This window comes from Oryx dammah, unplaced genomic scaffold (assembly GCF_014754425.2).
Source record: "Oryx dammah isolate SB20612 unplaced genomic scaffold, SCBI_Odam_1.1 HiC_scaffold_14, whole genome shotgun sequence".
Lineage (NCBI taxonomy): Eukaryota > Metazoa > Chordata > Mammalia > Artiodactyla > Bovidae > Oryx > Oryx dammah.
Genome location: NW_024070198.1, coordinates 10,191,408 through 10,263,496, shown reverse-complemented (window position 1 = coordinate 10,263,496; position 72,089 = coordinate 10,191,408). Strand labels below are relative to the sequence as shown.

Sequence of the window (72,089 nt, the reverse complement as noted above, 5' to 3'; positions counted from 1 at the left end):
CAGAGCTCAAGATGATTCTGTTGAGTCTGCCAAGTCCTGTTACCCAAATATACCCGTAAATGAGGTAAAACCTTCAAGGATGCTTTATAGACTGTCCTAGATCTGATTGCATGTGTGTTAATTCACTTCAGTCATGTCTGACTCTTTGCGACCCTGTGAACTGTAGCCTGCCAGGTTCCTTTGTCCATGGAATTCTCCAGGCAAGAATACTGGAGTAGGTTGTCATGCCCTCCTCCAGGGAATCTTCCCCCACACCTCCACGCTCAGATCTGATTACCACACAGTAAATATTTCTAAATATTTGCTGGGAACACCAAAGGATGAACAAAATACAATTCTCTGATGCTGGGAGGGATTGGGGGCAGGAGGAGAAGGGGACGACAGAGGATGAGATGGCTGGATGGCATCACTGACTTGATGGACGTGAGTCTGAGTGAACTCCAGGAGTTGGTGATGGACAGGGAGGCCTGGCGTGCTGCGATTCATGGGGTCGCAGAGTTGGACACGACTGAGCGACTGAACTGAACTGATGAGTAAAGGGGATTTCATAAAACTTTTATTCAAAATAGAAAACAATTAGTGTTATTACAAAGGAAGTTAATAACTTCTGTGCCTTAATCTCTCTTTCTATTTGTATATATTTGCATAACGCAGTTTCTTAAATTGTGGTCCAAGAGCCTTCAGCATTGTGACTATTTATCAAAGATGCTTGGTAATATGCCCCTTTCCAGGCATAGCCCTGTACTTACAGAATATCTCTGGGAGAAAGAGCGGGGGAATATGCATTTAAAGAATTTTCTCAGGTGATTCTATGCACATTAATGGTTAAGAACCTGTTCCATAGTGCATTATAATTGATTACACTTGCCCATGTATTTTCTTCTTGTTCTTCTCCATCATAAGAAGGGCAAGCCAGATGTGTCTTTCATTTTATAGGTGAGGAAACGGAAACTTGGAGATGTTAAATTCAAGATTGTAAGTTAGTTAGTGGTAGAACTAGAATCTGAACTTGGATTTATCTGATTTCAGATTGAGTCCTTGACCTACTACTCCAATCTGTGCTGTGCCTGTACCAGGAAAAATTAAAAAAAAAAAAAAAAAAAAAGAATTAAAACACAAAATGACCGCTTTGTTTCTGTAGGCATGTCTTTTACACAAGCAGGGCAGTTAGTACTAGGAGAAACACTGCCATCTTCTGGCCACCTGAAAGCAAAGTGTAACCTTGTTATTTTACTAATAATTTTCTCTTGCAGACCTTGATGCTCCTTTCAATGATGGATATGTTCTGAGCCATCCTCACTCACCATAGATGCATTTGAAGGACCAGTGGACCAGTCCTTCGATCTTTAATTTTGTAGTTGAGATTTTTTTCCTTTGTAGCTGAAGTTAGCTTACTTGTCTAGGAGGGCAGATACCACAAGATTATTAATGCCTTACACACAGTAGATCCAAGGTACATTGATGAAAATGTTTTCTGGGGCCAACATATCCTGAATCTCTAGACTCTTAGTCTTTGTTTTTAATTAAAAAATATTTTTTGTTATGGTTACACAACTTTCCTGATGAATCCAATATGAAATGAGAGAAGTGAAGGGAAAGAATACAGTAAAAGCGTGAGATGGAGGGAAAGAAGAAGGACGGGGAAGAGGGAGGGGCAAGAGAGAGGTGCTTTCAAGTTGTTGCTAGAGAAGAAGGGGAAGAGGAGAAAGCTGAGAAAATGAGGTGAGAGGAAGGAAAGGAAAGCCTCTCCCTTCTTGGTTCGGTGGCCACTGGCAGCGCCCAGCCTCTGTGTTTCTGGGTTTGTGTCTCCAACAGGAGCTGATGGTTGATGACTGCAGATGTCTCACATGATGGTTAATGTTACCACTAGATTAGTCCCCTCTCATTAAAAAAAAAAAAAAAAGATTACTGTTGGTGTCTGAAAGCTAACCCCTCTTTTCAAGCATTTTTTAAACACTATTTTATTCATTTATTTGACTGTGCCAGGTCTTGAGTTATGGCATGTGGGATCTTCAATTTTCATTGCAGCATGCAAACTCTTAATTGTGGCATGTGGGATCTAATTCCCTGACCAGGGGTTGAACCTGGGGCTCCCTGCATTGGGAGCACAGACTCTCAACCACTGGACCACCAGGAAAGTCCCCTTCAAACATGCTCACGGAAGATAAGATAGAGCTTCTCTCTGCTCTCCTTAGTCTCTCACACATGTCCCACTCTTTAGCTTGATCCTGTCTTTATCAGCGCAAGCATTACCAGACAGATGCTTGCAATGGTGGCTAGAAATTAAATGTAGGACTTTTAAGCAAAACTTGCAAGTCTCCTGACATTCACTGGGTTTCATAGTAGACTGATCTCTTCTACTTAAAAAACTTTATATTACTCTCCCCACAGTAATATAAAGCTGCCAGCAATTTAACAGTTGGCTTACAAAATTCCTGAGTATTGAACAATTAATGCTTGTGAGCTGGTCCAAGCAGTCTTCATGGTATCACTGAGCCATGCCTTTGGACTGCCTGTCTAATGTATTGGGTTGGCCAGAAAGTTCATAGCATTTTATGGAAAACCCAAACGAGCTTTTTGGCCAAACTGATACTGTATTTTTCTATTGTCAGTTTGAGTTGGGTACCCAAAACATCCTAGAACTCCCACTGAGAACCCCCCTTTTACCCTCTTAGCAAGGGTCCTCCTCCCAACTACATCTTTGGCAATTCAGGGAAACCTGATCCTACCCCAGGCTCAAGATTGAGCCACATGGATTTAGCCAACCAGAACGTCTTGCCCCCTTACATAACTGTTGTCCTTCCTGGATGTTGTGATACACAGATAGGTCCAAGTAGCTTGTTGCTATCAGTCTGACAGGTAGATCTAAATGAGGATGGTAAATCCAAGAGAATCATGGGAAATCATGACTGGAGGCACTGGAATAGATTAGTGCTTAAACCCACCCTATCTCTGAACTGCTAGTAAAATATGCCAGTCAATTTACATTTTGCTTATGCATCTCAGTTGGATTTTTTTTTTTTATTACTATCTGCCAAGGTACAGAGTCAGGCACCATGGCATATACTTCATACATGTTTAATTTATTCATCATAAAACTCCAAAATACTGAAACAATTTTCCCACTTTATAGATGAGGAAACTAAGTCTCAAAGACATTAAAATAGGCATTTCTACCCTTATGGAGAAAATAAACATTTAATCCCAGATCTGTAGGTCTCTAGATGTATCACAATAATAAAACTCAGGTCCACTTGGGAAATCCTATAGTCCCTGTTCTTCTATTCTTATCAAAGGACTTTGTGTAACTGAAAACAACTTGAGTGTTAGTTGTAGCTTAAAAATGTAGAACAAAACATTGTTTCTGATCACCTAATGACAAAATTGGGGCCTTAGGGTTAATCTAGAATTGTAAGTACGCTTCTCTGGAGGGCCACCCCCTCCCAGTCTGAACAAATAGCAATGATCCACAATACACTTTAAAAGGAAAACAAAAAGGCACAGCCAGGCTAAAGAATAAAAACCATTCCTTGCTAGAAGAATGGAAAACAACTGCAAGATAATTAATGACCTGGACACAAGCCAAAGCCTTGTGAGATCAATGCCTGGAAAGAAAGTAGGGTTTGTTCATGGGTTTAGTCAACAATAAATATGCCCCACTTGAGGCCGAGGACGAGAGCCAGCTTCTCTTCTTAAAATCGGGGAATGAGGCAGAGCTTTCTGACTGGTGAAAGAAAGCTAAACAGAACTTCTGCCAAACATGGCCCGGGACTATGGCTTCTATGCAGTTGTGGAGTTTGAGAGCTAGGAGGTCCTAGGTACAATAGCCACACGACATGGAGCTGAGCCAAGCTGCCCCTAGATGCGTGACTGAGTACTGTTGTTCAATCGCTAAGCTGTGTCCAACTCTTTGTGACCCCATGGACTGCTGCACACCAGACTCCTCTGTCTGAAAATGTGACAGCTCTAATGTCACCAAGGACTGTGAGTTGCATAACACATCTATAAATCCAGTCTCAGAACTGAGGCCTCTGGAAGCCCTGGTAAAAGAAGCCACGAAACTACTGGACAGATGAGACTGCAGAGAAAAGGGTGGCGGGGGCGGGGTGGGCTGGGGCGGATCTATTACAGAGCTCAAAAATACAAGAAGAAAATCCTTCCAGAAGAGCCACACTTCAAAATCAGTATGAAATTGCTTCAGTGAAAGTTAACAAAGCAATTCTAAAAAGACTTTAAAATAACTATAAGATCCTCTTCTCTATGAGGAGATAGATGGTGGAATAAAATCTATTAAACTCTAATACATTGCCAATGAAAAACAAGCATAAATGAGATAAGTACAAGAGAAAATGTGAAAGAAGCACTTAGAAATGTTAAGAATGAAAAATGTAGAGAATAAAATATATACCTAAGTAGATAGAATACTCCAACCTGATTAGTAAGAAAAAAATAGTTAATTTTAAAGAGAATGATGAGGAATTTCCCCCAAATGCAACATTTAGAGACAAATATATTAAAAATAAAAAAGTAAAAATTAGATATGCAAAAAACTTCACCAGATAATACTAAGAGTTTCAAAAGAAACTCTTGTGAAAGAGAAAATAGCTGAGAATTTTCCAGACAGAACAAAAACTACAGCCCTATCTTTCTGATAAAAATTCTATGCTTATTACATAGGTTAAGTAAAAATAAATCTTCACTGAAGCTCATTATAGTGAAATAGCAGAATACCAAGGAAAAGGTAGGGGAAAGTTTAAAACTTATCAGAGTTAAAAAAAATAAATATTATCTTTGAAGGAATGATATTTAGACCAACAGTAGACATTCCTTCAGCAGTAATAAATGTAAGAAGACAATAGATTAACATTTTCAAAGAGATGAGGAAAAATTACAAGTATCCTAACATAAAATTCTGTACTCAGATAAAACACCTTTCAGGAGTAAGTGTGGAAAAAATTTTAAATTGTATTGATGCTATAACTTGTCTAGATAGCTGTGCAGAAACTGATTCGATAGCTAAAAATTTAGGATCAAATCAGAGTTAGGAGAGCTCCATGCATGCCAATGAGGAAGACCAAGCTGTTTGTGTCAGCAAGTCTCACTGTGTCATATATGACCTCCTTCTATAAGTGCCCTTTTCCTTCCAGCTCACAGGTGATACTCTTCCCCATGATGTCTACCACCAAGACCAGATCACGTTCACCCCAGTAAGGGTGATCTTGAACCAAGGCCCAGCTCAGACTCTGGAACATGGTTATAACTATTAGGAACAGTCACACTCAAGTGAAACTATGAGGGAAAGAGCCATGCCACCAAGTCCAAAGACCTTCTCAACTTCCCTCGTCCTCCCAAAGGAACCTGAAATTCTTGGATTGGAGCTCACCAGAGAGGGTAAAGGGTGTTCTATGACTCAAGTTCACCTTGCAAAGTACAAGGCATACCTCAGAGATATTGTGGACTCTGTTTTAGATTACTGCAATAAAGCAAATATTGCAAAAAAAAAAAAAGTGAGTCGCACAAATTATGGAGTCACCCAGTGCATGTAAAAGTTATGTTTATACTATACTTTAGTCTACTTAGTCTGCATTAGCATTATGTCTAAAAAATTTACAGACACTAATTTTAAAATGTTTTATTGCTAAAAAATGCTAACCATCATCTGAACTTTCAGCAAGTTTATATGTATATATATATATAGGCAGCAGATGGCTTAGATGGTAAAGAATCTGCTTGCGGTGCAGGAGTGGTAGTGGTTTAGTTGCTAAGTCATGTCTGACGTTTGCGAACCCATGAACTGTAGCCTGCTAGGCTCCTTTGTCCATGGCAAGAATGCTCAAGTGGGTTGCAATTTCCTTCTCCAGAGGATCTTCCCGACCCAGGAATCGAACCCAGGTCTCCTGCATTTCAGGCAGATTCTTTACTAACTGAGCTATCAGGGAAGACCTGCAATGCAGGAGACCCAAGTTCAATCCCTGAGTCAGGAAGATCCCCTGGAAAAGGGAATGGCAACATATTCTGTAGTATTCTTGCCTGGAAAATTCCATGGACAGAGAAGACTGGCAGGCTTTACAGTCCATGGGGTCGCAAAGAGTTGGATAGGACTGAGCAACTAACCCTTTCACTTTCACTCTTCACGACATCAGAGATCACTGATCACAGTTCAGTTCAGTTCAGTTCACACGCTCAGTCGTGTCCGACTCTTTGTGACCCCATGGACTGCAGCACACCAGGCCTCCCTGTCCATCACCAACTCCTGGAGTTTACTCAAACTCATGTCTATCGAGTTGGTGATGCCATCCAACCATCTCATCCTCTGTCGTCCCCTTCTTCTCTTGCCTTCAATCTTTCCCAGCATCAGGATCTTTTTAAATGAGTCAGTTCTTCGCATGAGGTGGCCTAAGAATTCGAGTTTCAGCTTCAGCATCAGTCCTTCCAATGAATATTCCGAACTGATTTCCTTTAGGATGGACTGGTTGGATCTCCTTGCAGTCCAAGGGACTCTCAAGAGTCTTCTCCAACACCACAGTTCAAAAGCATCAATTCTTTGGTGCTCAGCTTTCTTTATAGTCCAACTCTCACAACCATACATGACTACTGGAAAAACCATAGCTTTGACTAGACAGACCTTTGTTGGCAAAGTAATGTCTGCTTTTTTAATAAGCTGTCTAGGTTGGTCATAACTTTTCTTCCAAGGTGCAAGCGTTTTTTAATTTCATGCTGTCACCATCTGTAGTGATTCTGGAGCCCCAAAGAATAAAGTTGATCACTGTTTTCCCATCTATTTGTCATGAAGTGATGGGACCAGATGCCATGATCTTCGTTTTCTGAATGCTGAGTTTTAAGCCAAATTTTTCACTCTCCTCTTTCACTTTCATCAAGAGGCTCTTTGGTTCTTCTTCACTTCTTGCCATAAGGTGTCATCTGCATAACTGAGGTTATTGATATTCTCCTGGCAGTCTTGATTCCAGGTTGTGCTTCATCCAGTCCAGCCTTTCTCATGATGTACTCTGCATATAAGTTAAATAAACAGGGTGACAATATACAGCCTTGACGTACCCCTTTCCCTATTTGGAACCAGTCTGTTGCTCCATGTCCAGTTCTAACTGTTGCTTCCTGACCTGCACACAGACTTCTCAAGAGGCAGGTCAGGTGGTCTGGTATTCCCTTCTCTTTCAGAATTTTCCAGTTTATTGTGATCCACACAGTCAAAGGCTTTGGCATCGTCAATAAAGTAGAAATAGATGTTTTTCTGGAACTCTCTTGCTTTTTTCATGATCCAGCAGATGTTGGCAATTTGATCTCTGGTTCCTCTGCCTTTTCTAAAACCAGCTTGAACATCTGGAAGTTCACAGTTCATGTACTGAAGCCTGGTTTGGAGAATTTTGAGCATTACTTTGCTAGTGTGTGAGATGAGTGCAATTGTGTGGTAGTTTGAGCATTCTTTGGCATTGCCTTTCTTTGGGATTGGAATGAAAACTGTCCTTTTCCAGTTCTGTGGCCTCTGATGAGTCTTCCAAATTTGCTGGCATATTGAGTGCAGCACTTTCACTGTATCATCTTTCAGGATCTGAAATAGCTCCACTGGAATTCCATCACCTCCACTAGCTTTGTTTATTGTGATGCTTCCTAAAGCCCACTTGATTTTGCATTCCAGGATGTCTGGCTCTAGGTGAGTGATCACACCATCATGATTATCTGGGTTGTGAAGATCTTTTTTGTACAGCTCTTCTATGTATTCCTGCCACCTCTTCTTAATATCTTCTCCTTCTGTTAGGTCCATACCATTTCTGTCCTTTCTGTGCTCATCTTTGTATGAAAAGTTCCCTTGGTATCTCTCATTTTCTTGAAGAGATCTCTAGTCTTTCCCATTCTATTGCTTTCCTCTATTTCTTTGCATTTATCACCAAGGAAGGCTTTCTTATCTCTCCTTGCTATTCTTTGGAACTCTGCATTCAAATGGGAATATCTTTCCTTTTCTCCTTTGTCTTTGTCTTCTCTTTTTCTCATAGCTGTTTGTGAGGCCTCCTCTGACAACCATTTGCCTTTTTGCATTTCTTTTTCTTGGGGATGGTCTTGATCACTGCCTCCTATGCAATGTCACGAACCTCCATCCACAGCTCTTCAGGCACTCTGTCTATCAGATCCAATCCTTTGAATCTATTTCTCATTTCCACTGTATAGTCGTAATGGATTTGATTTAGATCATACCTGAATGGTCTAGCAGTTTTCCCTGCTTTCTTTAATTTAAGTCTGAATTTGGCAATAAGGAGTTCACGATCTGAGCCACAATCAGCTCCTGGTCTTGTTTTTGCTGACTGTATACAGCTTCTCCATCTTTGGCTGCAAACAGTATAATCAATCTGATTTTGGTATTGACCGTCTGGTGATGTCCATGTGTAGAGTCTTCTCTTGTGTTGTTGGAAGAGGGTGCTTGCTATGACCAGTGTGTTCTCTTGGCAAAACGCTATTAGTCTTTGCCCTGCTTCATTCCGTACTCCAAGGCCACAAATTTGCCTGTTACTTCAGGTATCTCTTGACTTCCTACTGTTGCATTCCAGTCCCCTATAATGAAAAGGACATCTTTTTTGGGTGTTAGTTCTAGAAGGTCTTGTAAGTCTTCATAGAACGATTCAACTTCAACTTCTTCAGCATTGCTGGTCAGGGCATAGTCTTGGATTACTGTGATATTGAATGGTTTGCCTTGTAAATGAACAGAGATCATTCTGTCATTTTTGTGATTGCATCCAAGTACTGCATTTTGGACTCTTTTGTTGACTATGATGGCTACTCCATTTCTCCCAAGGGATTCTTGCCCACGGTAGTAGATATAATGGTCCTCTGAGTTAAATTCACCCATTCCAGTCCATTTTAGTTAGCTGCTTCCTAGAATATCGACTTTCACTCTTGCCATCTCCCATTTGACCACTTCCAATTTGCCTTGATTCACGGATCTAACATTCCAGGTTCCTATGTAGTATTGCTCTTTACAGCATCAGACTTTACTTGCATCACCAGTCACATCCACAACTCCATATTTTTGCTTTGGCTCCATCTCTTCATTCTTTCTGTGGTTAGTTCTCCGCTGATCTCTAGTAGCATATTGGGCACCTACTGACCTGGGGAGTTCATCTTTCAGTGTCCTATCTTTTTGCCTTTTCATACTGTTCGTGGGGTTCTCAAGGCAAGAATGCTGAAGTGGTTTGCCATTCCTTTCTCCAGTGGACCACGTTTTGTCAGAACTCTCCACCATGACCAGTCCATCTTGGATGGCCCCACATGACATCGTTCATAGTTTCATTGCGTTAGACAGGCTGTGGTCCCTGTGATCAGATTGGTTAGTTTTCTTGGATTGTGGTTTTCAGTCTGTTTGCCCTCTGGTGGAGAAGGTCAAATGGCTTATGGGAGCTTCCTGATGGGAGAGACTGACTGAGGGGGAAAGGGTCTGGCTCCAATGGGTGGGGCCATGCTCAGTAAATCTTTAATCCAATTTTTTTGTTGATGGGCCGGGCTGTGTTCCCTCCCTGTTATTTGACCTGAGGCCAAACTATGGTGGAGGTAATGAAGATAATGGTGACCTCCTTCAAAAGGTCCCATGCACACACTGCTACCCTCAGTGCTGCCCACTCTGCAGTAGGCCACTGCTGACCCACGCTTCTGCCAGAGACACATGGGCACTCATGGGCAAGTCTGGGTCAGTCTCTCGTGGGGTCACTACTCCTTTCTCCTGGGTCCTGATGCGCACAAGGTTCTCTTTGTGCGCTCCCAGAGTCTGTTTCCCCAGCCCTGTGGAAGTTCTCTTGGCTCTATGGTGGGGTTAACGGCGACCTCCTCCAAGAGGGCATATGCCGTACCCAGGTCTGCTGCACCCAGAGCCCCTGCCCCTGCAGCAGGCCACTGCTGACCCGTACCCCCTCAGGAGACACCCCAAACAGTTCTGTCTCAGTCTCCGTGGGGTCTCTGGGTCCTAGTGCACACAAGGTTTGTTTGAGCCCTCTGAGCATCTCTAGTTGGCATGGGATTTGATTCTAATCACAGATCACCATAGTAAATATAATCATCATGAGAAAGTCCAAGATATTGATACTGCAAGAATTACCAAAATGAGCACAAAGCGAGCAAATGCTGTTAGAAAAATATGATGCCAATAGTCTTGCTCAATGCAGAGTTGCCACAAAACCTGTTGGGAAAAATCACAACATCTGTAAAATGCAATAAAGTGAAGCACAAGATACTGAGATGTGGCCACAGGACTTCTGCTTCTGGCCATGAAGATGAACTAGTTGCCCCACTGTTTTCTAGGACTAGAAAACCAGATAATAGAGAGTACAGACTGTCCCTTAGAGGATAGAAACTAATGAGGTGACCCCTATGATCACTCAGACCTTCTGCCCACAGGCTCTTTTCAGACCCTGGTACAGAAGGAACTCTAAGCAGAGAATAGTCTTCTTATCAAGTTGAAGGGCAGAGGGTAGTATTTAGGAGGCTGAGGCTGCCAGACTTTTCAGAACAGAGTACTGAAAAGAAGGAAGTTACACAGAAAAAGAGTTCCAGAAATGTGTGCAGAGATTCTTTGAAATCTTTGGCTGTTACTATGTGCAGAGATAAGACTCTGAGAGCCAGCAAAGATCAGCTATAGGTGCTGTAAGCAGAACAATTCCCAGCAGTGACATGGGGGTGGGAGATGTTGACACTCCAACCAACCAGAGTGAAGAGAACCCCTTGAAAAGATGGTGAAAGTATTGGACTTTAGTAGCAGGGCTAAACCAGCCATAGTTAAATTTGCAGACATGCCCTAATAAAGATAGCGACCTGAACTATCAATACCATAGCCACTAGCCACCAGCTCTTGAATCTTTGAAATGCAGCCAGTCTAAACTGAGATGTGCTTAAAACTGTAACTAAAATACAAACCAGATTTTGAAGGCTTTACTAGGAAAAAAAGAAAGAATGCAAATGATCTCATTAATAGTTTTTATATTGCTTACATGTTGAAATGATAACACTTGGGAAATAATGGGCTAAACAAAATGTATTATTAAAATTAAATTTTAAAAAAGAGAGATAGTCCAGTGGTCATTATGGAGCCAGAAATAAAAAGTATGCAGGAAGGAATATTTCAGAATCCCCATTTAGCTTTCTTACCAATAAAACCAATCCTCTGAACTACTTACTTTTTTCTTTTTCTTACATATTTCCAGTTATACATATTTTTAAGAAATTTTATTATTGAAATACAATTGTTTCACAGTGTTGTGTTAGTTTCTACTATATAACAAAGTAAATCAGTTATACATACACATATATCCCCTCCCTTGTGAGCCTCCTTCCCACCCATCTAGGTCATCTCTGAGCACTCAGCTGAGCTACCTGTGCTATAGAGCAGGTTGCCACTAGCTATCTATTTTACACACGGTACTGGAATATAGGATACTCCTCAGGTAGTGCTAGTGGTAAAGAACCTGCCTGTCAGTGCAAGAGACATAAGAGATGCAGCTTCGCTCCCTGGGTTGGGAAGATACCCTAGAGGAGGAAATGGCAACCCACTCCAGTATTCTTGCCTGAAGAATTCATGGACAGAGGAGCCTGAAAGGCCAGAGTCCACAGGGTTGTAAAGAGTCAGGTGAGACTGAAGGGACGCAGCAGGCACGCACCGTATACACATCAATGCTACTCTCCTGATTTGTCTCACCCTCCTTTCCCTGCCTATGTCTACGTGTCTGTTCTCTACTTCTGTATCTCTATTCCTGCTCTGCAAATGCATTCATCTGTACCATTTTTCTAGATTTCATCATGTGTCAGTGTACAACACTTCTAGTGCCTGATATATAATCCTGTCATGGTAAGTCCTCACATAATAAGTAATTATGTGTTGTTTAGGAGATATATTCTTAGAGTAGCAGCCTATGGAGGAAATGATTTAACCACTAAAAGCCTTTAAAAAAGAAATACCTCCTGAGAGATCAGAGAATGGATGAAAGATTAATGAACAGGTTACAGTTAGTAATAAATAGAAAAAAGGAAAATAAAAAGCAAGGTCCCACCAAAAAAGAGATAACCAGAAATACCAAAAACATGATTTTAATAAAATATTTTTACTTATATTTTCTATTTCCAAACATAAGGGAAAAACATCTTCCATGAATGGAACTCTTTAGGTAGTTCTGACCATCTGTTTCAGCTTATAACTGTCTTCTAGTTACAACTATATAAATATAAATAATATTTATTAACATTCACAGTTAACACAAACTTTCAGAAGTGTTTAAATGTAAAAGCAAGGAAGTGAGCGTGGGGAGAGGGGCTTGTCTAAGAAGCTACAGAAAACAACAGAAGCAATTCTTAACACCTAGTACGATTTCTGGAGAAGGCAATGGCACCCCACTCCAGTACTCTTGCCTGGAAAATCCCATGGACAGAGGACCCCTGTAGTCCATGGGATCGCTGAGTCGGACGACTGAGCAAATTCACTTTCACTTTTCACTTTCATTCCTTGGAGAAGGAAATGGCAACCCATTCCAGTGTTCTTGCCTGGAGAATCCCAGGGATGGGGCAGCCTGGGGGGCTGCAGTCCATGGGGTCACACAGAGTCGGACACGACTGAAGCGACTTAGCAGCAGCAGCAGCAGCAGTAGCAGCAGTATGATTTCACTTCTGCTGTGTATAAGCTGACTTTACACCAACAGAGAACACATGGCAAGTTACTGAGCACTTTGTGGCGGATGGAACAAAATAAGAATCTTATCAGCTTTGGTGACAGACATGGATTCATGATATGCCACAAACCTACCTTCCATAAGAGCAGCTGGTCTCTCCAAACCAAGCTAGATGTTTCTAAGGGCAGCCCCAGTTTTTCATGAATCATTAGAAAGTTCTTTTAAGTCCGGGGATACACAGTCTACCAAGATGCACATCAAGGCGAAAAGAGAGAGATGACAGTGATGTAGTAATTCTTTCCTGATCAAAGTGTTTGACACCTGAGAAAGAAGTGGGTTATTTGATCCAAAGTGACAAATATAAAATAGTCAAGCATTATAATTGAGTCTGCATTTTCTATGTGAATCCAAAATGGAAATATTTCACATGAAAGGCCAATAATCTGTGCAAAGATCTCTGAGGTAGAACCTTATTAAATTTTACATTCAGAGGATATGTGCAAGTTTTCCCTGAATATACTCCTCTCAAAGGTGTAAACAAAATTTATAAATATGGCAAAATCTCTAGAATTTTCAGTGGAGCTGGGGAGGTAATTTAGAGGCAGTTGATTGTCACACGGCAACAATGATCACATCTACTAATTCGTGGAATGGGGTCAACCTGTGGATAGGCATTTGTGTTCACATACATTAATTACATTCACACTGACAGAATCATATGTCACACACTTGAGCATGATCTCAATCTGAATACACGCTTTTTTACATGCTTTTTTATACACTTTTTAACATGCTTTTTTACACACTTAACAAGCAAGAAGATGAACATGGGTATTTACTCTCACCAGCATTCATATCCCCAACTAGACTTTAAAAATCCTTGAAGGCAGAATCATAAAATGCTCAAAGCTATTAGCCCTACAAATAGCTTTGAGCAAATATATTAGCTCTACAAATCTAATAAATGAAAAAAGAAAACACATCCAGTAAAAAGCCAAGCCAAGCAATACCTATAGCAACTCAGAACTTATTTGAACATATTTAGAATATTTAGTATATTCTCAGAACTGAGTTAATTGTTTTTCACTTTAAACCAAGTTTTCACTTTCATTTTGCAAGTTTGCATTTTCACGTTCATTAGTAATGTCCTTCATGACTATGTCACAAATCTTCTCTGCAAGAGCTTTTGGGAGATTTTTAGTCAATGTGCAATATGCATTTTTCTTCCCATGACTTTGATACCACTTGCGGAGCAGCTGGACCTTCTGTTCAGCTGTTTCATGGAGATTGTCATGCATGATATCATCTATTTTGGCTTCCTCCATACCATTCTTCCGAACAAATTCTTTAACTTCAGTTATTTTCATTTGTTCAGCAATACTAGGGATATATTTACCCAAGTCAACATCTAAAAAATAGAGAACAGTCTCTGAAAATTTGTTTTTCTAAACAAAATTCCCACTTTTGAAAAACCATAGTTATTTCTCTTCTTACTGTACTTAAGAATATGGGTAAGTCCTAGAGATCTAAAGAACCAACTGGGGAGAAATAAAAACAGAAACAATCTTGAGTTCTTATCCCAGCTCCTCCTATGTCCCCAGTAACTTGCTCTATACCCTGGGCAAGATACATAACATCTCTGAGTCTTCTTTTCTCATCTATATAATAAGAGGGCTGGAAAAGCTCATTTCTAACACCCTCATGGATCTGATGATCAATGATCCACAAGTCTAAAAGGCAGGCCAAGGGTTTATGACCCTTAAGTCAGTCATCTTATCACTGACTCACTGGAACTAGGATACACCAAGAGTAAGTACACAACTGAGCCTACAATTCAGATTACCTAGGAGTTTAGGCAGAGTTCTTCTATACTATACCCAACTGCTTGTGAAGGAAAACAAAGCTTTAAGAATATAGCATCTTATGTTACCTGACTTATTTTTAATAATGTGCATTAGTTATACATTTAAACACACTGCCTAATAAACCCTTGTTAGTGAGCAAGAAGAAACGCAGCCTCAAGGAATAGCAAGACCTCACAATGTGTCACTGAAATTCACAACATTATTTTAACTGCAAAATTAGCCTGTTACTCCCAAGGAAGCCATCTCTATCAAACAAAATGATAAAAATCTTACCTGTTAAATTCAGTTGCCTCACTTCCTGGGGAGAAAAAAACAAACAAACAAACAAAAAAACAACAACAGAGGGAAGGAGAGAGGAAAATAAAAATATATTTAGAATACTCTAAATGCAGTCTTCTAATTCTTCCTTAATACTCAAGGAAGTACACTTACTTGATGTATAAAATTAAACTAAATGACTAAGGAGGATTCTTTCACCATTCAAATTTTTATTCTAAAACATCCCAGCCTAACCAGAAACAAAGGGAATACTGGTTCATTTTTTAGAGAGGCAAGAAACCTAAGGGATTTGTGAAATGTGCTGAGATTATTCTTTGTACAGGCACATGAAAATAAACATAGTAAACATCATTCTAACATTTTCTTTACTGTAGCGATTTGAATTTTTGACACAAGAACATAGTTTAAGTTGAAATGATTTTGTACCATATTGATTTAAAGAACCCTAAATCCCACTGGCCCCAAATGAGAAAAATCAATATTCATCAGGTGAGCTGGTTACTTTCCCCAGTGTACCTTTGGCTGTTTTTTTTTTTTACTCCTTTGAGCACAGCTTGCAGGATCTCAGTTCCCTGACAGGGACTGAACCCAGGCTACGGCATTGAAAGCCACTAGGCCACCAGGGAACTCCTTTCTTTAGCGATGTGACGGGCTTTGATTCCATGTTAGAAAAAGATATGGTGACCGATAAGGTAACAAGTGACTGGAGAGAGCTCAGTTGTGCCCTTAGTGTGGGCTTTCAGAGTAATCTCTTTGCTTGGGCATGTTGAATCCATGCTCTGGTAAAGGATATCTCTCTCCATTTCTGTTCATGAATAATACCACCATGGAAACTTGGCCACATCCTTTTGTCAGCTCCCTTTGTGTAAGTGAGAACTTATTAATAAGAATTTATTTGTATGTTATTTGTATAGAAGTTTCTTATAAACTGGGCACCATATCTTAATTCATTTTTGATGCCCCTCTAATCCATGCACAGGCAAGCACCATAAAGGTTTGCTTTTTAAAAAGTAACAAGTAGGGGGACACATGTACACCCATGGCTGATTCAGGTCAATGTATGGCAAAAACCACCACAATACTGTAATTGGCCTCCAATTAAAATAAATTAATTAATTTTTAAAAGTAACAAGTAAAAAACTGAATGACTATTTTTTTAGGATAGCTGTGCACCTTTCAACACTTACATCATTTGAGGCTGCAGAGTTGCAATAACGATTCTTTTTATTTCTGCGTCGACTTGTCACCACTGAAAGATCCAAGAAATATCTATCAGACTCAGGTCTCAGCCTTGTAGGAAGCATGACAGAACAAAGTCTCATACTAAGAGAAGCATGAGAATAAAGGAGAAATTCATTCACTAAAATTTACAGCAACCAAGCACCAAAAGAGGCAGATTTGTCCTGATTTTGAAAATTCCATCCCATTGAGTCAAGTGGTACAGAGATATGCCACATCTTTCTTTAAAATTAAAAAAATTTTTTTTTTTCTATCTGGACCATTTTAAAAGTCTTTTATTGAGTTTGTTAAGGCTTCCCTGGTGGCTCAGATGGTAAAGAACCCGCCTGCATTGAGGGATACTGGGTTCGATCCCTGGGTCAGGAAGAGCCCCTGGAGAAGGGAATGGCAACCCACTCCAGTATTCTTGCCTGGAGAATTCCATGGACAGACGAGCCCGGTGAGCTACAGTCCATTAGGGTCAAACAGTTGGACACGACGGAGCAACCAATGCAAGCACTGAATTTGTTGCAGTATTGCTTCTGTTTAATGTTTGTTTGGTTTTCTGGCCATAAGGCATGTAGGATCTTAGCTCCCCAACCAGGGATTGAACCTACACCCCCAGCACCGGAAGGACCGTCAGGAATGTCCTACTATGCCACGTCTTAATGGAGCCATCCAGTTACCACACACTAGCCCGAAGCTGGCTTTTGACTTACTGGGTGGCCATAGCCACTCTGTCTCCCTGGCTTGAAGCAGGGCACAGGTTATAGCCACAGGTTATAAGCCATAGGTTATAGAAAGTTGACTTCAGTTTGCTTGTGAAGTGTCATTTAAAGCAGATTTAAAGTGTTTAAACATTGAGTTTATATTTTCAGCTAAACCTCTCAAGACAAGACAATTTTTTTATCTTCAACTGATCTGGAGAAACAGCGATTTGTTCCAACAGAAAGGAAAAATCGGATGTATCAGTGTTATCAAAAGTTGGCTCTGCCATGTGCTGTATGAATGATCTAATGGGAGTTTTCTAGAATAATTATTGTTGTTGCTTTAGTTGCTAAGTTGTGTCCGACTCTTTTGTGACCCCATGGACTGTAGCCCACCAGGCTCCTCTGTCTTTGGGGTTTCCCAGGCAAGAATACCGGAGCGGGTTGCCATTTCCTTCTCCAGGGAATCTCCCTGACCCAGGGATCAAACCCGTGTCTTCTGCATTGGCAAACAAATTCTTTACCACTGAGCCATCTGGGAAGCCCAGGGTAACTACGAGTATTCCAAATTTTGGTTTACCTGATGATTTTACTAAGTAACTCTTGCATAAAAGGTATGCCACAGTCTTTAAAGTAGATAAATAATCAAAAAACATGGGGTCTGGACAAGGGAGAAGAGGCACAGAGAGGGATGAATTTATCAAGTGTCTGCTGCAATCCCTTTGCTCTTGGAGTTCTCTTTATGCAGGGGATGATCTCAATGTAGAGTGAAGGACTACTTCCAATTCTTGGCCAACTTGGCTGCTGTGTAAATGAAAATACCCTTGCTCATGGGGAGGATGGGAATACCCAGTGCCCCAGAACAGTTGCTCAAAAACAGTAGCTGAAGGATAATATCATCTATTTTTATCAGCTCTCAGGGGTGCATTTATAAGTAGGAATTTAACTCTATGTAGAGTTGCTACCTGGTAGGAGCTTTCTTACAAGTAGAAGACAGAAGGGAATTCTTGTGAACAATGACTTCCCAAGTCACTTCAAACTGCCATTTGAATGAAGTAAGAGCTTACCTGTGTATATTATTAGAGCTATTGGGATGAGGATCAGGAGGGCCCATAAACTGTTTGTGTGAGATCTGGATCCTGTAGATAGGAACATTGTACATGGAATATGAAAGTACATTTCTTAAGATTATTAAAAAAAAAAAAGATGAAAACATAGAGTCAAAATGGATTGCTTTTTCTTCATATTTTACAGTGAGTTTGGGAGAAAGGAGAATATAATCATAAAAAGAAATAATAACCTTTGCATTTGGTGTTGCTAGTTGGTGTGCATTTCTCAATGATTCCATGTTCACACCTAGAAAAAAATACAGAAGGAATTCAAAAATTCTGATGGACTGATTCCTTGATCATTTTTAATAACATACTATAAAGCCAGGGACATTTTATCCATTTTTGCATCTCTGGCAAACACATTCCCTCAAATATTTCTAGATCAGCATTTTGTTGTTGTTGTACAGTCATTCAGCTGTGTCTGACTCTTTGCGACTCCATGCACTCCAGCACGCTAGGCTTCCCTGTCCTTCACCATCTCCCAATTGCTCAGACTCATGTCCATTGAGTCGGTGATGCCAACCAACCACCTAATCCTCTGTCATCCCTGTCTCCTCCTGCAGTCTTTCCCGGCATCAGGGTCTTTTGGAATGAGGTGGCACTTCACATCAGGTGGCCGAAGTACTGGAGCTTCAGCTTCAGCATCAGTCCTTCCAATGAATATTCAGGGCTGATTTCCTTTAGGATTGACTGGTTGGATCTCCTTGCTGTCTAAGGGGCTCTCAAGAGTCTTCTCCAATACCACAGTTCGAAAGCATCTATTTTTTGGCACTCAGCCTTCTTTATGGTCCAACTCTCACATCCATACATAAGTAATGGAAAAACCATAGCTTTGACTATATGGTCCTTTATCAGTAAAGTAATGTCTCTGTTTTTTAATACACTGTCTAGGTTTGTCATAGCTTTTTTCCCAAGGAGCAAGCGTCTTTTAATTTCATGGCTGCAGTCATCATCCACAGTGATTTTTGAAGTCCGAGAAAATAAAGTCTGTCACTGTTTCCATTTCCCCCCATCTATTTGCCATGAAGTGATAGGACCAGATTGGAGAAGGAAATGGCAACCCACTCCAGTATTCTTGCCTGGAGAATCCCATGGACAGAGAAGCCTGGTGGGCTGCCGTCCATAGGGTCGCTCAGACATGACTGAGCAACTAAACACACGTGCCTAATGGGATCGGATGACACGAGCTTAGTGTTTTTTTAGCATCTACTAGGTGCAAATTCATGACATAATTTGGGTGTTTGGATGAAAAATATCCTAAAGAATGACTATGGGTTAAAAATACCTTGAGGTTAAAAAAAAAAGGCATTAAAATATCAACATGTGAGAAAAAAGATGGAATAGACATAAAAATAAAGTTTAATTAGCTAATAAACTTAAAATCATAAATTGCCCAAAGCAATTTCGAAACAGTCATGGAGCAATTAAATGGTCAGACAATAGCCCACTGCCCAGGCTGCTGCTTATGGAGTCTACGTAGCTAGGCCCTAAAGGCCTCCTCTTTTATATCAAATAGTGATTAGGGCACTCAAGAAGTCCCTGTAGGATTTTCTTCAGACAGCCAAATACTGACAAATTGTCTGAATTATAACCTGGTTCTGCCCATTCCCTAACAAAGTGAGCTTGGACAAATTTTTACAGCACATACTACCCAATCTGATTGTCACAGAAATGATGTGGATAAGACAAGTGAGTATTATTTGCATCCACATTCAAAAAACTAAGACCATGGCATCCAGTCCCATCACTTCATGGCAAATAGATGGGGGAAAAAATGGAAAGCAACAGACTTTATTTCCTTGGGCCCCAAAATCACTGTGGATGGTGACTGCAGCCATGAAATTACAAGACACTTGCTCCTTGGAAGAAAAGCTATGACAAACCTAGACAATGTATTAAGAAGCAGAGACAATACTTTGCTGACAAAGGACCATATAGTCAAAGCTATGGTTTTTCCATTAGTTATGTATGGATGTGAGAGTTGGACCATAAAGAAGGATGAGTGCCGAAGAATTAATGCTTTTGAGCTCTGGTGCTGGATAAGCCTCTTGAGAGTCCCTTGGACAGCAAGGAGATCAAACCAGTCAATCCTAAAGGAAATCAACCCTGAATATTCATTGGAAGGACTGATACTGAAAATGAAGCTCCAATAGTTTGGCCACCTGATACAAACAGCCAACTCATTGGAAAGGACCCTGATGCTGGGAAAGAATGAGGGCAGGAGGAGAAAAGGGTGACAGAGGATGAGATGGTTAGAATGGACATGAGTTTGAACAAACTCTGGGAGATAGTAAAGGACAGGGAAGCCTGGCATGCTGCAGTCCATGGGGTCGCAAACAGTCGACACGACTTACCAAATGAACAACAACAAAATGAGTAAGGAAACCAAAGTGCAGAGAGCTTAAGTGATCTTTCAAAATCACCCGATTAATTGGAAGAAAAGGGAAACCTACAATCAGGTGTCCTATCTTCAGGTTAAAATCAAGCACTTTAGCATGAAAGACAGGTCCTTCATGATCTGACCTGGTTCCTTCTCAGTCTTTCCTAAACTCCAGCCAGGTCCTTTGTTCTCCAGAGCTTCCTTTTGCCTGTTGCAGTTGCTGTTCCCCTGCCTGAAATGTCCTTTCTATCTGTTTACACCTTTTTTCAAGACTCTAGCCATGTGTCATATCTTTACCCATCCCCCAGAGTTGAAAGGTTTTCCTATATAACTCAAAATCTGGAAGACAAGTCTTACCATATGGTCTGGACATAATAACCATCATCTTCCTTGATACTCTCTGCCTCTAGCCTTAGATCTTCAAGACCAGGCATGTGTCTGCATACATCAATGGCTTGAGCGGCCAGCACAGAATCAAGCACGCAGGAAGTGTTCAATAAATGTTTAGACACAGGATGTTTGGGTGAAAAAATGGTTGTTTAGTTTCTTGGAGTCAAAGCAAGATTAAAACCCAGATTCTTCACTCTCAGCCATTGTTGCTTCCCTTTCAGGAAATCATTTTCTCTCAAGATATATCTACTGTTTTAACCAGAGAAAGAGTAAAACTTACGTGGTGCAAGGGTTACAGTGTTCGCATGGAGAACTGTTACAAAAAAAGTTCGATTTGCATCTGCACTTGGTATTCCGGGTCCGAGTACAGTTTTGTTCCACTTCTAGCCCTAGAACACCAATTTGATGAATGAATAATGAAAAGGATGGGCAAGAGCAGCGTGGGTTTTTGAGATCCAGCGCTGACATCAGCAGTCAGACCATCAAACCTTTAGTAACATAACTAGCGTTTAAATGCCAAATAGATAACCCCAGGTTGAAAGAGCTGAAATCATCTAGCAATGTTTTAAGCAGAGAGACAATCCAGCAACCTAGACAATCCCACCTGTACTTAAAATGGCTCCCCTGTTCTTGTCTAGAGCCTGGCTACTCAAAGTGTGGCTTACAGATCAGCAACATCAGCCTCACCCAGGAGCTTGTTAGAAATGCAGAGTGTCAGGCCCTGCCCCAGACCTATTCAATCAGACCAATGCCAAAACCCTCACTTAGAGATTCTGATTTAATTGCTCTGAGATGGGACCTGAGTGAGAGAGTGAGTGAAAGTCACTCAGTGGTGTCCAACTCTTTGTGACCCCATGGACTATAGTCTGCCAGGCTCCTTTGTCCAAGGAATTCTCCAGGCAACAATACTGTAGTGGGTAACCATTCTTTTCTCCAGGGAATATTCTTGGCCCAGGGATCAAAGCGGAGTCTCCTGCATTGCAGGCAAATTCCTTACCATCTGAGCCACTAGGAAACCCTTGAAATTGGACCTAAATGTTGGCAATTTTCATAGCTTACTGTTTGATTCTACTATATAGTCAGGGTTGAGAAACATTGCTTTAGAGCCTGCACAGGGACAAGAAAAGCTTTCTGTCCAGAGAGTTCTTGATGTTCTTCTTAACAAAACTGGGAGTACTTCTGCTTTATTTTAATCTGAACCCTCAAGATAGACTGGAATATCCATGAAAATTCAGGTCTTCAACAGTAATTATCAGGACAAGCCAGATCCTCAGAGAAAGGAGGAGCAGTCCACCCACCTCTTGACTTTCTTTGTCCTTCTATCTGCAGGCTTCTGAGATCTTTTTGGCTAAGAACAAAAGCCATTTTACAAGCATAAATCAAGACAGGAAAAAAAGTCCCTTCAATTCTGGTTAGAGCTGATGGGTCCTGTTCACCATGCTTGCATTTAGTCATTCTCTTACATCTGGAAGAACTGCCTCGACTTGACCCATAAATGTCTAGACCAGTCATTCCCTCAGTACTGATCCTGCTTCATCCCCATCAGCCGCACCCTCTCCCTCCTGTATGCTGACGTAGCACCAGCGTAGGTCCCAGTTTCTGACTGTCTTATACATGGTGCTACATGCAATGCCATGATTTGTCCCTTTTGAATGTTTCTTTAAGGCACTTACCATGTTCTTCATCACAGACACTACACCTTATGCATTTGTCAGAATGATGGCTCTTGTCTGTGTACTCGTTCCCCTCTGAGCAGAGCACACATTCTGGCATATCTCCGTCGCGTTTGCAATCACCATTTTTACGTTTGCCTGCCCATGGGGAGAAAATGGAGCAAGTGTTTAAACACAGGTGGTCATGCAACAGCAAGTGAAATCTGCAGGGATGATAATAAAACACTGCTGAAACAGGAGTGGAAGGGCTAAGCTAATGAAATATAAATATAGTAGTGGAGAAGGCTGTTGAAAAATCATTATCAAGAGACAGAATTTCTCCCAAGACAAAAGCTAAAAGAGTTACTGAGAGCCAGAGATCAAATTGCCATCATCCGCTGGATCATGGAAAAAGCAAGAGAGTTCCAGAAAAACATCTATTTCTGCTTTATTGACTATGCCAAAGCCTTTGACTGTGTGGATCACAATAAACTATGGAAAATTCTGAAAGAGATGGGAATACCAGACCACCTGACCTGCCTCTTGAGAAACCTATATGCAGGTCAAGAAGCAACAGTTGGAACTGGACATGGAACAACAGACTGGTTCCAAATAGGAAAAGGAGTATGTCAAGGCTGTATATTGTCACTCTGCTAATTTAACTTCTATGCAGAGTACATCATGAGAAATGCTGGGCTGGAAGCAGCAAAGCTGGAATCAAGATTGCTGGGAGAAATATCAATAACCTCAGATATGCAGATGATACCACTCTTATGGCAGAAAGTGAAGAGGAACTAAAAAGCCTCTTGATGAAAGTGAAAGAGAAGAGCGAAAAAGTTGGCTTAAAGCTCAACATTCAGAAAAGGAAGATCATGGCATCTGGTCCCATCACTTCATGGCAAATAGATGGGGAAACAGTGGAGACAGTGTCAGACTTTATTTTTGGGGGCTCCAAAATCACTGCAGATGGTGACTGCAGCCATGAAATTAAGACGCTTACTCCTTGGAAAGAAAGTTATGACCAACCTAGATAGCATATTCAAAAGCAGAGACATTACTTTGCCAACAAAGGTCTGTCTAGTCAAGGCTATGGTTTTTCCTGTGGTCATGTATGGATGTGAGTGTTGGACTGTGAAGAAGGCTGAGCGCCGAAGAATTGCTGCTTTTGAACTGTGGTGTTGGAGAAGACTCTTGAGAGTCCCTTGGACTGCAAGGAGATCCAACCAGTCCATCCTAAAGATCAGTCCTGGGTGTTCACTGGAAGGACTGATGTTAAAGCTGAAACTCCAGTACTTTGGCCACCTCATGTGAAGAGTTGACTCATTGGAAAGACTCTGATGCTGGGAGGGATGGGGGGCAAGAGGAGAAGGGGACGACCGAGGATGAGATGGCTGGATGGCATCACCGACTCGATGGACGTGAGTTTGGGTAAACTCCGGGAGTTGGTGATGGACAGGGAGGCCTGGTGTGCTGAGATTCATGGGGTCACAAAGAGTCGGACATGACTGAGCAACTGAATTGAACTGAACTGAACTGATGCCTACTTCATTTTAAAAAAACATGGATTGATTGATTGACTGACTTTTGGCTGTGCTGGATCTTTGCTGCTGCACGCAGGCTTTCCCTGGCTGCAGCGAGGAGGTGCTGCTCTCGAGCTGTGGCAAGCAGGCCTCTCACGGCGGTGGCTTCTCCCATGGTGGTGCACAGGCTCTAGGGCAGTCAGGCTTCAGTAGTGGTGGCACAGGGCCTTAGCTGCCCAACAGCATGCGGAATCTTCCTGGACCAGGGATTGAACTCACGTTCCTTGCACTGGCAGGCAGATTTCTAACCACTGGCCCACCAGGGAAGTTCCTATGCCTACTTCTATAGGATGATTAGCAATAGGAACATATGAAAAAGAGGTCAGAATGACCAGAAGCACTGGAAGAGATGCCTTTACCAGCTTTGGGGGAGGAGGGAAGAAGGTTGCTAAGTATATATTCATATTAAGAGATGACTGCCACTAGCCACTGAGATGACCCAGTTCTTGCTCTGACTTCTCATTTCACTTTCCAAAGTCCACAAATCCTGGTAAGAATAGTATTGTTTAAGGAAAAGAACATGTGAAGTTCTAAAGACTCTGGCTACATTTTTAACAATAATATCAATAATATCTTTAACAAGCTGCTTAATCTCTCTGAGCCGAATTTCTTCATGCATGTGATGGAGATAATCACACTTCATTTGCACAGCTAAAAGAACTGCAAGGGGCCTGCCCAGTAAGTGCTCACAGTTTCCTTTTCACTCCTCTTTCTTTCTATTCCTTTGCCACTAAGTGACAGAGTATGTTATGATGTGTAGGCATGAACTTTATTACCAGGCTTGCTATCTTAATACACCAAATTGTAAATCATATTCATGTTTGCTTTCCTTTACTTTAAAGATAAAATGAATCATTGGATTGCTATTAGTAAGTATTATACAACAATGGCCTTCCCTGATAGCTTGGTTGGTAAAGAATCTGCCTGCAATGCAGGAGACCCTGGTTCAATTCCTGGGTTGGGAAGATTCCCTGGAGAACAGAAAGGCTATCCACTCCAGTATTCTGGCCTGGAGAATTCCATGGACTGTATAGTCCATGGGGTTGCAAAGAGTCGGACATGACTGAGAGACTTTCACTTTCTTTTCCATACAACACTGTCTTCTGGAAAATTCATTTCCTTAAGAAGTGTTTATTAATACCTATTGTGTACCAGGCACTTTCTAGGAGCTGGAGATACCCTTGGAAGACAAGTCATTGGTCTCCAAAGACTTCACATTTTCAAAGTAGAAGCAGGCCATGCACAAACAAACACAGGATGGCAAGTGGTGGTAATTGCTGTGGGGGAAGCTAAGTTACAGCAAAGGAACAGAGAAAGAAGAGAAAATATAAAGGGAACAGCAAGGGAACAGAGAAAGATGAAAGAGAAAATATAAAGGGAAGTTTAAGAGAAAAGCCTAAGTAGAGACTGAACTTGTTATAACTAAATAAAAAGAATAGGCAAAATCTAATCTGCCCTCCTCGTATGAACAGCAAACATAATTTATTCTGTTTTTCTCAGGTATATGACTTTCTTAATAATTTCATAACATTATTTTTTGTCTTTTCCTTAGTTTTTAAAAAAATTTATTATTGGAGTATAATTGCTTTACAATGTTGTGTTAGTTTCTTCTGTACAACAAAGCAATTCAGCTTTATGTATACATAAGAATCCGCCTGCCAGTGCAGGAGATGGAAGAGACACAGGTTCAATCCCTGGCTCAGGAAGATCCCCTGGAGGAAAAAACGGCAACCCACTCCAGTATTATTGCCTGGAGAATCCCATGGACATAAGAGCCTGGTGGGGTACTCCATGGGGTTGCAAAGAGTGGGACACCACTGAGCGACTTTCACTCACTCTCTCACTCAGGTCCCATCTCAGAGCAATTAAATCAGAATTTCTAAGTGAGGGTTTTGGCATTGGTCTGATTGAGTAGGTCTGGGGCAGGGCCTGACACTCTGCATTTCTAACAAACTCCTGGCTAATGCAGATTTTGCTGGCTTATAAACCATACTTGGAGTAGACAGGCTTTAGATGAGAACAGGGGAACCATTTTAAGTAAAGGTGGGATTGTCCTGGTTGCTGGCTTATCTGTCTACTTAAAATTCCACTAGGTGATCTCAGCTCTTTCAACTTAGGGCCCAGAACCAGGGTGTATATATGACAATGCTACTCTAATTTATAACATTTCAGATAATTAGTTTACATGACTGTTCAGAAAATATTCTCATTTTGGATTCCATGGCAGCAACAACAAAAGATTAATGGATTAGTATACAGAGAAAGTGAGAGAAGGAACATTTGAGATTTATGTTAAATTTTAAAAGAAAATTCCTCAGTTAGTAGCTCATTGTCCTTCATGAGAAATATGTTAGAAGACCATTACAAATTCTCAGTTTCACTTATTCCAGTATAGCGTGTAGTTCCATCCAGAAGAATGCAGGTAAAATGTATATGAACTCATCGGATCCATTCAAATGAACCACCCATTCAAATGTATATGAAGCTGTTATAATTCTTACAGTGGTAACAATAAATGATAATATTAACACTTACTGAGCCAAGCACTCTGCTACACACTATTAACACATTATTGTTCACAATAATCACAAAAGGTCAGAACTATTACTACTTCCATTTCACAGTTAAAGAACCAGACTCAAAGAAATCAAGTATCTTGCCCAAGGACATGAAGCTTGTAAATAGCTAGGAGGACCAATCATCCCTGTTTGCCCAGGATATGAGACTTTTAGTGCTAAAATTGGGGAAGTCTCGGGCAAACCAGAATACGGTGGTCATCCTGTAAGTGTCAGATGGAGGATCTGAAAGCAGCGTCTGATGCCAGAACTTAAACTATGAAACACAATTCAATATCTGCTTGGTAAAGATTTCAGCTATCATATCACAAACTATTAATACAACAAAACTTTTCAGGGGCTCTGATAAAACAGGTCAGGGGCTCTGGCCTATTTCTCTGCCTTCGTCTCACAGTCCCAGTGGCTTCTCTGCTGCACCGGAGAATGTGTGTACCAGAGCATGATTCTTCACTTGCTCCCCCTTTCCTTTTTAACAGGGCCCCGTAATTCTCTCTCAGAAGTCAGTATGCCTTCCTGGGATCGCTTTGCTGGGGAGCTATTTACTTGGTATGCCCACTATGGTGCCAAAAACCTAACTGCAAATGGTGATTACTACACAGTTTAACACATTATAATGTCTTTACATTTTTCTTAATTTAGAACTTTGTAAAAGATCAGTCAATGTTGCAGAGATCCCTGATTCACCTAATATCCATTTTTCCTTCTCTCATAAGAATAGAATATTTACTAGGAGACATGGCTGCCCTGAGTCAAGACTACATCTCCCAGCATCCTTTGCATGGGTATGTAATTAAATTCTGGCCAATGGGATATTAGCAAAGTGTCCAGTAATATCTTCCAGGATGTTTCCTGAAGAGAGCTGGTATGCACTTTAAAGTTTAATCTGCCCTATTCGCATGAACAGCAAAAATTATGTATACTATCTTTCCTAGGAACATGACTTTCTTAATAATTTCTTTTCACAGCATTCCTTTTGATACAACAAAATACTACTCAATACATAAACAAGTCATGAAGTTTAAACATACACAATACTTTAGTAAACAAAGGCAATGATATGTCAATATAAAATATAAACAAATCGTGGAAACTCAGAACCAAATTTAAATACAGGGCATCAGGGTTCTATATCATTGCAGCAGTATGTTTAAGAAAACCAGCTCAAAGTACAACTTTAATTGCTTGCCAGTAGAATAATACTGCTTTCTAAATGGACTGACCTCTTTAATTAATTACCTTGCAGAATGCCTATGGCATGACAGAGACATAATATCACAAGTTCTTTCTTTCTTCTAATGTATAAAACCTAAATTTATCAAAATATTTAAAAAGGAGTTGTTTTCTTGAAAATAATATTTTAAAATATATTTGTTCCTGAGTATACTACTACATATGCTCACTGTATAAATTTTAGGAAAGTGTAAAAAGCATCTATATATCAACCACTCTGAGATATTATTTTGGTGCATTCCTACACATATAAATACACATATATACATGTGAGCATATGTATGCATACATACGTATGTGTATATGTATGTGTGTGTGTGTATATATATATATAAACATATATATATGCAGTGTATGCAGTGTACCATAGAATCCTTCTTATTGAATATGGTGATGTGATAAGGACTTTTTTGATTAAAAAAATGTCAATTCACATAGGGGATCACAGAAAAATTACTATACATAATTCAGTTTATAAAGTATAACTGTACAATTATTTGCCACTCTTGTGATATAAAAACAAGTTATTAGAATTCCAGCTTCTTTCTCACTTAAGTCACATCCAAAATGTATCACTCACAATTTTTTTTTCTTTTTCCTTCTTCCTTTCTTTTTGATGGAAAGAAAAGTTAAAGACTTCAATAATCTGTATGAAAGGCTTTCATAGTTTCATTATTTTTCCCATGTATTTTGCCTCCACCTAATTCATTAATAATTTTTTTAATAACTCGACTTTACTGAAATTCTCCAAAGAATTAAAAATAATTTTAATAGAAATTAAATGTTTTTTCTGTGTATTTGTTTACTGATTTATGTAATGTTAAATTATATATTACCATCGCAAAAATTTTTGGAAGCAATTTGGATATTGATAAGCTTAAATTTTTTTTCAAAAAGGAATAGAAGTGGGAAGATGTTTAGTACATATTGGACACCATCCAGGAGGTTTTAGAGATGGAGCAGAGAGAATCAGTTAATCCGGCCAGCAGATCAGTTAGAAATCTCTTAAGGAAATTTATATACATTGAGGTTTATATCAAGAATATATCAGAAAACATGATTTTGATTGATACATAGTATTCCAGACTTTGAATACTTTGAAATTTACTTAATCTCACATCACTGGATATCACAGTGAAATGTTATGCATATATTTCTTTTATTTTTTTACTATTTTCTTAAGACATTTTTCTACAAATCTATTATAGTATCAGTAGATTTTCAATTTTTTGACCCACATATCCGAATTTTTCTTAAAATGTTTTAACAATTGACATTCCAAAAGTGACATAGGAGAGTTTGCTTACCTCATAAGCAAACTCACTAAGACTGAGATCACTTTGAAAATGAAAATAAAACAAAGCAAAACAAAAAAAGCAAGCCAACAAAAGTCCTTAACAGCTTGATATGCAAACCATATTATCTTTATTTTAATTTGCATTTTAGGGTTTAAAAATATGAGTAAAGATCTCAATTCATAAGACAAATAGATGGTGTTTGTGAGTGAGCATGAAGTCGCTCAGTCATGTCTAACTCTTTGCGACCCCATGGACTGTAGTCTACCAGGCTTCTCTGTCCATGGGATTTTCCAGGGAAGAGTACTGGAGTAGGGTGCCACTGCCTTCTCCTCTCCAGGGGATCTTTCCAACACAGGGATCAAACCCAGGTATCCCACAATGCAGGCGGATTCTTTACCAGCAGATTACAAAAAGCCAGGAAGCCATTCTTTATTCTCATTTGGAGAAGACTAAATATAAACAGGCTTAAATATAAATGGGTTGGATTATGACAGATTTTCCATAACGGTTGTTAAAACCTGGAGAGAAGGCCAAGTAAGACTGTTAGAATCTTTTCATAAACAGGACCCACATCTGTTTAGCAGCTTAAGTACTGGAGGCCTGGAAAGCCAAACATGAAACCTACTACCATCTTTTACAGTTCTATCAATCTACTATATATGCCCATGTGCTGTTTTCCTTTATCTTCCTGTCTTCCTTCATGATGCAGCTGGGAAATGCTTATCTGTATAACATAGTAGTCAACTCTACTCCGTGTTGATAATAAAAGTCTGCACAATTGCATTTTGCTTAGCCTTTAATTGGCTAGTGTTCAGAGCAGTTCCGTTTTGAAATTGGTTTTCAATACTGATTTTAAAAAATGGTTGGTTTTTATCCGTTGCTTTTCTAGCTCATCTAGTTATTCAGTTGCAAAATGCAAATGTATTTTTCAGGCTTCAGTGCTAGGACAAACATTTTTCTTAGAGACTTTCTGGTTGAAGGGAAGTGTTGAGACATCTCTTAAGGGCAGAAGTTTCTTGCTTTTAGAGCTCCACAATTATTATGATACATTCTAACCAGTTCTGATGTGGTAAGTTTTAATATCTACAAACTAGTCTCTTTTGGCTATTGAAAAATGGAGCTAAACAAATAAATCCTCTCACTTCTGAGGTACACATCATTTACAAATTATATTTACTCATGCTCACATCAAACCAGTGTGATAAATATACAATAAGCTAGTCTTGGAGGAATAAAACCACCATATGACCCAGCAGCCCCACTCCTAGGCATATACCCTGAGGAAACCAAAGTTGAAAAAGACACATGTACCCCAACGTTCATTGCAGCACTATTTACGATATCTAGAACATGGAAGCAATGTAGATGTCCATCGACAGATGAATGAATTAAGAAGTTGTGGTATATATACACAATGAAATATTACTCAGCCATAAAAAGGAACACATTTGAGTCAGTTCTAATGAGGTGGATGAACTTAGAGCTTATTATACAGAGTGAAGTAAGTCAAAAAGAGAAAGATAAATAACATATACTAATGCATATATATGGAATCTAGAAAGACGGTACTGATGAATTTATTAGCAAGACAGCAATGGAGAAACGGACATAGAGAACAGATTTACGGACATGGGGAGAGGCGGGGAGAAGGTGAGATGTATGGAGAGAGTAACGTGGAAACTTACATTCCCATATAAAATGGACAGCCAACAGGAATTTGCTGTGTGTCTCAGGGAACTCAAACAGGGCCTCTGTGACAACCTAGAGGGGTGGGATGGGGAGGAGATTCAAGAGGGAGGGGACATATGTACACCTATGGCTGATTCGTGTTGATGTTTGGCAGAAAACAACAGAATTCTGTAAAGCAATTACCCTTCAATTAAAAATAAATACATTTAAAAATTAAGCTAGTCTTGGGAAAATAATGTCACAGTTTCTCTTCAGTCATGCCATAATGCAGGAGTAAATGCTGTAAAAACACTCTCTTCATTATGACCACATGCTACTCCTCACCCCGATTTTCACTCTGATTACTGGATCGCTTTTGTTTGCGTGTGTATAACATACCAGGAGGACAAGGCTGACAGCAAAACTGGTGCTCACGATACAGGCCTTCTTGGCAGGAACTCGCTCCAGTAATATTCTTATTCAATCTCAGCCCCTCAGAGTTGATACCAGCCACGTGGGCATTTTCACCTTTAGACAATGGTCCAGAAACAGAGAGAAATATCTGTAAAAGAAAAGCATGAACAGAACGTTACTGACTTCCGAACTAAGCAACTTGTAGAAAAGGTGTTACCTCACCCCAAACGGCTGTGTTTTATTTGCTGCACACAGATCGACGTAGGCTCCAACCTTCCACTGACCCATCTCCAAAACAGGAGCAGGTCAACCGCATAACAGTCCAAACCTTGGGTTCTCCAAACCACCTGAGACACAGCATCACAGACGGTAGCGCAAGGGACCACACAGCAGACTGGGAAAAAACATGAAATTTCAAAACAACTGTGGTTTGAATCCTAGCTCTGCTGTCGACACTGACGTTAGGCAAGTTAGATAACCTCGGTGATCCTCAAGGTCCTGATCTGTAAGTGACAACAGTACTTTCTGTTTTGAAGCGCTGTGAGGATAAAAGGTGGTAATTCCTCCCAAACCTGGTACTTAGCTTACAGCATGTTCTGTTTCTTCCTTTTTTATATATAGTGACAGAATCTTCAGTGCTGATGAAATCCTTCCTGGTTAACCAGCACTAATATGTGGCTCAGACAGTAAATAATCTGCCCAACAGTGCAGAAGACTCAAGTTCAATCCCCGAGTGGGGAAGATCTGCTGGAGAAGGAGATGGCAACCCACTCCAGTATTCTTGCCTGGAGAATCATGGACAGAAGAGCCTGGTGGCTTTCACAATAAATCCAACAGGATTTTTTTCACTTTTGTTCAGGAAAAACGAACTTCTTTCAATATCAGTTCCTTTGTTTGGGAGACAAAATCCATAAGGGACACTGTCAAACTTATCTTAGGCAGTTGTAGGCTGGAGTTCCTCAGAAAAATAAGCTCCTAAAATGTATAGAAACATTTGGGGTTAATGTCTGTTTGATGCCTTTCTCAGGTTTTCTAAACATTTATTGTTTGTCTCTCTAAACAATTTAAATAATTTAAATAATTTAAATTTAAATAATTTAAATTTAAATAATCTTTCATTCTGTGTGGAATACGTAAATTCATTGCTAAGCATCAAAATTCGTTAAACTACTAGTTCTGAGGGTTTTTTCCCTCAAGGTCATTTTTCACATTTTTCATGGCATACATTATTTTTTCTACTTCATAGCATCTTCTGGGTTAAGGGAACTAAATATTCTTTGTGTATACATCACTGTCACAGGAGTCCCCAAATCTTCCCTTTTAGCCATTCCCCCTTTGTCACCAAAGCCTGCATTCCCCTCTAAGTCACAAGATGAAGGAGCTGTGGTTGCCATCTTTTCCTTCTGGGATGGCTGATTTAAAAATGCATTTCCAGGGACTTCCCTGGTAGTCCAGTGCTTAAGAACCCAGCTTGCAATGCAGAAGACATGGATTCGATCCCTGGTTGGAGCAACTAAGATCCCATGGAGCACCTAAGCCCGCGTATAACTACTGAAGCCCACAAGCTCTGGAGGCCACGTGCTAAGCCTAGAGAGAGAGTCTGTGTGCAGCAACAAAGACTCACATGCTGCAGCTAAGACCCAGCCCAGTCAAAGAAAGAAAGGAAGAAAAGCATTTTAAAAATAAATAAAAAACCAAAAATCCATTACTAACACCCAGACTCCAGGAGAAAAAGTCACACCAAAATATCAAGAAAATACCTGACTTATCCAGGGTCACTCGTGAGCAAAAAGCAGAGAGCTAGGTCTTGTCCAAGTCACGTTCTTCATATGACAGTGTTTTTCCTGCTACACCCAACTCACCATAAAATGCAGCTTACTTTTTCTATGTCAATGATTCTATTTAAAGAATAACTGGAGCTGGTAAACAGATCAGAGGAATTATGCCTCAGTGTGCTGGCTTCACTATCAAACCACTGCCCTTTCAACCCAACAGACATTTCTTTAGCACCTACTCTGTGCCAGGTCCTGTGAATACAGAGATGCGTAACACTGATTATAATTGAAGATGAATTTTAAGTTTCCAAAAGCAGGCTTGCACAGGGGTGTGTTATTTGTAATATATTTATCATTTGGGAATTTTTTAACATTATATTTGCCTGACTTTTTAAAACACATATGAATCTATGGTCTTTTTCTAAAGCAGCTCTGAACTAAAGATATTTATCAGTATCAATTTCTCTTTTCAAGATGACAGTTCCCCAATCAATTCTTACCTTCTCTACAGAAGATCAATCTTTTAATATTAGTCCCTCTTCTAAATCATAGAATCAATAGCTAATGAACAGTAACTGAACTGGACAATTTAGGAAATAATGTGAGTGAAATCACACCAAAGCATTCACTGTTAAGATGGGAAGGGCTTTCAAATGAAAATCACCCATGTTTTAGGATCCTTATTCTATCACAAACTTTGCTCTATGTGACAGTCAGGAATTAAATATACTAACCATATAACATTCCAGACATTGCCAACACATGGAAATTCTTGCACAAATGTACAAGTCTCTGCTAGAAGAAATCAGTAAGCCCCTTCTACAACAGATAATGGAAAACTGAATCTAAGCAACCAAACTGAGTAGGAACAATTTCTTTCTGTTATCAGCCACCTCAAGGCCTGGAAAGAGGGAATTATCAGAGAGATACTACTTGTTCTCCTCTTTCAATTCTGGTTTCTCATCTCACCAGAAACTGAACAAAATGCCGCACATTTAAACTCAAAGAGATTTGAGTCAAAATTGGACTAATCAAAACTGACAACTCAAAGGGGCTCAAAGTTGATACACAGCAGTGTGTGTGTGTGTGTGTGTGTGCGCGCGTGTGTGTGTGTGTGTGTACCCTACAGCTATAGGGCCCGTCTTCCTTGGTATGCTAATTTCATTCAGTAATCATGTGACCATATTATGAGCAGGTCCACAATTTCTGGGTTAAATGATCGAGTGCTCAGAGGAGCAGCACATTTTATATTTATGAATTGTTATTTTAGTGTTATTTCTAAAAACACTGTGCATATACTCAACTTTCTGGAACTGTCTGAAAGAAATGTACTTGCTAATACATTTCATTTTAGTGTTGAAGTTTTTGACTGGAAATCAAAAGTCACTGTCCAAAATACATTCAGAATTTGAGAAACGTGAATCTTGGAGTAAACAGTGAAAGACATAAATATCACTGGCCATGAAGCAGACACTGGCACCAAACTCACCTCATATTTGATCACACCAGCTTCAGAGAGTTCAATTTCCGGAAACATTTCCTACTTACTTCAGCATCAAAGAATTAGGTCAAGTATTAAAAAAAAGAAAGATGGGTCTAAAGAGCATATTCTAACTGTTACATGATACCATGTAAGCAGTTTTCACACAGCTTGCATTTTTTAAAAGTTTTTATATTAGCTCAAGTTTGCAGTATGCAAAGATTTAACCTAAACTTTCCTGGCAGAAACGGGTGTTTTTAATTGTGACAAGGCAGGAAACCCACAAAGAACTAAATGATCAGAATGCTCAAAAATTGTTTTTCAAAAAAGCTGAAAAGGCCAGAAAATTAGTTAAAGATTTGAAAAGCAGATATTCTAAGGAAAATGATAACCAAATGGGTAAAAAAGGAATAAAATTAACCATCATAACAAAGATTAAAAAGTCAAAAGGACCTCAGTTTTAGATTCTGCTGGGAATAATCTTAGCTTATACATTAATCAATTATTTAAATGAGCAAATAGTTTGCTGAGTACCTTGGTTGCTGTTTAGTCACTCATCCATGTCCAATTGTTTGTGACCCCATGGACTATAGCCTACCAGGATCCTCTGTCCATGGGATTTCCCAGGCAAAAATACTAGAGTGGGCTGCCATTTCCTTCTCCAGTTGAGTGCCTGCTTTGCGCCAGACAGACTCTGGGAACAGAGCAGTATACAGATAAAGACTCAGCTCTTATAGCATTTATATGTAAATGAAGTTACTAGTCAGGCTTCTCAAGAAAAACAGGCCCAGTACTGAGTGTGAGTGAGTGAGTGTGTGTGTGTGTGTGTGTGTGTGTGTGTATAAAGAAAGAGAGACTGATCGATTTTCAGGGGTTGGCTCACACAACTGTAAAGGCTTGGCAAGTCCAGATTCTGCTGATGGGGTAGGTCAGTATGTTGGTATGTTGGAGAGTCAGAGGAGAGTAGCAACTGAAGTTCAAAGGCAATCTGGCAGAATTCTTTCTTCCTTAGCGGGGTTCTCAGTCTTCGTTCTACTAAGACCTTCTACTGATTGAATGAGACCCACACACATTACAGAAGGTACCTAATTTACTCAAAGTTTAGCACTTTCAATGTTCAACTCATACAAAGCAAACAAAACCTTCACAGAAATATCCAGAGTACTGTTTGAATAAACATCTGGGTGCCATGGTCCAGTCAGGTAGACAAATAATATTAGGCATCACATGGAGGGAAATGATGAAGAAACAAAGAAATAGGCAACATAACCAGGAGGAATGAGGACTATTTAAAGGAATAAGGCAAGCTTAGGGGGCATGGAGAATTTGAGGTGTGAGGCAGTGCTCTTTCAGGAAGAGTTATCTGTGAAGGCCATTGAATAAGAAAACTGACTTGTTGCAAGTAGATGATTAGCTGAAAAGGGCTTTCCAGGCAAGTCACACCCAGAGGAACCTGGCTTAGCCCAAATGGGGACATACCTGAGGTCCTCAGCAAAAATATTATTAACAGTTAGCTATTAACAGAGATAAAGATCAATGTCTCCTGAACCACACAGGTAATTAACATGTTGGCTATTAAAGAGACAGTGCAGGGGGATCATACAGCCAGTCATAACCACAGATGCTGCAATCTTGTAGAATCCTGAAACATCACAGCAGAAAGGGACCATGTAACCATCTGCTCAACTTCCACATAGATTTAAAAAATGGATCTTCTTGAGTCTTTCCTTATCTACAAGATTTTAATATTTTCTGCAAATCAGAAAATTTCTTATGAAATGATGAAGAAAGGTAAGATTTGTTATTTAGCATGCCCAGTAGATGCTTTAACAGCATAAAGCCTAAAACTTGGTGAAATTCATTTTGAGAAATGGCACGTAAAAATATTACAGTCTCTTAAATTCAGAATCTTGAGAGTTCTGACAGTGAAGTGGCAATTCATATCTAGCATCCTAAATGAGGAGACTATTATGACCAAAATGTCATTAGGTCGAATGGGTAGAGTCCTTCTGAATCATTCATGAAAGTGTTGTCAGGAAACCAAACCCTAGAGTTATTTACCTATTCTCCCTTGACATTTGCCTGGCGTTTTACAAAGTTCATTCATATATATCACCTCATGGTCGCCACAATAAACCTACACATGAGGAATTATTACTTTCTTATTTTATAGCTGAGGAAGCTGAACAGAGTTTGTGAAATGACTCATTGGATAACCCCCGTTAGGACGGGCTAAGGGAAGATTTGGCACCTCTGGCGCAAATCTGGACTCTGGTTCTGGTTTATAAATCAGTTTCCTAATTGCTTTCTCCATTTATGCCGGCAAACAATGCAGTCTGTTTTCAGACAATTGTGGGCAAGATGCCTGAGTGTTAATTTTACAATGAACCTTCAAAGCAAATGTGTGTTGAGGGTAGAGGAAGTTAGCAGGAACTTTCTGAAAACCAGAAGTCCATCCCAAGCCCTCTAGTTTGCGAAAACTGTGGCAGGGCTATCCAGGCTGGGATTCTGGCTGGCAGGGAAGGGGAAACTTCCTAGCCCTGATCTGCATCTTGAAAAGAAGAGGAGTTTGGGTTTCCCTTCCTCCTATCTGGGTGCTGAGTTTCTGAGCACAGCCATCAAAGGCACTGTGAGTCCCTTGTGGGGGCGGGGATTTGCAGTGAATAGCTAGGAACCAGGAGCCCTCCTAGCCTACCATTGATCTTTGCATTTGCTCCCTTTGAAACTCTCAAAAACAGGCTGACATGAGGGTCTGTCCCTTGTATCAAATGACAGTTGACTTTATATTAATTAATTGCATCATATGATTGATCACTTTTCATAGCCAACTCCGTGACTACATAGAGGAAACAAAGCAGGGAGGGCAAGATCCAGAAATCGATGACCACCCTTGAAGCATATCACTCCCCTTTGACAAGCTCACCATGCTTTCCTAGGAATTGTAAACACTCAAGATCTAACATGGCAATTACAAATAGAGTAGCCTCACAGTGACTGAATTAAACAAACTACTAGAAGAAACTGAGAATCCCATTAGGGTAACTTCAAAGAATCAGTGTGGCAATTAGCCCTAAGAGATGAGCCAGGGTTTGAAAAGGAAGTTGAAAAAAAAAATCACCTTTTTTTCTGTTTTCAGTGAAGTTCAAAACAACAGGAAAAGAATTTTTAAAAGTAGAGGAGAAAAAAAGAAAGGTGTCTGAAGCTGAAAAATGGCAGTCCTTCAAATGACAAGAATAAGAAGACAGATGCTTAGAATGGTCAGTGAGAATTTTTGATACTGAGCACATACTTCAGACAGACTACAAGCTCTCCAGTAATCATTGGGAAGAGTTTTAGAACCCAAGCCCTTCATTTGTTAGAAGAAGTTATGCCCCAAACTGGCGGTCGGGTGACTGGACCATGTCATACAGCTGGATCAAGAGAGTCAGACTCTAACGGGCTGAGTTGTCTCTCCCTCACCTCCAAATTCTTCTGTTAAAGACGTGACCCCAGTAACCCAGAATGTCAGCATATTTAGAGACAGAGTCTTTAAAGAGGAAATTAAAATGAGGTCATTGGGTGCACCCTAATCCAATACGACTGGTGTCCCTCTCAGAGGAGGAAATTTGGGCGCAGACAGAGACAAGGGGAAGAGGATACAAGGACACAGGGAGAAGGGCATTCATGAGCCAAGGAGAGAAGCAAGGGACAGATTGTCACCTCGCGGTCTTCAGAAGGAGCCAAACTTGCCGACACCTTGATCTCGGATGTCTAGCCTCCAGAACTGAGAGAAAATACATTTCTGTTGTTTAAGCCACCCAGTTACAGCAGCCACAGGAAATGAGTACCTATCGGCCCACACCACCGTCTCTTGATTCCCTCAGAGTCTGGATTTGAGGGAGGTCCGTGGTGCACACACATTTGGGCATCCCTTGCAGCTGAGCATTAGGATTTCCCATCTTCAACCATCACTGTGCTAAACAGACTAGAGACCGAAAACGGTCTTCAGAACCGGAATCCTCCGGGGCCAGGAGGAACCTGAACTTTCCAGTCTTACAGACCTCCGCTAGGAAGTTGAAATCTCACTGGCCCCTACTGTCCAGGACACAACTGTAACAACAGACGAGTACTGGTCATTCCCTTTTCAGACTTTTAGTTATTGATCACCACTTTAGAAAAAAGAACTTCTAAGAAACCATTAATGGCCCAACATTTCTGACTGTTCAATGCATCACTCATATATTTGTATAGAAAGTGAGATAATATTAATAGTGATGGTATTTTGCAGGAGGTGCATTACTGAAAAACTGAAATAAAAACAAGTATTCTAAATTTTCTAAACACAGAAACTTTTCAGTATTAAAGAGATAAGCAAAGATTTCATTTGCTCTTATTTTTTGTGTGTAAATAAAAACACACAAGGTAATCTTATTCCAGTAAGGTCTTCATTCTTTCTTAAGGCTGGTTTCTGGGAAGACCAGGAGAGAGAGAGCAAAGTCAGTAGAGTAAGTGATTGGTTAGACTCCTGACTGAATCAAGTCATAAATAAAATAAAATGAGGAAAGCTAGAGAATTCCATTTGGGGTTAGATTTGGGGTTTTGTGTTAGAGTTAGAAAAACTGTCCTCAAAACCCTGAAAAACATTAGAATCATGTAGCGATGGTTTCCCCAAAGGCTCAGCAGGTAAAGAATCTGCCTGAAATGCAGGAGACATAGAGATGTAGGTTCGATCCCTGGGGCAGGAAGATCCCCTGTTGAAGGATACGGCAACCCACTCCAGTATTCTTGCTTGGGAAATCCCAAGGACAGAGGAGCCTGGTGGGCTACAGTCCATGCGGTCACGAAGAGTTAGACAAAACTGAGCACACACATACACAGTAATACATTAAAAATAAGAAATGCTTTGTTTGGTCCCAACACAGACCTACAGAATCAGGATCTCGGAGAATGGGGCCTCCTCATGATTATGCTCAACCTTGTTATTCAGTATCTAATAACCCTGGTTATGGGCTGGAGGAAGCGAAATCTGAGGTTGGCAGATGAGTATATTTACATGTGAGAAGAGTATTACAGACCAACAGCCTCTGCGCTCTGCACTTGCCAATCAGAATTCGACTTTTCATGGAGAAATAATGACCCTTCTAAAAATAAGCCTGAAAGGAAGAGAGGTCATCTTTGGTGCAGGAAATGGGAGGATTACCAAGTCCTAAACTAGAGCCCAAGAATTCTCAAATGCCCAGAGGGGTCACAGGCGTAAAGCATCCAGGTGGGACAGACAACATAGGGTAGGCAGGGCTGTCAAAATGGAGGCACACCTGGACCCAAGAGGCAGCCTTCTGATCCAGGAGGGTGGGGACCAGGTAGCATGTGGCTCCAGACCTTTCATTTTTCAAGAGAAACCAAAATCCTCCAACATTTAAATGGGGCAACTAATATTAAAAATACATACCTGCCTATATACATTCTGTATATGTCAAGACAGTGCAGCATAGACATAATACAGTCAGAGGTGGTGACTTCCCTTGTGGTCCAGTGGCTAAGACTCCATGCTCCCAATACAAGGGGCCTGGGTTGGATCCTTGGTTCGATCCTTGGTCAGGGAACTAGATCTCACATGCTCCAAATAAAGATCTTGCATGCTGCAGCTAAGACCCAGTGCAGCCAAATAAATAAATATTAAACAAAAACATAGTCTGGGGCAATGTAAGCCCAATTTTTGAAATCACGCCTAAGACAGACATTCATATGAAAAAACAGTCCATTAGGTACAAGGAAGATGTGAAGATGGCTAAAAACCAAAGTCAAACCTCAGCAAGGGGTGGGAACCTTATGCCACATGTTCTGAGTTCATTTTCTCTGTCTCTCTCTATCTCTCTCTCTTTTTTCCAAGATCTCTGATCTCAGAAATCAAAAGTATTGACAATTCTCACAGGTTATATTTTTATGGTGTCCCAGAACATGGAAGTGACTAAATCTACAATGCAGCGTCACTCGACTATAGGACAGCCTGACATTAATGACTTCAAAAAAAGTTTATTCTAATTTCCCAAGTTTATCCAAGTTCACAGCTTCACAATACTTACATATAGTAGGTTTGCTTGCTTTGCTGGGCTGAGTACATCTGCTGAAAGAGTTTGTAATCAGACTGCTAATTTATAAGACTAGCCTTAATCAAAATGCATAATTTCATACAAAAGTTACTATCATCCCCCACTTCGTGGGTCTCTAGCCAGGTGTCCAACAGGGCAGTGGCTGCTGTTTCTAACTGGTCCATAGATGGGGATGGCTCAGTTGCACAAAAGCTCATGCCAGATCAAGAAGGGAACTGTGATCAAAGAGGAGAACCAGCCCATTTCCTTCTGAGGAAGGTGAAGTTAACAGTCTTACAATGATTAACTTTCTAATTCGAGTCTTACTACTCATACTCTCACATCAAACAAAATAAAAGTAGGCAAGTACATTTGAATTATTTGTTCCTGTTTAAGACTGAATGGAAAATACTCAATTGGTGTTAGGGATCCAATTATATACAAAGCAAAGATACACTACTTTATTTGATTTTTGTTTATTTATTTACTCATTTTATCTGTTTCATTTAAAAGCAAAGGTCTTCTGGGAAATGAAAGGACTTATTAAGTAGTTAGATGCTGTTTTCCCACTTTTGTAAATACATACACACACATACATTAAGGTACTTATAATGATTCTGCAAATAATTTTTTGGTAACAAGCTATACATGTTATTACCTTTATATTATTACTTTTCATCATAAGTCAATAAGTCTTTAGTACCTATTACAAAACATGTGCTCATTTAAGGGACTTTTGGAACCCAAGATAATTTACCAAAATGTACTTAACTCATTAGGGGTTTTCAAGTGGGGGATTTCCTTATTCAGGTTTTTGATCATCTCTTAGAAAGTGATTACTCTAGCAGTTGTGGTATAGTGCTAGTAGCCTTCAGAGAGGTTCCTTTGAAAAGCTGACACTTCCACTCTTAGGAACTACTTAGAAGTAAATTACTTGTTTAGTATTCCAAAGAAACTTACTTAGAGACAACATCAAAATCTTGAGTCCTCTTTGCCTCTATCTCACTTTTCTCCTTCTATAAACTCAGTGCAAGAATAAAAACTGCTTTGCTGAATTAAACTCTAGTTTTGCGACTAAGGGTGGTAATTGTATTATGGAGATAGACAATAGAAGAGTTTTCATTCATCTAATTGAAGCTAGCGGTGAAGGCCCTGAGGATCTTCACATATCAATTTCATTTTTGCCTCCCAATCTTGCCATCTTTTATCAATGTGTGTTTTTACATGCTGGTTGTTAATGTTTTAAATTACATTTCATAATATTTTATTCAAAAGAATTTTCAACTCCACCATGAGATAAGGAAAATCTGCTAAAAACAACAATAAATAGAAACACACCACAACCTATTTCTTGCTTCTTAGCCTGGTTTATGGAAAAATTATTAAATTACAAATTAAACAACTGTCCTTTATTCTCTCCTCCGAGCTCTCCTGTATGATTACTGTATGCACCGGTTTCTTTTTCAGCTGCCCCCTCCTTTCCCTTGCCCATAATTTTGAAAACCCCAAGACCTAAAGGACAGGAGAATGGCTAGCTAGTAATTGCCTAACCATAGACCCAAATAGTACAAAACAAAAGCTATCAGAACTATGTGCTATTAAAAGAAGCAGCAGCAGTGCTCACAGCTAACAAATTTCTAAAGTAACTGCCTTTTCTTCTGTATCCGAACGACACCCAGAAACTAAGAGAGAGAAAACGAACTTCAAGAGGGAAGAAAGAAGGAAAGAGGTAAAGGATGGGATATTTGCTGATGATAGATCACACTAGAGATGAGAGGACTAGAGAAAGAAAGAGGAAAAAACCAAGCATGGCCACTCCCTCGCATCCCCTTCCAGTCCACTGACATGACTGAACCAAATTTGTTAGCACTCACAAAAGTGTTAGCACTCACGCCCCGGTTTAATTCATTTGGGACTAGTAAGTAAGCCCCACTAAGTGCTAGATCATAAAAGCAAGCATTTTCTGGAGACACACAAGGTGACATAATGGTGTGGAAACTTCTTTAAGAACAGAGGTGTGATGCTGGGCCCCTGATGGGGGCAGGGCAGGATTCTGTGTAACTAAACTGAAGAGTCATATTAGAAAAGGGAAATAGAGGATATACTACAAAATGTAAACAGGACTGTCTGTGATGCAGTTATATCAGATTTTTTTCTTTCTACACATCTGTATTAACACATTTTATTCAATAAACATTCACTTCTGAGGTTCTATATCATATAACAATAATAAATGAATGTTTAATATATATCATAGATATTATAATATGCATATACAAATAAATGTAAATCTGTATTTGCACATGTGTGTGTATGAATACGTGTGCATTCTTTCAGAAAAGCAGTTTCCTTGGTGTTTTAAACAGGCACCCCTGGTAGAGACGCTATAGTATTATGAAAGTAAAGTGCAGCTCTGGGCTTTGATAATTTTGCTATACTAGTTAGAATTGTTGTTCCTAGAACTAAGAGATTGTCAAAGCAACCAAGACTGCAATAAGGCAGTGCTTCATGATAAGGAAGAATGTGATTTGAGGTTGTATAAATGGTTTCCCAACTTTGAATCACAAATTTTCTCAAAGAAAATTTTTAAAGGAGCCCAAATATCGTACATTACTTCCAAAAGGACCAGGGAGAATTTTTTTTTCCAACCACAAGACAGTTCCAGACATCAATTTATTTTTTTTTCTTTTCCATTCTTGGTGTCATCTGGACATAGGTGTGGTCGACACCCCCACTCCCACCCCCACTCCCCTAAATTGAATTTAAATTCAGTCCTGCCTCTTACTGTTTGGACTCGACTTACGGAAGCTGTCTGAACCCCATTTTACCATCTGTAAGATGGAGACACTGCGCAGCTCTGAGAACTGACAGAGATCATACTCATAAACATTCCTATCACACTGCCTGACACGTCGATGAGGCCCAGCAAATAAGAATCCACTGGTTTTCAGAGAGTTCGGACCCCAAATGAACCCCTTGAGGCCAAGGTCTTCGATCAGCCATCACCAAGCCGGGATATCTGAGGTAGGGACTCTCCAAAAGAGGTGGATGCGGCTTAAGCTTCTAAGCCAAGTACAGGCTGCCCAGCGCGTGCGCGGTGGCAGCAGGTACCACCGCCTGAGCAATGGGGCCAGGGTTACCTCCCGCCCCCGAGTCCGGCAAGCCATGAAAGATTAAAAAAAATAATAATAACGGAAGAGAGAGAGAGAGGGGAAAAAAGGGGCGGGGGGCAAACCTGAGATAGTGACTCACACTCTCAAGGAGAAGGATTCCCGGAAGGGAAACAAAACAGTTTCTTTTTCTGTGTAGCGGTAAAAAGGTAAACAAGTCTCTTTAAGGCGCATTCAGCCCCAAGATAATGTTTGCAAGAAAGAAACGGTGCGCTCCTAAAGCCTCTGGTGTAACCACTGCCGCGAGGCTGATTTATTCCCTAAAGTTGGGAAGTGTTGGAAAACCGACCCGAGGCGCACACGTTCATAGCACAGCCTTAGCGAGACATGCAAGGACTTGTCCAGAAGACCCTTTCCTGCCCCAGACGGGGCTCTCCCTGCAGCGACCCCCAAACATCCTCGGCGCCGGCCAGCCCCCCGCGCTCACCCCCTCGGCGCCGCAAACCGCGTTCCCAGGGGGCACCCAGAGATGTTCCCCCTGCCTCGAAGGCTCGCAGCTTCGCATCGAGCCCCAAGAAGAACGAGTAGCCTGGTTTCCTAAGACCTCGCCTCAAGAAGTCCTAGCAGTCATGCGGAGCTAGCCGGGCAAACGCCGGCCAACTCCGCCGCCCACACGCTCGTCTCCCCGGCCGCCCCCAGAGCGCGTCCCGCGCCAGCCCAGGGGCCGAGCTGGGAGAGGCCCTCGCCGGGGCAGAGGCGACTCACCAGTGACAAGTGAACCCAGATCCCGGACATGGCTGTGGAGCAATCTCCGAAGTGAAGGAGCCTTTCCAACTGGCACCAAGGCGAGTTACGCACCCGGGGACTAGTGAGCCACGACTGGCCCCTCCCCGCGCCCCAGCCGGTCTGGGAGAGGGCTCCCCTCCCGGGCCCGCCCCGGGCGCTCACGCACAGTGACTCTCCAGACGCTTTCCTCTTTCTCTAGCAGCGTTTCTGAACACCTGTTGGTAGCTCATTTGAAAAGAGCAAAAGTAACGTCTCCGGAGCCAGGGGGTGGGGGCTGGAGGAGGAAGCTTAGCTGGGGAACGCCCGGGTAGGGGAGGGCGCCTTTGATTCTGCAACCCTGCGTCTGGAGTTGGGGGTGGGGTGGTGGAAGAGGTGTTGAGCGGGGAGCGGGGAAAGAGCCGGCGTTTGTTGCACAAGCGGGCATTCCCCGTTGGGAGCGTTTCTGCAGTCTACTGGCATGCTCGGGTTCAAGTGAGGATCCTGAGAACGGGCCCCATGTCCTTTCTAAACTCTTCTGCAGTTTCAACTGGGGAGGCTGGAGAGGACTAAAGTGCAGAGCGCACGCGTCTTGCTCGGAGCAGGAGCCTCGGCTGACTGCTGGGATTCCCAGAGCAGACCCAGCCTTGGCTCAGCTCTGTGTGCCGCGGTGGCGACGTTAGAGGCTCACAGGAACCCCGGACTAGTGCCTGTAGTGGCAGTGCTGTGGGGATTCCGAAGAGGGAGGACCCTCTATATTTTATTCTCACGAGGAGTACAAAGCTAACTCCTAAGACGAATCACACAGCTCCAGCTATATGATTAAAAGCTTACAATTACTTCCCCTCCTTTATTACTTATTATTTCCTGGCCAATTTTCTTTATTAAAAAAAAAAAGTATACTTTAGTGCTTTGGTTAACAGCTCGAAGTCATTATTGTTTTGGAAAAGTTGATCCGTCCGGTTAGCCAGTTTGCAACAGTTTTACAGGAGGTTTGTATAATGACATCCTGACTCTGAAAGTAGTTGGTGAGCGGGGAACCGCATCCTCCACGAAGCTCTGCACCTGCGCTCTGTTGCCCATCTTCCCTGTTGGTTGTATCCCATTAGGAACACTCTCCTTTCCCTCCCTTTGCCTGCCTCATTCCTCATCCATGCGGATCCTTCTCTGAAGACGTTTTCAAGACATTTTCATTTGGGAGATCTTCCTGGCTCCAACGCAAGGTTAGGAACTAAATGCGTTCCTCCTAACTGCTTTCACTCTCCCTGTTTGCTGCTCTGCCCTTGTGGCCCTGTCTTACAGCTGTGGACTTACTGTCCCCTGCTTCACTGCCCAGCAGATTGTTAGTGCTATGAAGAAGATCCTAGCTGGCCAGTCCTGCTCCTACAGTTCCCAACCCAAAACAGACACAAATAGAAGTGGATGGCGGGAGTTTGGGGAGAGGGGTGTAGAGGGGCTGGCATATGGAGACTCTGTATTATCTTTGCAACTTTTCTGTAAGTCTAAAACTATTCTGAAATTAGAAGTTTATTGAAATTAAAAAAAAATCATAAGAAGGAAGGGAGGAGAGAGAGACAGCTGACAAAATCAGCATCTCTTGGATTTCCCTGGTGGCTCAGACGGTAAAGCGTCTGTCTACAATGCGGGAGCCCTGGGTTTGATCCCTGGGTCAGGAAGATTCCCTGGAGAAGGAAACGGCAAGCCACTCCAGTACTCTTGCCTAGAAAATCCCATGGATGGAGGAGCTTGGTGCAGGCTACTGTCCATGGGGTCGCAAAGAGTCAGGCATGACTGAGCGACTTCACTTCTACCTAATATTTGCCATTTTAGCCCAGTGAGGTAGCTAATTATTATATTTATTTATAAAAAATTGTAGCTGAAAAAGTTTAAGCAACACTGACAGTTTGATTAGTTAGTAAATAGTAGATTCAGGAATTAAACTTTGATATTCTTGCTCCTAAGTCCTTGCTCTTTTTCAGTTCAGTTCAGTTCAGTTCAGTCGCTCAGTCGTGTCGACTCTTTGCGACCCCATGAATCGCAGCACACCAGGCCTCCCTGTCCATTACCAGCTCGCGGAGTTCACTCAGACTCACGTCCATCGAGTTCGTGATGCCATCCAGCCATCTCATCCTCTGTCGTCCCCTTCTCCTCCTGCCCCCAATCCCTCCCAGCATCAAAGTCTTTTCCAATGAGTCAGGCCAAAGTACTGGAGATTCAGCTTTAGCATCAGTCCTTCCAAAGAAATCCCAGGGCTGATCTCCTTCAGAATGGACTGGTTGGATCTCCTTGCAGTCCAAGGGACTCTCAAGAGTCTTCTCCAACACCACAGTTCAAAAGCATCAATTCTTCGGCACTCAGCCTTCTTCATAGTCCAACTCTCACATCCATACATGACTACTGGAAAAACCATAGCCTTGACTAGACGGACCTTTGTTGGCAAAGTAATGTCTCTGCTTTTGAATATGCTATCTAGGTTGGTCATAACTTTTCTTCCAAGGAGTAAGCGTCTTTTAATTTCATGGCTGCAGTCACAATCTGCGGTGATTTTGGAGCCCAACAAAATAAAGTCTGACACTGTATCCACTGTTTCCCCATCTATTTCCCATGAAGTGATGGGACTGCTCTTTCTAACTCCCCTCAAACCTCCCTCACTCCACACACACACCTAACCCTGAAGTTTAATGAAATAGTAATAGGTACTTTATGGGAAGAAATGTGTTATATAATCAAATGATTTTAGAAAATTCTGGGTTAATTTAAACAGGTCTCCTAATCTAAGAGTTCTCTGAGCCCTCAGTATGCTAATATGCATTCTGACTAAGACGGGACTGTGATCTATACTGTTCCCTAGTCTTCTTTGTCTTTATGGAGTTCTTTGAAGAACACCTACTGAATAACACCTTATGAATGCTGGTGTTCTGGAAGAAACAGTTCAGACATCTTTAACAGTTAATTTTAAGAACACATTTTTACAGGCCTTCAAGGGCAAAGAAATACAGTTTTAATAATAGAGTTTCAGGCACTCTACCAGATATGGGAGACACTTCGGACAACCATCCTGATTTTACTCAAACCGTACCATGTAAGTTAAAGCCTGCTGCTTCTACTCTAAAGAAATCCTTGCCATTGAACATTTCATTCTGAATAACATTTAAACACATGTCTACTTATTTTTAAAAGCTGGGAGGAAGAAAACCCCCAATACCCTTTTACCACCAAGACTTTTTATTTCTTATCCCCTAATGTTTAAAAATTTTTGTCCACAAAATTTCTCTTACTAAATAGCAGCAAATTGATTTTAATAATCCCCATCTGTAGTGCACATTCCTGATTGTTTATGCTACATCTTCTCCCCTTCTTCCTGGTAACGTCTTCCAAGTTGCCTTTGTCCCTCTTCCGTCTTCTTGGCTATTGACGTGGTTGCGTTAGTCAGGATTCTCTAGAAAAACAAAGCTAATAGGATACATACAGATTAGCCATAGATACCAAGATTTATATATAGCTATTTTTGGGGCTCCAAAATCACTGCAGATGGTGACTGGCAGCCATGAAATTAAAAGACGCTTACTCCTTGGAAGAAAAGTTATGACCAACCTAGGTAGTATATTCAAAAGCAGAGACATTACTTTGCCGACTAAGGTCCATCTAGTCAAGGCTATGGTTTTTCCAGTAGTCATGTATGGATGTGAGAGTTGGACTGTGAAGAAGGCTGAGTGCTGAAGAATTGATGCTTTTGAACTGTGGTGTTGGAGAAGACTCTTGAGAGTCCCTTGGACTGCAAGGAGATCCAACCAGTCCTTTCTGAAGGAGATCAGCCCTGGGATTTCTTTGGAAGGACTGATGCTAAAGCTGAAACTCCAGTACCTTGGCCACCTCATGTGAAGAGTTGACTCATTGGAAAAGACTTTGATGCTGGGAGGGATTGGGGGCAGGAGGAGAAGGGGATGACAGAGGATGAGATGGCTGGATGGCATCACGGACTCGATGGACATGAGTCTGAGTGAACTCCAGGAGTTGGTGATGGACAGGGAGGCCTGGTGTGCTGCGATTCATGGGGTCGCAAAGAGTCGGACATGACTGAGCGACTGAACTTAACTGAACTGATATCTATCTATCTATTTTTACATAGACCTATATATAAACAGAGAGAGAGAGAGACAGATGTGTTGTAAGGGATTGCTTTATGTGATTATGTAGGATGACAAGCCCAAAATGTGCCAGGAAGGCTAGCAGGCTGGAGACCCAAGGAAGAATTGCTAGCAGGCTGGAGACCCAAGGAAGAATTGCAAAGGCCATCTGCTGGCAAAATTCCCTGTCTTTCAAGAGAGGTCAGTCCTTTTCTTAGGGCCTTCAACTGGTGGGATGAGGCCCACCCATACTATGGAGGGCAACTGCTTTACTCAAAGTCTCCTGATTTAAATATCAATCCATCTAAGAAATACACCTAGAAATACCTGGAAAAGTACCAAGTCTTTGGATCCTGTGGCCTAGTCAAGGTGACACATAAGATTAATCACTACAGCTGCAGAGACACCGATCCCAGAGTCTGTGTGTGTATGTAAAGCAGGGGAGAGGAGGACAAAGAACCCCAAGTGGTTAATGCAACCAGCTCATCACATTCTGTCGTGAGCTTTCCAGGAAACAGTGGGACGCAAGCTCTTCTTTTTCTTTTTTCCACTGTATTTGAAGTGGAAATATTTGCGGTACAGAACTGATGAGGTTGCTCCTGCCAGAGCTGAAGGCAGAGTCAGCCCACGACGAGAAGAAACCACACTGAAGGGCCAAGCCTGATAGTGTCGCCTGAGTCCGGAATCAACTTAGTGCTGAAATCGAAAGTTAGGCTACCCACAGTTACCCAGCTCAATACAGTCTCAATGTTTGCTTAAGCCACAGTCTTACAGCTAAAAAGAGCCTTAACACGTAGGTCATCAGAGCTTATAATCAGCATAAGAAATTCTCTATTATCAAAATTAGTTGTTACGAATAGACTGTTAGAGTTTCAGTAAGGATGATGGTCTTAAACAAGCCTATAGAGATGGCTGAAGATCTAGGAACATCACTTCTACCAAAGAATCTGTCACTAGAGGGTGCCAGATACCACATCAGCCAAACGATGAAGCAACTTGAACAAGGTTTAGACTCATGAATAAAAATATATTTGGGTTCTTGGGAAATGGAAGAAAGAAGAGAGAGAATCTAGACATTTTCATCTATATGAGAACATTCTTCCAGGATTAAAGACACGATGTATACAAAGCACCTAGCACATTCAATAAATACTACTTTATCATCGCTCTTCCTAAATGAGGTGTGTTCACAGGACAGGTTGCTAATTGGGGTCACAGTTCAGGTGGAAAGAAAGACAACTTTAGTAGCTTACAACCACTTTCCTGTGCTACTTCCTGTATGACTTGTGATTGTGACCTGGAGGTACAGCCCAAGGGAAATACCTGGAGCCTGGCAGACACAGGCTGGAAAGCTTGGCCACTGGGATATGGAGCAAGTTCCTCAATCTCCCAATGTCTTCTGCCTTGAAACCTGATGTATCAGCCTACCTCTTGAGCAAGAACTTGTAAAAGACAATGGATTAAAGCGCATTCATTTGTTTAATGTTTATTGACTGATTTGATAGAGTCAGGTCTTCAGTTGCGGCCCACAGGATCTTTGTTGCAGCGCGCAGGCTTCTCCAGTTGCGGCACACGGACTCCAGAGAGTGCTGAGTAGTTGCGGCATGCAGGCTCAGTACCCCTAAAGCGTGTAGGTTCCCTGTGTGCATGCTCAGTCGCTCAGTTGTGTCTGACTCTTTGTGACCATGTGGACTATAGCCCACCAGGTTCCTCTCTCCATGGGATTTCCTAGGCAAGAATACTGGAGTGGGACGCCACTTCTTTCTCCAGGAGATCTTCCCGACCCAGGGATTTAACTCTCATCTCCTGCACTGGCAGATGGATTCTTAACCACTGAGCCAAAAGGGAAGTCCCTAAAGACTGTAGTGGTTAAGATGCGGAGTGCACTCTGAGCAGCAAGTAGTTGAAGAAAACGGTTCTTCTGTAGGTCCTGGTTTTGTAATCCGGTCGGACACTCCTTCCTTGAGTGCCCTGAAAGCACAGATATTCTGTGAATCCACACACCAGAAGTGGGCCCATCCAAGGTGTTCCAAACCACACATGAAAAGATAGGGGCCACTTTTCAAGAAGAGCTAATCTGGGGCAGATGAGATTTAAGGCTTATCTTGAGGCAGTATTTCTTAAGCCTCAGTCTACCTTTTGCTATTTCTGTGGTCCACTTGTACTTTCATTTAACTAATGGATATATAATATATGCTTCCCTAGTGGCTCAGAGGTTAAAGCGTCTGCCCACAATGCGGGAGACCTGGGTTCGATCCCTGGGTCGGGAAGATCCCCTGGAGAAGGAAATGGCAACCCACTCCAGTATTCTTGCCTGGAGAATCCCATGGACAGAGGAGCCTGGTGGGCTACAGTCCACAGGGTAGCAAAGAGTCGGACACGACTGAGCGACTTCACTTTCACTTTCTATATAATATATAACCAGGGACGGGGGAGCCTGGTGGGCTGCCCTCTATGGGGTCGCACAGAGTTGGACACGAGTGAAGCGACTTAGCAGCAGCATATAATATATAACTTAGTTATATATTAGTTATATAATATACAACTAACATATATATAATACAAAGTCAACCTGCATTATTCTTAAGTAATTTATTTTAAAAATAACATATTATATTGTATTCCTGCCCTGCAGATAGACTCATCAGTACCAATTTTTCTACCTGCCTTATATACATGTCAATACATGGTATTCGTTTTTCTCTTTCTGACTTACTTCTCTCTGTACAAAGACTATGTAGAGAATGGACTTCTGGACACAGCGAGGGTGTGTATGTGTGTGTAATGAATTAGGAGATCGGGACTGACATATATATACTACCATGTATAAAATAGACAGCTACCGGGAAGTTGCTGTATAGCACAGGGAGCTTAGTTGGGTGCTCCAAGAGGGGTGGTATGGGGGTGGGGTGGGAGGAATACTCAAGAAGGAGGGGATTTATGTGTACATATAGCTGATTCATGTTGTTGTATAGCAGAAACTAACACAACATTGTAAAGCAATTATACTCCAATTAAAAAATAAATTTAAAAAGATGTTATAGAAATAGAAAAAAAAAAGTGCATTACATTGTAACCATAAATGGAAAATCAGCATTCATTACCAAAGATAGAAGGTATCTGTAAAAATAACCATTGAAACAAAATAGTTGCCTTCATACCACTAAAAATGTTTCCCAAACCACCAGTGGTAAGGATACTGAAAAGGTTGACATAAGGCATGAAAGTCTTTCTGTTTTAGCCTTCCTCTCTGCCTCCAAAATGACCACCAGAAAAAAGACCAACAAACCTGGGTAATATCAACATCAAGAGATGTCAGAGCAGCATGGAGTTAGGGGCAGTCATTGCCTCTTAAGCCCTACCCAGTGCTGAAGGGATGAGATTGGGGGAAACCCTGTGCCAAGGCCCAAACCTTTCCCATTAGAACAGGCTAAGTGACAGCTCAAGGGAGATGACGGATGAGAGATAAAGGAGGGTTACAGAGAGTCTCGTAGAGCTAGAGATAGAATGCGGAGTAAGGTATTAGTAAAGAGAGGATAGGGGAAGAGTAGGCTAATCTAGAGCACAGACCACACGAAGAGAAGGACGTAGATAGTTTTCTGCAGAAGATGGCCTTCGTCAGCTAATACAGAAGAGTGAGAAGGATAGGCCCGTGGATTTAAATCCTAGTTGTTCCTTCACTAGCTGTGGGAAGCTTTGCATATTTCACCTCTTTCAGCCTCGATTTTCTCACCTGGTAAACCTAAGTACTTTCAGCATAATGCTTTGCTTGGGAGCCGGTCTTATATTTTGCAACTTTATTATTTATTTATTTTTTTTGCAGTGTGCAAATGTCCTCTCAAAACCTCTTGGACTGCCAGCACCTTTTCATGGGTGACAATATACATGGGCTGGTCCCGAAGTTATCACTCTCAGTGTCCCTTTACTTACCTGCACTGCTTTTCCTTCTTCCCTAGGTTGGAGAGCATAAGCATGGCCTGCAGCCCCTCATCTTGGCTTCTCCGCAAAGGAAGGTATATTTTAAACTTTCTGGAAAAGAACTAAAAAGAAATCACTGTCTCAGATTTTTTGATCCCACGATCATCTGTTGTTGGCTCTGATCAGATCTCTTCATATGTGACTTGACTACTTAGGCTGGCCCAAAGGTTTCATTAAGAACCAAATGCAAATTATATGCCCAGTTCATGCCATGTCCACAGTTCATTTGCTGGTTCAAGTCTATCAAATGGGTATTGACAAAAAACAAAGATCTTAGTAACTTGCTTTGTGTATGCTTCAGTGATCATGATTAAGTTGTTCAAACCCATAATGAGACATACCCCAAAAGGGAGAATGTCATAGATAAACTATTTAAAATAGTTTTAAATTTCTAAGCATCCTGTCCTCCTATACACACACCACCCTCTGGGAAGGATGGTTCTTTCGAAGAGTCTTTCCCGTGTTGTAGTGGTTATGAGTCTGCTGGGGTTTGGAGAGGCTGGGACTGAGCAAAGACCCAAAGCAGGCATCTTCTACTCACCTGGCTGTGAAGTCTTGGAAATTCCAAGTTATCCAAGGGGCTTATCAGTACTCTTTTAAGATTTTTCTTCAAATTTATTTTTATTTAAACCATGGAAATATGTTGGGAAGAATTGTTTAAAGTGAAGGGAACTGTAAAATCCAACAAACCTAAGGCATTATTCATAATAACACCTAACAATATTAAAATGTCTAATGCTTAATAATAACTAATCTTGGCACAGACATCTGTGTGTTCTTTGCATTCATACTAACTCTTTAAGCCTCGTAACTTAAAGTAGATCCTGTAGGTTCATGAAATAGGTTCTGTTATCTTGTTTCAGATATAAGAAACTTGTTGCAGCAACTTACCCAAAGTCACCTGGTTATAAAGTGGCTGAGGCAAAGCTCTAAAGTCCAGGCTGAATCTACTCTAAGGAAGTACAGAACCTGATTGTTTTGTGGTTCTGTTGAGCACATGGTTTCTGGTTGATTACTGTCATACTTTCATCATTTTATTTTCTTAAATTTCAGGTTTATTTCCTAAGATTTCATGAGCTAAGGGAACTCTTTATTGCACCGAGCAAATCTATCAAGTATGAAATGTTGCTGTTTATATCCACTTACTCCTAATTATCATAGCTCTTGTTCATGTTAACTGAAGTGATGACTGTAATGACTAAGATTATGTGGCCATAACTCTACATTCTCAGTGCTTTCCAAATCTTTCCAATATAGAGATAAATCACCTGGTGATTTTATTAAAATTCAGGGTTTGATGCAGTAGGTCTGAAGAGAAGCATGAGTTTCTGCATTTCTCATATGCACATCCCTGATGTGGATGGCACATCTGGAGAGGAGCCTTGGGTTGTCAGGGTAACCAGCTCAGAGAAACTAGCCGTTGATCTAGCTCATACAGATACAGACAAACTGACCCCACTTTTAACAGTTTGACCAACTCTATTGTTATTTGAGAATTTCTTTCATGGTATTAGGTAGGGAATGTAGGGATATCAACAAATTAAATAATGTCATAATAAACATATTTTTATCCAGTTTCCATTTAGCTTATTATTATACTCCCTAGGCCAAATTTTCACTTAGCAGAAACAAGCCTTCCCTGACTACATAAATAAATCCTTCCTATCAAGAAAAATAAGGGGGAATAAACTTAGTTCATTTTCAAACACACTGAACTTTTATTTCCGTGAACGGAAAGAAAACTGGCCAGAAGCCTGCTGATCCTCTCAGCCAATCAGAATAACGTGACCATAAATGTCCATGAATTCCCCCCTCAGTGAATCTCTGCCTTCTTTATTTCTGTCGTGGGGACATGTATCTTACAGTTCTGTGCACACACTCTGCCTTTTATGTCTTACTTTCCCCTTCTCCAAAATAAATAAATAAATAAATAACCCACAGTGGATCTCTCATGTAGAAATTTTTTTAATGTTAAATTTAGTGCACGTACAGCTTTTGATTATCTTTCAATGATAATATCTAACACATTTTTTAGAGCACTTAATATGAGACAGGTACTATGCTAAGGGCTATGAATATCATGTCATTTAATGCCCATAAAAATCCTGAGAGATAGATCTTCTTATACCCATTATATAGATGCAATAAGGTGAGGACCCAAGTGGTTAAAAATCTTGCTCTAGTCACACAACAAATAAACTGTAGGGCTGGGATGTGAACCAAACAATTGTTTCTTGCATTTAACCATGTGCTGCCTTCTTCCTGAACCAGCACAGATTAGTTAATTGAGCATTCACTATGTATTAGATCCTTTTACATATATTATCTCATTTAATTCTCCTACCTGCATCTATGAGGAAAGACTAACTTCTTATTCACATAAACAGGTACCTTGATCAAGTTCCTGAGGTAAGTAAGGAACTCAAGTCTGTTGTTTTTCAACTGCTAAATCATGTCTGACTCTGTGATCCCTTGGATTGCAGCATGCTAAGCTTCCTTGTCCTCCACTATCTCCTGGAGTTTGCTCAAGTTCATGTCCACTGAACTCAGGTTTGTCTGACTCTAAAGTCTGTGCTCTGTCTTTGCCCAATATCTTGATATCTCCTACCTTTTTTAGTGAATGAGAGTTTGTCTCTTGCTTTCTTTTGATATAGCACCAATCTGAAACCTTGTCATATACCAGAGCATAGACTAGGATGTATATTCCCTGGCTCTGGAGCTCTTTCTGGAAGGGTCTGAAATACCTGGCCTAACTTTTCCTTAGTCTTTTCCCCACCTCACCGTTCCTTTCTCCTAGTCCCCTCTTCCTGTGACCTCATGTCTGCCACCCCGATCCATCTCCTTTGTGGTCTTACTAACAACGGCGACATTAGATGGGAATTGGAAAATGTTCCTCCCTTACCCTCCCTGGGGGCTTTCCCATGCCCTAGGATTGCATCTCTTCATTTTTCTTTCTTTTCTTTAGATACTATTCTAGCCCTCGTTCAAAACAGAATTTCCTATCTACTTTTCATGTTGTGAATATAGCGAAAATTCAGAAACCACAATGACGAAGGGTAAAGCATTGGCTAATTTCTTCAGAAAAAGTATTTCCTCTCTCAGCCCAATGACTGACACATTACTACGCGTTAGCCAAGAGTTTAACTGCACTGTGAAAGTGGAAGTTGCTCAGTCGTGTCTGACTCTGCGACCCCATGGACTACACAATCCATGGAATTCTCCAGGCCAGAATACTGGAGTGGGTAGACTTTCTTTTCTCCAGGGGATCTTCCCAATCCAGGGATCAAACTCAGGTCTCCCGCATTGCAGGTAGATTCTTTACCAGCTGAGCCACCAGGAAGCCCAATAGGAAGTGCTTTTTGCACAATCTCATGTGATCCTAACATGATCTCATTATGTAAGATTGTCCTCAGTTTACAAATTAAGAACCTTTGGCCTTGGTGAATTTAGGTTATTCGCCTGAGTTACACACGCCAGTATATGGTAGATCTAGGTTAGAACACAGGTCTCAGGTCTCCTAAGTTATCCCTTCGTCGACTAACCCCACTCCCTCTTTGATGATGTATTGCCTTTGCCCTTTGCTAACACTGACTTCCTGGCAGTCAGCCTCCCCATGTCCTGTCCTCAGCCTCTCATCCCAACTGCCTATCTGGAAGGACCCTCTTCCTCCACTTTGACCCTCCAAATCCCACTTCTCACAGAAGGCAGAACTTAAAACTCTAGCCTTTTCTGACTTTCTTTACCCATTGTGACCTTTCAGAACATGGAAATTTTTCACCACTTTTGAAGAGTGAATGATATTGAGTTTCATATTTGGAATCTGTGAAAATCATCTTTAAAAAAAGATAAAACCACATTTCAAATAAATCTGTATCATCGTGGAACTGAACTACCCCACCTTGCTTCACCTTTGCCTTAAAAATGGACTTGACTTTATTTAGCACCAGATACATTGCTAAATCAGAAAACAAATTGAGAGAGAGGCATCCTTTACTACTCTCTTTGAATGGAGGCTTTGAACTTAAGTCTGTCTGGATCCCAACAATCTCCTTAATTAGATGAATATCTATGAGTATCTGCTTTGTGGCATGGGCTGTACTAAGTCCTGGGAATAGCAGTGAGTTGAAAAGGTGTGGTCCCTGCCTTAACAGATTTTACAAAATGATTGTAATTGTCAACCTTGACTCACCTTGCCTGAGAAACACTTATCTCCTTCAGTTCACCAGACACCTACCGCTCTTCTGGGCCTCCTCCTGCCCTGCCATCTTCACCCTGGTTATGCTTGACCTCCTGCTACTCTCCTCAGCATTTGTTCCCTTCACTTTCTCAAAGATGCCCTAAAGCTCTGACCATCCCCTCTTTCCAGATGACTTTCAGATCTCTGCCTCTTTCTCCCACTTAGGTTTACCTTCCCATTGCACTATTTTAATTCCTTCTCATTTTCCACTTATCACCTCAAACTGTTCATTTGTCTAAACCTGAGCTCTTTGATTTTCATCCAGACCACAAGGGTGAGGAAATTGAAAGCAATGAACAAAATAAAAAAGTCAAATTTCAAGTGGAAACAAGCCCACGATTAGTCTTTCGGCCCATCTGGCCATGCTCAGAGCCCACAGACTTTGCAGCTGTGTTTTGCTGCTTCTGTCTGTTAATTTCCATAATTAGATTGGAAGCTCCTTAAAAGTAGGAGGTACAGCTTTTACTATTCCGTCTTGTCAGGGTCTACCCTCGAAGTCATCTAGGCAATTTCTACTGTTTGGGGAGGTACGTGGTGGAGATGCAGACACTGGGAATAGCTTTGGCTGTTTCTATACAGACTCACCTGTCACTTGATTGTGGAGTCAGGACCAGGTGGCTAGCGAATTATAAGGCCAAACACCTATAATCTTTTCTGATTGAACGAGGTTTTAATTTTGCCCTGATTTTTAATAAAATGATCAAAAGAATTATATCCATGCTCTCCTTCAACAAAGTTCAGGGCTTTGAGACACATTAAGATAAACAACAATGTCATCATCCACAAAAGAAAAGCAGAGGGACAGCAGATGCCTCAGCTTGAGACCATTAAATTCTCTTTCCCATTCTTTGCTAGGGTGATGACTGCTACACAAACCAGAATTTAGTATCACCTCTAGATGAGTAGCATACGTTTTCAGGGGTCATGACAATTACTTGGCCAGACTTGCCTGCCTCCTGGATGCTGGCATCTTCTCCTCCTGAACATCTCTCTTTGAAGTCAGCAGGAATCTGGTCTGTGATGAATCACAAGGCCTGGCTTCCTTAGGAGCCAGAGCTGCCAAGCCTCCCTGCTGCAGAGCCTGGAAACTCACTGACCCGATTTTTTTTCTTTCTTCCCTTTATTCTCAGGTCTCATCTCCCTCTCTCTGCACCCCTCCCCCTGCACGTACACCAGTGCAGCCCATTAGAACTGGCTTAATAACAGCTAAAGAATCTATCACTTGAATTGTGTTTGTTTTTCTCTGTTTTCCAGGGTTTTAGACAGTGTACCATGTTCCTAAACATAAAATTGTGTGTGTGTGTGTGTGTGTGTGCGTCTGTCCTCACCAGTGCCCATTTTTGGATACACATTTTATTCTCTTTGCTCCGCCTCTGGTCATCCTGCTTTTTCTCCATTAAGCGGAGGAGACATAAAGACAGCTGGATTAGTGTTGATGTACAGCAGGACAGGGAAAATACTGTATCCTCAGTTCTGTTCTGGGAGACTGTTGGGTGCCAGCACATTCTCAGGACTGAGCCTTTTATCCATAGAAACCACATTTCCCCATACTAACTACTTACAAAGTCTCACTTGTATTAAAGATATTATTTCTCTACTGTTGTCTTATGGAAGATGATAGAATTCTGGGTGTATTCAATAGGGTGGCCGAGTGAAAATAGATTTGGTTTATTAAACAGGGTGAGGGAGAAGAGGAACTTTCTAGGTTACCCTGACAATCAACCATGGCTTGACTTTCACTTGGTTTATAATTCTGGAGGCACAGGGAGGAAACCTTTTTACCTTCAATTCTGTTCTCAATTACTTCACATTGCTTCATGATCCTTTCATCTCCCTCAGTGAGGACGTCGTAACAAGCCAGGCTGTTCCCCCGCCCAGAGTGAAACCAAAGACCAATTCACTTCTGGGTTTTAATTCCAAAACTATGTATTGACATTTGGGCAAGTCTCTATCTTTGCAGCAGTGAGAGAAAAGGAAGACTTAGGATGTAGAGATGGATAGCATATGGGTCCTGTTCCCGAGAGAACCTAGGCAAAACTCCCTAAACCATATATACCAATATAGTCTATGGGCTCATAGCATGGATTCTGGGAGTTAAACTGTGGCTCCACAACCATTAAGTAGGTGGGCATGGAGCTGTTACTTAGTTTCTCTGAACTTTTAGTTTGATCTGTAAAAAGATGTTAACAACAGAATGTACCTTCTATGCTTGTCATGAAGGTACAGGTAATTCATGGGAAGGGCGTGTTACACAGAATCTGACACATAGTCATTTCCTGATGAGTGTTAGTTCCTAATAGTGTTATTATTAGTATAAGGAAGTCAAATTGCCAAGAGATCCAAATGGAGGAAAGGTTGCTTCTAGCTTCTGGGACCCTAGAAGACTTTGGAGAAGCTGCTGCTGCGAGGGGTGGCCCAATTTACCATGTGTTAGTGGGAGAGAAAAAGTGAAAGTGTTAGTCACTCAGTCCTGTCCGACTCTTTGTGACCCATGGACTGTAGCTCACCAGGCTCCTCTGTCCATGGAATTCTCCAGGCAAGAATACTCGAGTGGGTGGCCATTTCCTCCTCCAGGGGCTCTTCCCAACCCAAAGATCAAGCCCTGGTCTCCTGCATTGCAGGCAGATTCTTTACCAAGACACCAAACACGCCCTAGTGGGAGAGAAGATCCACTTGAATAAAAGTCCCTTCCCAGAGTGGTCCCTGAACACCTTGCGACTTCTAGTTCCCTGGCAGTAGGGTGAGCCGGAGCTTTAGTGTGAAAGGACTGATGACCAGATCAGCTGTCACACAAGCCTGGTGGCTTTCATTTCTTCCTTCCCTTGCAGTTGGTTCCAATAGAACAGTCTTTTCCCTCTCCTCCCACTTGCTGACAGGTCAGAGAAGGTATGCGGAAGCTCTCTCAGTGTACACAGAAAGCAGGCTCGTGCAGATTTGTAGAGTTCTGACAGTTATGTTTTCTCAGCTTCACCTATTTCTGTGAAATGGAGATAGAGACTTCTTTTAGCCTTTTAACAATTCAGTCCTCAAAAATATTAATTCATTCAATGCTGAAGAGGCCAGGAATAAGTTTCTCCTTTGGGATTCAGAGTAAAATATTTTGCTGCTTATTCAAAGGAAACTGGGGGGGGGGGCGTAGGCAAAACTCCCTAAACCAGAGTCAAGCATCTCAAACAATGTGAACATCTTTTACAAACATTGGTATTGATCTAAGCCTTTAAGAGGGTCTAATAATGTTTGATAAAATAAATGATTATTTAATTTTCAAACCTCAACTCTACCCAAGTGCCTGAGCATTTATGTTTTGAGTTATTTAATGAAACATTTTCAAAGAATTCTATTCAACATTTTCTTCCTAACATAATTCTTTAATTATAGATATACATTTTAAAGTGTCACGAGAACACAGTTGTATTAACTTAAAATTACAGTCGGTCAGAATGCTTAACATACATTTTAAAATAAGAATACAATGTCACTGAATTGTAGTGAATTCAGTATTTGTTACAGTTAGTCCTTTTCAAATCGCCAAACAGGAAGTGTTTTTTAACTCTAAAATTACAGGCTTTGAGAACCAAAATCTTAATTAGATCAGGGCAATGGAAAGGTTACTTGAAAGAAATCAATGTACTTGTCTTTTGCATGACTATCAAAATAAACCAGTATATTGTCGTCAACCCTATCAACCTCTTTGAGAATAAATACTTTCCTATCATCTTTACTCTGGCTTTTGTGATAATATTAATACAGTTAATTAACATATCAATTATATACCATCTATTCACATCATAAAATTAATAATAATGATAATCCATGACAATATCAATGATCTATAATAGAGTCCTAATCAACAAAGGACATAAGAATCAAGCTTGAGAAGGATCTCAGATTTTGGCAGCAATTAATTTGAGAATTTAAAGAAGAATCAAATGATGTCACAAATACTGGTTTTAAATTAAATTCACTGAATCACAACTGTGTAGTGCTCTGGCATCACACGATAGTGTTGTACTACATACTTTGTGTTATTGTACAGTATTCACATGTGTTAGTTCTACACGTGAATACTCTGCAACTACATATGCCTTCTGTGTGCCTGTGTGCTAACTCCTACTCTTTGCGACCCTATGGACCATCACCTGCCAGGCTTTTCTGTCCATGGGATTCTCCAGACGAGAATACTGGAGTGGGTGGCCATGCCCTCCTCCTTCAAGGGATCTTCCTGACCCAGGGATCGAACTCAGATCTCTTACGTCTAACCTGCATTGCAGGAGGGGTCTTTACCACTAGCGCCACCTGGGAAGCCCACACACACACTGTATGTGTACACGAATACTGCTACATTCCCCATATCCAAGGAGAAAAGACAGGTTTCTACTACCTTAACCATCCGGTCCCATCACTCCATGGGAAATAGATGGGGAAACAGTGGAAACAGTGGCAGACTTTATTTTGGGGGGCTCCAAAATCACTGCAGATGATGACTGCAGCCATGAAATTAAAAGACACCTACTCCTTGGAAGGAAAGTTATGACCAACCTAGACAGCATATTGAAAAGCAGAGGCATTACTTTGCCAACAAAGGTCCGTCTAGTCAAGGCTATGGTTTTTCCAGTAGTCATGTATGGATGTGAGAGTTGGACTGTGAAGAAAGCTGAGTGTTGAAGAATTGATGCTTTTGAACTGTGGTGTTGGAGAAGACTCTTGAGAGTCCCTTGGACTGCAAGGAGATCCAACCAGTCCATCCTAAAGGAGATCAGCCCTGGGATTTCTTTGGAAGGACTGATGCTAAAGCTGAAACTCCAATACTTTGGCCACCTCATGTGAAGAGTTGACTCATTGGAAAAGACTTTGATGCTAGGAGAGATTGGGGGCAGGAGGAGAAGGGGATGTCAGAGGATGAGATGGCTGGATGGCATCACGGACTCGATGGACGTGAGTCTGAGTGAACTCCGGGAGTTGGTGATGGACAGGGAGGCCTGGCGTGCTGCGATTCATGAGCTTGCAAAGAGTCGGACACGACAGCAACTGAACTGAACTGAATCCTTTAGTATCTTCCACTTTCTCTCCTTGCTTTTATTCTAGAATACTTATTCAGAGCCCACTATGTGCTAGGCACTGGGTTGTGTCCTGGAGATGCAGCAGTGAACAAAACTGAAGAAAATTTCCTACCCTTTGGAGTTTACAGTTCAGGTGCAAAGCACGTGTGGCCCCACTAAAGCGAGCCCAGAACCCACAGATTTATTTCCCCAAGGCTCTGTTCTTGCCCTTTCCATGCTGCTTCCCATATTCTTCTCGCCTTCCCACCTGAGATTCTTGCCTTAGAGCTTTGGGAAGCCAGAAACAACAGGAAAACTTTTGTTATGTCTACTCTGGAACAAACAAAACACTTTTGGTGTTTTTCGTTTCCTTAAAAAAGAATCACAAATTTATCTTTTATTCAATTGGTTTCCTTCCATGGAGCTAGGCTTCCCTGATGGCTCAATGGGTAAAGAATCTGCCTGCAGTTCAGGAGACACAGGAGATGAGGGTTCGATCCGTGGGTCAGGAAGATCCCTTGGAGTAGGAAACAGCAACCCACTCCAGTATTCTTATCAGGAGAACCCATGGACAGAGGAGCCTGGTGGGCTGCAGTCCATGGGGTCACAAGGAGTTGGATGAGACCAAGCATGCGCAAAGTACCCGCGGGGCTAGTACGTCACTGAAGCATAGAGGACCTGCAGGGGTCCTCTCTGTCTCAGATGTATCATCTCTCTTTTTATAAATTCAGCAGTCTTCTTCAGAAGCCTTAAAATACCCACATGTTCAGAGATTTAGAAAACATAGAAGCTGTATCATTGCTTCTGCTTGAAAGTCATCTTATTTTCTTTTTAATCAATGACTTAAGACACTGTTTCACTTTGACTTTAGTTGGCAATTTAACGTGATACTAATAGTGAAAGGCTAGACATGGCACTAAGCAATGTACATTATTTCATTCACTGTCAGAATAACTATATCGTTTTCCCCCACTTTAAAGATGAAGTTTGGAGACCACCAACATTTAATAAATTACATGCTTTGGCAATTGCTTTTTCCATATTTTCAAATTAATTGAGTGGGGCTTTAGCCTCAATCTCTCTTTTAATGCATAAATCACCCAATTTCAAGTACAAATTCTTTGGACACCTATTAGGTGAAAAACATAAAGAACAGTTTTCTGTTTGCTGTTGGTTTCTTAAATCAAGGTCTCGAGAGCCTCGTTTCTTTGCTGAAGATTCAAGCCAAATTCAATATGGCTTAAATCAGGTTACATTTACAATGCACCTTAATGCCTGTCTTAGGCCCAGCTGTAAAATTTAATAAACTTTGTAGCTCTGAAGGTACATGCTTACATAATTATGCAAAACACACAGGTAATTATGCAGGTACATGTATATATACTTGTTTGTATTTGGCCTGACAAACACTAGATTGCCTGGTGACTTTGGTTCAGTTGCAAAAATGAATATAGTTTTTTCTGAATGTCTGTAATTGAATGAGAGCCATTTGAGGTTAGTTCATTTTAAGCACTTTGTCTCTGAAGAAAGAATGGGCCGTTAAAGAGCTTGGGGGCACTTTGCACTCTAAATGGGGCCTGCAGGCACATCGTCTTACATCCATGAATACTTGATGGAATGATGAATCAGGATGAAGCAATACATTTTTCTTTAGAAAAGGGTAATCTCTGGGACTACATCTCCCTCTCCCCATCAAGACATTTCACTTCATATCTCTCTTAAAGCTGCTGTTCAGATGAGGATGATAACCTCGAGGTCCCTAAGGGTGGGATCCCATAAGGGTCAGACTGCATCTCCAGGGTCAATTTCCTGGGGTCTGTCTCCAAAGTTGTACCTGAAATTATCCAAATAAGGAGTTTCTGACTCCATGGGTCACACAGAGGAAAGAAGGGGGATGGTCAGTGGAAGAGAAGCAAAGCAAAAATAGAAAAATGGAATCCTGAAGTTAAATTTTATTTTTGGAAAGACCAAGGCCTTACTAAGTTGGATTTTAAAATAAAACAACCACAAACACCGTATGGGTTCATTCTTCTTTCGTCTCCTGCAATGACTGTATTCAAAAGCTTAGCCCTTACAGACACATGGACATAGAAACACAATCTTTGGATCAGCCATCTAAAACACATGAAGCAATACAAAATTGCCTTTAGGACTCTCAGTTCAAATACATATTGGAGAAACAGTCTAGAGACAGAGCAAAAGATAAACAAGGTGCTCACTTTGACAGTGCATATGCTCACATAGACATAAAGCAGAGTATATTAAAGCAAAAATTATACGATTGTATGGGATTTATAATAGGCATTGTAACAGGATGAGAGGATAAAAGTACTTATAAGGTTTCAACTTTTTCCATGAAGTGAAACAGTATTAACTCTACATGGATTGTGACTATTTAAGGAGGCACGTTGTAGTCTCTAGAGCAACTGCTTAAAAATAGTACGAGAAGATACAGCTAAAAAGAAATGAAGTGTTAGTCACTCAGTCGTGTCTAATTCTGTGATCCCATGGACTGTAGCCTGTCAGGCGCCTCTGTCCATGGAATTCTCCAGACAATACTGGCTGCTACTGCTAAGTTGGCGTCAGTTGTGTCCAACTCTGTGTGACCCTATAGATGGCAGCCCACCAGGCTCCCCCGTCCCTGGGATTCTCCAGACAAGAACTCTGGAGTGGGTTGCCTTCTTCTCCAATGCATGAAAGTGAAAAGTGAAAGGGAAGTCGCTCAGTCAAGTGGGTAGCCATTCCTGTCTCCAGGGTATCTTCCCGACCCAGGGATCAAACCCAGGTCTTCTGCATTGTGGGCAGATTCTTCACCATCTGAATCACCACGGAGGCCCCAAAAGAAAATAGATACATTAAAATGATGTTTAGAAAATATTTACATAGTACAAAAGAAGTCAAGAAAGGAGAAAGAGAAAAACATCAATCACTATCAAAAATAATAAGAGTCCCTTATTTTCCTGCTGCCTGAAGACCAGCCAATGGCTGAATTTAAGCTCCTCTCCTCTTGTTAGCTGATGACTTTGTTTCATTTCACTAGAAACATATAACCAATAAGTAGTTCCACTGAACAACAGCCTCCTAGTTCTCCAGGAACTGTAAATCTGGCTTGAATAAATAAGGAACTATTGGAGAAGGTACAGATCTGTATGTTAACTCATCATCAGAGTACTACCCTCCAAACACTTATTCTTGGCTATTTCTAGGGAAAAAATATGCAGCAAGATTAACAAGAGGAGTATTGCACAAATTGTTAAGCCGCTACATGCTCTAAATCCTGTCTTCATTATACAAAGGTCCTATTAGTAAAAACAAAAAACAAATGACAACACCTACAACAAAAATCTCTTCAAGTGATTAGCACTGTTGCTTCTATTTCTGATGAACCCATCAGAAAATAAATAAAACCTAATGGTCTGAAATGAAAGAGTCAAGTAACGAAATTTGGGCCTTACCATTTAGCAGATGTGATATAAGGAAATATAACTTCTATTCATTCTTACCTTATTCTATTTACCCAAACACTCACATACTAACAAAAAGTTTCAGGGGCCATGTTGACAATGATTGAGACAGAATCCTATGTCTCCATGCCATTGATACCTTTTACAAAACATAGTACATGGGGTTTGCCCATTTTGTATCTGTATTTGTCCTTCACTGTACTTGTTTCATCATATTAACAACTGAGGATAAAAAACAAATGTATCATCTGTTATTTTACACACTTGGAAGTGAGATATTCATTTAAGCAGCTGAAGTTTTAAACTCTAGGTAAAGTGAAAATAAGAAAAACACCTGCCTTCTCCAGCTTTGTTGTTCAGTCAGTCAGTCATGTCCAAATCTTTGTGGCCCCATGGACTGCAGCATAACAGGCTTCCCAGTCCATCACCAACTCTGGAGCTTGCTCAAACTCATGTCCATCGAGTTGTTGATGCCATCCAACCATCTCATCCTCTGTTGTTCCCTTATCCTCCTGCCTTCAGTCTTTCCCAAAATCAGGGTCTTTTCTGAGTCAGCGCTTCGCATCAGGTGGCCAAGGTATTGGAGCTTCAGATTCAGCCTGTCCTTCTAGTGAACATTCAGGACTGATTTCCTTTAGGATTGACTGGGTTGATTTCCTTGCAGTTCAAGGGACTCTCAAGAATCTTCTCCAACACCATAGTTTAAAAGCATCAGTTCTTCAGCACTCAGCTTTCTTTATGATCCAACTCTCACATCCATACATGACCACTGGAAAAACCATAGCTTTGACTAGACCTTTGTTGGCAAGGTAATGTCTCTCCTTTTTAATAAGCTGTCTAGGTTGATCATAACTTTTCTTGCAAGGAACAAACGTCTTTTAATTTCACGGCTGTCGTCACCATCTGCAGGGATTTTGGAGCCCAAGAAAATAAAGCGTGTCATAGTTTCCATTGCTTCCCCATCTATTTGCCATTAAGTGATGGGACCAGATGCCATGATCATCGTTTTTTGAATGTTGAGTTTTAAACCAGCTTTTTCACTCTCCTCTTTCACTTTCATCAAAAGGCTCTTCAGTTTCTCTTCGCTTTCTTCCATAAGGGTGGTGTCATCTGCATATCTGAAGTTATTGATATTTCTTCTGGCAATCTTGATTCCATCTTGTGCTTCATCCAGCCCAGCGTTTTACATGAGGTACTCTGCAAGCAGGGTGACAGCCTAGGTGTTCTAAAAGCCCTTTCTTGCCCCATTCCTAATTGTATGAGAAGTACGGAAAGATCAGGCTCAATCACTTAGGAAGATGTCTACTATTTATCCCTTTAATGGATAAGAGTAAGCCAAGGACAAAGTTTTCATTACATTTTATTGTCTTTTGGTGGTAAAATCCCAATGTCAGACACAAATTCAGACATGTCTCTTTGTAAAATTTTTGGATTCATAAATATCTAGTGGACAATTCTAGAGCTGTGCAAACTAATTTTAGGACTACCCAATGCAATATTAATATTCTAGTGTGTGTCCCTTCTACCCTCTAGGACTCACTGCTGGGCTGAGTTGTTTTTAGCTAGAACCAGCTCTATTCAGATGATCCCTGAATTCCTAACTGGATGCTCTTTCTCAGGAGCAGGGACCTGAGCTCCAAGGAAACCTTGGAATAAAAGTGGTAACGGAGGACTTGGCCAGGTAGGCTAATGGTTAAGATTCTTCACTGCCAAAGCAGGGGACACAGGTTCAACCCCTGGTCAGGAAACTAAGATCCCACGTGCCTTGTGGCAGAGCCAAAAGATTAAAAAAAAATTTTTTTAAGTGGTGATGGAAGTTGGAGAACACTCGGCAATTTTCTGGGTTAGAAGGGAACTCAGAGGAGAGGAGAGTGAGGTGAACATGACTTTGCTAGGATTTCAGCATGTTTCTGGAGAGTGGAGTTAAGAGGTGGAGGTTGGTGGAATGCTTCTTGGACAAATAGATCTGCTTGAATGGAGTAATGACATTGCCTCTGAGTGGAGAAAGAACTGGTGAGCTCCAGGTACACAAAAGTAAAAAATTTTCTTAAGCGGCATATCCTGCATTTTAACACTAAATGTAAGGGATTTATGGATTGCCTGAATATTGAAAACACTTCTCTCTCACTAAAATTGCATCTAAATTCATCTTTCTTTCATTACCAGTATAGTCTACTATCAGCGTATTTTGCAAGGAGTGCCTGCTTCTTGAAGGATTAGAGGCATTCACTCATCATCACTGGTTAGATAGCATCACCAACTCAATGGACAAGAATTTGAGCAAAACTCCTCTCATGTTTGAGAGGAGACAGTGAAGGACAGGGAAGCCTACTGTGCAGTCCATGGGATCTCAAAGAGTCAGACAACACAGAAACTGAACAACGACAATTCATCATCAAGGCCCAGGTGGAGCTGGTCCTTTGCAAACATCCACGTGAGAGAGATTTATTGAGCACCTACTATGCCCGTGTCTTTTAAAAGACACTGGAGATACTGTGGTGAACAGTCAGGTCCCTACCCAGGTCTAATGAGAAAGGTGGGTATCACAAAATAATCACACACTATTACAAACACCAATAAGTACTATGAGAAGAAGGTTGAGTCCTCTTAAAGAACATAATATCTAGTTGGGAGGGAGTGCGGTGGTCAGGGAAGGCTTCCAAGAAGTTGACCATGTCAGAGATCTGAAAAATCTGAGTGGAAATAAGGCAGCCATAAAAGGATGACGAGAGATGAAGCTGAAGGCTCTGAAAGTCTCCTTTGCGTGACAGAAAATCTGTTATTCTGGGTGGGTTGTGTCCTTTCAGATAGAGATATCCAAGGCATATCAAGGCAGAGTGACAGCTCAGGTTACAGCATAGACTTAAGCACAGTTGATGCCCCAAATACACCAGAATGTGGAAATGTTTGTATCTTTTTTTTTTTTTTTTAAGATGGAATATTGACACTAAAGTCAAGAAGGTTTTTTGGGAGATGAGAAAAGTGGCAAAGCAAACAGCGTGTTGGAAAGTCCATTTTCACGTTATGGAGACAATGTGTTCCAACTTCCCCTACTCTCATCACTTAAGATTATACTTACTGGTTCAATAATCAAGATCCTACATATACAATTGTCTTGAGTACCATTCAATGTGAGGGAAAAAAACCCAATGCAACACAGATAATAATGTTCCAAACCCTTAAATCTTTCTGTTTTCTGGGATGTTTCTTCTTATTCAGAAGAACCTTCTACCCAGACAGATTTTCCATCTGTATGTCATCTGGGAAAAAAGCTTAAATGTAGTGTCTTATCCCAAATGCCAGACCTATATAAAGTTCTGACGGACAGAAACTTTTCCTTCTTTAAGCCTGAGAAATCTTCCATCCATGTCCACTTTCCAAGAGGAGGACTTTAAAAGGGGTGAGTGAGGTGTACGGATCTGTAGAATTTCCACAACACATACACAGTCTGTTACTAGAAAAGAGGACAGAAATTCCTAAATCAACAGTTGCCTGAAACATTTTTAGCAGAGCCTCATTCCAGGCCAGCCAGTAAGAGAGAATTAAGCAGGAAAAGACTTCCTGTGACTCAGAAGCTGCCTTCCCTTATAAAGTCAAGGTTCTCCCCGGTGGTATTTTGACTACTTTTGGAGGAGGGGTTGCTTGCATCCAGCTCTCTGAAGAAGCCAGAATTTTCTGTTCCTCTCTACCAAAAAAGTACTCTGTCGACAAATATGTGCCCAAGACACAAACCCTGCTCGCATTCTTTCAGGTCAGTGGAGTGCCCATGTTACCAGCATCTACAGCTGGTTTTTGGATAAACTCCTCGTTGTCATGGGTTCAGTAAAACAAACATGTTTTATTGTTCTGTGATGAATTTTAAACCCAAGGTGACTGAAGATCCTGCCTGCAGACTCCCTGGGTTCCTGTGCCTGTTAGGATGATTATATATGTAACCATCTCTATCACATGTAAGAAAATTGCTGCACAATAAGGAAGTTTATTAATGCATAGATGTGATCACATGGGAACATAATTAAATATTGTGATTAGTCAGATATTCTGCATGAATGAGAGTTGCTAAATCTAACAGATCTGAGTTCGAAGTTTGCAAAGACTTACATACAGATTTAATATACAACATATGAATTGTACATAAATAATTATATATACAACCCCACTGAACTAAATACTTTACTTCTAAAGGAATGCTAGAATCATGCCACTCTTCCAGGTCACAACTGGAAAATCTCAATTATTGTTATAAGCTACAGCATAAAAGCAGTCGTTATATGGATGATACAGCTTAAATTCTGGAGGAAAGGTAAGCTTGCAGGATGATAATAATACCAACAAAATCTTGAGATTCATTTTAAAAACTCAAATTTATATTTATTCCTATTAGAGACCCAGTGTAGGGGTTTGAGGGAAGACTTATCAACCAGCAATGGCAACTCACTCCAGTACTCTTGCCTGGAAAATTCCATGGACGGAGGAGCCTGGTAGGCTGCAGTCCATGGGGTCGCTAGGAGTCGGACACGACTGAGCAACTTCACTTTGACTTTTCACTTTCATGCACTGGAGAAGGAAATGGCAACCCACTCCAGTGTTCTTGCCTGGAGAATCCCAGGGACGGCGGAGCCTGGTGGGCTGCCGTCTATGGGGTCGCACAGAGTCGGACACGACTGAAGTGACTTAGCAGCAGCAGCAGCAAAATGGGTTAAGGGTATAATCTTTAAAAATTGTGAATCACCGTGTTGTACACCTGTAACTTATTTAACATTGTACATCAACTATATTTCAATAAGAGAAAAAGGATAAATGCGTAAGGCAATCAGATATATTACCAGAAAAAGAGAATAAACTGGGTTCGGGGATGTGAAGCCTCCTGGCTTCTGGGCTAGTTGAAGTAATTCACAGAGACTCATCCTGCTTGTCTTTTACTGGCCTTAACAAGATACTGCCCATGGCAAGAAAGTTATGAAACCATTTGTTCTACATTATATGTTAGTCTTTCATCTTGGGAAGTTTAAGAAACAAGGGTTCTTAGGCTTCTTTTTGTTTGTGTTTGAAGGGTGCCAGGATGTTCTGTGTTTGCAGTTTGGGTTCAGGCAACGTAGCTTATAATCAAATGCATGTAAGAATGGAACACTGCTGAGGAACATTCTATTGAAAGTCACCAGAATTCAGTATTCCACTGTGTTCTCCCATCAGTCCTTATAGCAATATTACAATATTCCCATTTTACAGACAAGAAAACTGAGATGCTCAGATGTTAGATGATTTGCCCAATGAGACAAATTAGGTTGTTGGAAAAAAAAACTAGCCTTTGAATCCAACTTGATTCCAAAGCCCATATGTTTTCTCCTACTTTGTGAAACTTTTCGTCACAGTGAGAATCTCAGCTATCTCAAATTCCAATCAGATTTTAAAGAAGTGAGAGTTCATCAGCCTGAAATTACCCTATAGGGTCTCAATTTTGGTGGAAAAGGAAATGAATGCCTCAAATTCCAAACTGCAGCTTTTAAAATTCTTGAAGCATCCAAAGTTATCTCGTGGGGGTCCTTCCTGTTCACTTTCTTTTCTGGGGGCTAAAAGTATGTCTGATGCTAAAATGAGAGTGTTTGTGTAAACTCGCAGCCGATCTTGGCACTCAGCCTGTGCTGCCTCGGCTTGGATCAGGCCACTTTGCTTTCTATGGGATCTTCCCACTTAAACCTCAGGACCATCTAATGTCACCCTACATTCCCAGGGCTTCCCACGACACTCCGGACAACAGCATTGAAGTATCTCTTGCTACTCCATTGAGTCAATCCTCGTTTTGGTGACAGCTCATAATATGCTCCCTTGATTGGCCTTTTAAAGCTTTCAAAGTACTCTAGCAATTTAAGTCTTTCTATAAAATTTATCAGCTCAGGACCCTTGTGCAGTGATTGAGCTGGTATCATTGTCATTTTGCAAATGAGAAAACTGAGGTGAAGGTCACACCCGCAGCCAGTGAATAATAAAGTGCCAGTTCTTGGGGCAAAATTTCAGCCTGTGTTTTTCATAATTTACCTTCTGGGAAAACTATCAACATTTTCAGCCTATTACCTCATAGATGGTGTTGTAGAAGACTTTTTTAGAGTCCCCTGGACAGCAAGGAGATCCAACCAGTCCATCCTAAAGGAAATCATTCCAAAATATTCATTGGAAGGACTGATCCTGGAGCTGAAACTCCAATACTTTGGCCACCTCATGTGAAGAGCTGACTCATTTGAAAAGACCCTGATGCTGGGAAAGATTGAAGGCGGGGGGAGAAGGGAGCAACAGAGGATGAGATGATTGGATGGCATCACCGACTCAATAGACATGAGTTTGGGTAAACTGCGGGAGTTGGTGATGGACAGGGAGGCCTGGCGTGCTGCAGTCCTTAGGGTCACAACTGAGTGACTGAATTGAACTGAACTGAACTTCACAGATGCCCTCAGGCCAGTTTATACTTGGTATTTTCAGACAATATTTCAACCAGAGATGAGTGGACATAAAAAGGACATTGAAATATATAGGCCCACACACTTAAAGTTATGAATGACAAAACCAGGGCCACAGGGCTTAGTGAACCATACAAAGCCACACAGACAATTAGTAACAGAGCCTAAAATAGAACGAAGTCTTCTGGTCTTGCTCAGTTGCCTTCTCCTGTCTGTGCTGCTCTCTGAGGACACATGCCTGGGACCTGTCATCTCAAGAGAGATGATAATGTTAATAATGACCCAACCTACACTATTTTCCTGTACTTTTGAGAGTCACACTATCCCCCTACGCTCTGCGCTAGAGCTTCTAGGTAGCTCTTGTTTAAATGCACGTCTTCAGGCTCTGCCCCAGAGAATCTGGCTCAAGTAAACCCCAGAAATGTACATTTTGATAAACTAACGAGTAATTCCAGTGGCTAAGGTTCTGTAAGTTTAAGCCGTGCTTTAAGAAAGAAACTGTTCTAACTCAGTATTTCCAAAGACTGGGATGGGAAATGCACTGATTAACTACATTTAAGGGTCAACTTTTGTAA

At 41.1% G+C, this 72,089-nt stretch overlaps 1 protein-coding gene across 2 annotated transcripts; it reads right to left on the bottom strand.

Moving 5' to 3' along the window:
- Nucleotides 1–12,065: 12,065 nt before the first annotated feature.
- On the bottom strand, nt 12,066–44,478 carry FAS (Fas cell surface death receptor). 2 transcript variants are annotated; one of them, XR_005723528.1, is made up of 10 exons: nt 44,221–44,478; nt 31,008–31,170; nt 22,278–22,415; nt 20,885–20,993; nt 18,023–18,078; nt 17,790–17,861; nt 15,985–16,046; nt 14,792–14,816; nt 13,436–14,061; nt 12,066–13,399 (listed from the first exon to the last, which is right to left on the bottom strand). XR_005723528.1 is itself a non-coding variant. In XM_040254710.1 (9 exons), the coding sequence occupies exons 1-9, from the start codon at nt 44,248–44,250 to the stop codon at nt 13,742–13,744; spliced, it is 975 nt and encodes a 324-aa protein (XP_040110644.1). In that variant the 5' UTR covers nt 44,251–44,478; the 3' UTR covers nt 12,066–13,741. The 2 variants fall into 2 exon arrangements, 1 of the variants encoding a protein (XP_040110644.1); XM_040254710.1 differs by having other exon boundaries at nt 12,066–14,061.
- Between the last annotated feature and the right edge of the window lie 27,611 nt (nt 44,479–72,089).

Bases quoted from the DNA above. Each gene is read 5' to 3' on its own strand.
- FAS (XM_040254710.1), bottom strand. From the start codon at position 44,250: ATGTCCGGGATCTGGGTTCACTTGTCACTG. The intron at 17,862-18,022 runs GTTATTATTTCT...TCCTATCTACAG, and splicing joins TAGCAACACCAAATGCAAAG to GATCCAGATCTCACACAAAC. The intron at 14,817-15,984 runs GTAAGTGTTGAA...TTTTCTCCCCAG, and splicing joins ACTCTGCAGCCTCAAATGAT to GAAGTGAGGCAACTGAATTT.